The sequence below is a fragment of the Hydractinia symbiolongicarpus genome, chromosome 3, assembly GCF_029227915.1.
Source record: "Hydractinia symbiolongicarpus strain clone_291-10 chromosome 3, HSymV2.1, whole genome shotgun sequence".
NCBI lineage: Eukaryota > Metazoa > Cnidaria > Hydrozoa > Anthoathecata > Hydractiniidae > Hydractinia > Hydractinia symbiolongicarpus.
The window spans coordinates 14,662,949-14,735,037 of record NC_079877.1 but is presented as its reverse complement, the minus strand read 5'-3'; the positions used below and the strand labels follow the sequence as shown (position 1 = coordinate 14,735,037).

The 72,089-nt window shown below is 34.6% G+C and overlaps 5 protein-coding genes across 5 annotated transcripts; all 5 read right to left on the bottom strand.

The window, feature by feature from the left end:
* Positions 1–903: 903 nt before the first annotated feature.
* On the bottom strand, positions 904–4,355 carry LOC130635910 (uncharacterized). The gene is made up of 5 exons (XM_057445435.1): positions 3,962–4,355; positions 3,408–3,620; positions 2,987–3,221; positions 2,012–2,193; positions 904–1,361 (listed from the first exon to the last, which is right to left on the bottom strand). Exons 1-5 carry the CDS (start codon positions 4,030–4,032, stop codon positions 1,136–1,138), a joined length of 927 nt encoding a protein of 308 aa, XP_057301418.1. The 5' UTR covers positions 4,033–4,355; the 3' UTR covers positions 904–1,135.
* Positions 4,356–8,172: 3,817 nt separating this feature from the next.
* Positions 8,173–15,261, bottom strand: LOC130635908 (monocarboxylate transporter 14-like). The gene is made up of 4 exons (XM_057445433.1): positions 14,749–15,261; positions 11,082–11,812; positions 10,451–10,820; positions 8,173–9,873 (listed from the first exon to the last, which is right to left on the bottom strand). Exons 1-4 carry the CDS (start codon positions 15,089–15,091, stop codon positions 9,311–9,313), a joined length of 2,007 nt encoding a protein of 668 aa, XP_057301416.1. The 5' UTR covers positions 15,092–15,261; the 3' UTR covers positions 8,173–9,310.
* A 16,543-nt stretch (positions 15,262–31,804) lies between these two features.
* Positions 31,805–36,428, bottom strand: LOC130635909 (monocarboxylate transporter 10-like). Its single transcript, XM_057445434.1, has 5 exons — positions 36,339–36,428; positions 35,410–35,626; positions 33,316–33,878; positions 32,615–32,984; positions 31,805–32,352 (listed from the first exon to the last, which is right to left on the bottom strand). The coding sequence occupies exons 1-5, from the start codon at positions 36,354–36,356 to the stop codon at positions 31,904–31,906; spliced, it is 1,617 nt and encodes a 538-aa protein (XP_057301417.1). The 5' UTR covers positions 36,357–36,428; the 3' UTR covers positions 31,805–31,903.
* Positions 36,429–42,278: 5,850 nt separating this feature from the next.
* LOC130635907 (zinc finger protein 862-like) lies at positions 42,279–50,288 on the bottom strand. The gene is made up of 3 exons (XM_057445431.1): positions 48,389–50,288; positions 47,604–48,313; positions 42,279–46,341 (listed from the first exon to the last, which is right to left on the bottom strand). The coding sequence occupies exons 1-3, from the start codon at positions 48,481–48,483 to the stop codon at positions 44,963–44,965; spliced, it is 2,184 nt and encodes a 727-aa protein (XP_057301414.1). The 5' UTR covers positions 48,484–50,288; the 3' UTR covers positions 42,279–44,962.
* Positions 50,289–58,178: 7,890 nt separating this feature from the next.
* Positions 58,179–61,257, bottom strand: LOC130635425 (uncharacterized). Its single transcript, XM_057444757.1, has 2 exons — positions 61,012–61,257; positions 58,179–58,844 (listed from the first exon to the last, which is right to left on the bottom strand). Exons 1-2 carry the CDS (start codon positions 61,017–61,019, stop codon positions 58,334–58,336), a joined length of 519 nt encoding a protein of 172 aa, XP_057300740.1. The 5' UTR covers positions 61,020–61,257; the 3' UTR covers positions 58,179–58,333.
* Between the last annotated feature and the right edge of the window lie 10,832 nt (positions 61,258–72,089).

Sequence of the window (72,089 nt, the reverse complement as noted above, 5' to 3'; positions counted from 1 at the left end):
AACAAAAATATTATTTAGGATAATTTCTTCGTAACATCAAGTGGGTTTTAAGTAATGTGAAGAAGCAAAAACATTGGTAATGACAAATTATTAAAAACAATGTGCCACAATTCACTCCTCCTTTTTAAGTCAACAAAAAAAACTTTGTCGCTTTTTTAACATTTATTCTTGTTTTATAAATTAAATATTTATACTACAAATGGTCTGCTTTCCAAGGCCTGCCTTAGGCTTTTGAGCCAAAATCGCAGGAGTAACATTCAATCGATTTTATCTAAAATAGTCCTTAACCCGTGGAAAAATATCCGAGTTTGACGGTCAAACATATTCCAGTCATCAAACTTCCGCCTGTCGTGCAGATCGCAAGCATCGCTATTATATCTTTAGCACAAACTGGCGTTTTAGCTACCATTTTGAACGAAATGCAGGTATTGTTACAGAGAGCAGCTGAGTGACTAGCCTCTAAACTAGTTGCACATCTGGGTGGTTGCTGGTAAGCGGTGTGTTACGAAACCATTCGGTGTTTACTGCGATAAAGCATTTCGAATGTAATGCCTTTTATAAAAGGTCAATTTTCACAATTTTAGCTAAGAATAAAAACACAGGTTATAACATGTTGTTACCCTGTCATGGCAAGAAAATTTGCTTAGCTTTATCAATTTTGGTCAAATAATTTCATGTGAAAATTCAAAAATTGATCGTGAGTTAGTTACAATCATTTTGTGACCTTGATGTATTAAAACTTCAAAACTAATAATAAGGAAGTACAATGTTACAGATGTTTTAAAAACGAGAAAAAAAAAGTTTCCCCCAGGGAGCTTATATAAAAGTGTCCAGACGTGCGTAGTATGCAGTATTTTACTTAGTAAAATGGTAGGAGTGAGTGGTTAGGAATAACACAACTGATTACTGTAATAACTTCATGAAATGCAGTGAGAAAGTGAATATGGTGCTCTATTTACATGGCGTTATACGAGTGTTGCAATACCATTTACAGCATTATATTGCACTGTAAAACAGTTTGATGACGACTTCGCTACTTGTTCAAGCAAATCGAAAGAAAGTTTTCCTTGCCTTCCGTGAGGTATATGATTTTCACCCTTCCAGTGCATATATTTTTAGTCCTAAATTATCACTTTCAACAAGAATTACGCAACGTATTGAGCCATCTATAATAAATTTTGGAATTTTTATCGTAAAATTTCTTCGGTGGTGTCATAATTTTATCTTCGTATTCTTTCATTTCGTGATCCTTTACGCGCGGAAATACCGTCCATAAATTACTACAACTTAACGGGTCCATTTCTTTGCACACTTTCCAGTAATCCCTCCTGGTCCACAATCCTTTTGTCATCCAAATCTCTCTAAATAAAAAATAAAATGTTATTTTAGTAGAGCTTTATATTATCAGTCTGCAGTCAAAATAACCAATGTGTTAGTTACGTAAATTTTTTTCACATCTCAAATGACATACCTTCCTACTGTAGTAGCTTTGTTAGAATAGATAACAAAGTTCCAGGTGAACGTTCACGAATGTCTTAGTGTTTTAAATTTGTCTCTAACTGCGAATTTTGCAGTGCATTGTGCAAATTTTTGTGATATCTGTTGCTAGTCAGATACGTTATATTCATTCGAATACATCTCCGATTAAGATTTGCAATTTAAGAGCTCAAGTGAGTAACAATGGAGCAATGAAAGACACTACCAGTACAGCTGAGGCGAAATTAATTGATATAATACAAAATATTATCTATTGGGGGACTGTTTCCAAAAGATATCAAGTTTATGAAAGCGGAATAAGCCTTGGTTATCAACAGTAAGCTATAAACCACTCGTCCTTCAAGATCTTTTAACAATTGCAAAAATGATTGTAAATTTTTTAGAGCAAAATAGTAAAATTTATAATCTAGGTTTGATTACAACAAGTAAAGATGCGATATACGTATTTCGATGTTTAACGACGAGAAATTCAGAAAAAACAGTATCAGAAAATTTCAGTTATAGAAGTGACTACCTAGAATGGTGCTGAGCAGCTGGCCAAAGTGGAATATGTGGAACTGGATCTAGATTATTAACAAATCGTAATTTTCGAGATGGAGCAATCATTTCATCGTGTTTTTTAGCAAAAGCTCCATTTCCAACTCTTGGCTCACCAAAGGTTATCAAACAACTTGCTGGATTTTCCCACATGTTACCCTATAAAACAAATTTTCTGCTAAACTAGCACTTTTTTCAAGTGGTAGTTAGTCCCTGGTGCATTTACAGGTTCAGGACAACGGTAGATATAGGTAAGAAAACAAAAGTTACAGTACGCAATCTTTTCTTGTTATAATTGCCAATTTATATTTGTTTTCATCTTTTTGTAAGTTTCAGGTGCAAAAACGTATGCCATTTAAAATTCCATGATAACTTATCTTCATTTTTCTTAAATAATTGTTAGTTATATACAATCTTGTTTAACCAAGGGAGAAAAACAAAGGAAAGATCAATAATTCTTAAAATTTTCATGGGTTTCAATAACCCATGGATACACAAAATTTCTTAAAATTTGGATGCCTGTCGCCCCTCTTGTGTGGAGCTTAAGATGATCGAAATAATGGCTCAACTGATTACGGCGAACAGTATTACCCTAAATGATAGGGGCCAAAAAATATCCGGGAAAAGTTGGGTAAAACATCTCCATGGCTGGGCCGCCATAACCCCAGAGGTAAATGCTTCCTTTGTTTTAGAAGGAGGATAAATTCGACCCTATGGTGATAAACATAAACCGAATCATTCTTTTTTTAAGCAATCAATCGCAACTCAATTTTAAGAAAGCGGCTTATATGTGGCCTGCAAAAAAAGTATCGTTAAGAGTTGTTGTACATATAAAGGTTTAAGGATTTTTGATGACGTCATAAACCTGTCAATTCTGGGAAGTTATTTCTTATTTTTTGTTTTTGATTTTTTCTGGCAATACTTGGTTATAAGTATATATAACTCTACTTACACCATCGTCTTTCATAAATATTGACAAAATGGTTGCCATTGCGCCTCCAAGGGAATGTCCTGTTATGATATACTTCCTTGCTTGATCTTGTAATTTTGATCGTATGCCTGGTAGAAGTAACTTAAAAGCTTCCCAGAAAAAGGTATTAACGCTCGTCCTTGTACCGCCAAATGTTACTGCCGAACCATGAAAATTTTTTAGGGATGAAAACAGCTGCTGGCCTAATTGATCAGGGCTATAAAAATAGTGGTTAAAAATTCATGTCACACAAAAATAGTTTTGACAACATACAAAAAGTGATAACTATCAATGTACTCTATTATGCGGAGTTCTAATCCTTAATTAGGAATAAGGCTTTTCTTAAGTCTTCATGTTAAGTATCCAGCGTTCGTTGAAGAATATCAGCTGATAATTCACCTACCCGTCTGTGCCCCTAAATGCAACAATTGTTGTGTAACCCTTCTCAGCCAACAACACTTTAATTCCAGCGCCGCCTTCGGTAAAGTATTCTTGCTCCACGTTTTTGATTTGGAATCCAGAATACGGAATAATTTTTCCGATTTGTAGATTATCTTCATAAACAATCTTAGATGCTAGAAATGCATTCTGAATGTCTTCGATTGGAATAGCTGCCCTACGAAAGGAAATGTCTCTTGTTTAAGCAACTTACACTAAAAAATATTCTGTGGTTTCTATGAACGAAATGAGATAATCATAACTGTTTATACGTTACAGCTCAAAGTAACAAGAGTGAAGTAACAACCGAAATTTTAAGATATTAGCGACATATCTTTCCCAACGACTGCGTCTTCATTTCGATTAAGAACTTTTTACAATACCTTTACTTTTACCATCAAGCAAGCCTGTCTTCTGAATTAACTATCGCAGCTTCTGTTCAATGTTTACCAACATTTGGTTGAAGTGTTAAAGGATATATAATTTTCAAAAACGGTAACAAATCATTACGGTACTTACGGACAAGGCTTTTTAGCTCCGCAACAGCAAATAAATATTAGGATATACAGTAAACATACACCAAAGACCATTCTTGCATAATGATTTTCTCCACTTAGGGTGGTAAACACCAAATTAGCACCATTTTCGGTATTACTATTCTATATGTATTTGTCTAAATATAAAAAAATGAATTAGTCAAAAACTGGTCAATTTTATTCTAACATGCTATATATTCTTTTATCAAATGTGTTGTGAACTTGCCAGCGTCGTAATTTGTGTCACGGTTATGGTTTTATGTTTAAATCTACAATCTCCATTTTTTTTTTTTATATATATGCCAGTTTTTTCTTTTTATCAATAAACTTTAAAAAAATCACGCGACTCAGATTTCAGGAACTTCCGTCTGCTAACTGTATTTGACTGAAATATCCAACAGGTATAAATCAATATATAAAATAACAGGACACTTGCGAACTAGGGAATATTCTTTATATAATTTCAGAAAACATACTTTAAATTTAAGTAACCTCCAAAAAGAATTTTTGCTTTCAGTGTAATTTACTTTATTAAATTTTTAATATTTGTAAATGTGATAATAGACAATAATATCGCAACTGAAATAATAAAAAATTGTAAGTCCATTATAGATAAGGCGTGAAGCTTTTAGCTGCCTGTGCATTAGTGCTTGCTCCCGTTTTTTTCGTCAAAATTAAAAAAAATTAATTAAATTTTAAATTAACAGAAATATGTCAAAAACAAAACAGAGGTAAAATTATACAGGTGTGTTTGTCCAGCGCAGACACAAAGGAACAGCGCTGAACCATAGGGAGCAATATAATAGATCATTCTTTTTTTTTGCTTCCTACAACTAACCGCATTGCCATGGATATATAAACAATAACAATCGGTTTTTATTAAACAATTTGATAAGTCGAAACATGAAAAAGAAGAAGATACAACTCACAAAGTGGCCATTTAAATAAAGAAAACTGAAACGTTTGTAAAAAAATCGTAACGAGTGTAATACTATTTATTCCGTTGTTATGTCACATTTTAGGTCAAATATCCTCCTGATATATATATATATATATATATATATATATTCGACTTATATTATCCTTGAATCCTTGAATTATACGAAATAATAATCAAAGTGAGCTTAGATAAAGGGCAGGTCAATTTCAGTTACACATAACAAAATAATTCCAACTCTTGAAGCAAAAGGTAGCCACACCCACGTGCCCTAGTAACTCTACGTACTTTATGGTTTGCCCCTGTACTAGACTGTTGCAAGCCCAAGAATATGTCTTTGTTACAAAATCATGCTTATTTTGAAAACCTTTTTATAATTCGATGTTTTTGTAATCAGTACAGTTTATATCTTAAAATGAATTAATATTATAAGAATATAAAATAAACAAAGAGAAAATAAACAAAGCTATTTGACTATAATATAAATACAAACAAACAAACCGATAAGAAAACAAGTATACAAATAAATTTATTTTAACCAGTACAACGTAAACGAATTCGTAATCTAAACACATCAGGACCTTTCCTGTCATACAATACTTAGCGATATTTCAGACGAACATATAATTTTGCCACAAAAGCATACTTTTCATTTCTTTAGACCAAAAGCAAGTTGGTTAATTTCAAAACCAAATACAGTAGTAAATATATGATATGTTTGTACAAGGTTGTCTCATCTTCAGTATTAAAACGCTTCGTTAGCCAGCATGAAACAAAAATAAATTTAACACTTTCGGCATGATTTAATAAACATTCATTCATAATATCTGTTTCAGTAAATACACTTTTTTACATTAGAACAATATTTTAAGAGCACTGAGGTTCGGAATGACTAAAAAATGGCAATGGTATTGCTTAAAATTTACTACTTAATTTACTTAAAAAATAAATAATAATAAAAAAATCAAGAAACACGAGGAAACATCTTTTTAGACAGAATCTATTGCAGCGCTAATTCTTATGATTTTGCGAGTTTTCTATCTAAGGGGTTGTTTACATGGGAAATCTCATCCCGGGATGAAACTCGTCCCGGGATAAGTTTCATCCCTGTCTCTGGCCAAAGTCTTTATACCGTTTATATGTTTTAGGCGAGATGAAATCTCATCCCGAGGCGAGTTCATCCCGGTCAAACTGACCGAGATGAAATTTCAACCCGGGATGAAACTATGCTCAAATCTCCATGTAAACAGAAAAAATATTTCATCCTGGGATGAAGCTACGTTTACTTCTTAACTTCAATGGTTTTGAAAAATTTCATCCCGGGATGAAATTATTCAAAACTCAAAAAATTTCATCCCGGGATGAAATTATTTAAAACTCGCCCCGGGATGAAATAGAGATGTAAACAAAAAAAGTTTTATCCCGGGACGAAACTTATCCCGGGATGAAATTTCATCCCGCCTACATGTAAACGTAATCTAAATTGTACATATTTTTAGCACATAAGAATAACTTCACGCTGATTATAAAACAAATAACACCTCTTCGCTTAACCAAATTTTATTTAGTTCTTATAAAAAAGTGTAGCGTAACAAAAAAGAACATAACAAACTTCAATTGGTTGAGATAGTCCGAATTTTACTTTTTCCACAAAATTGTGACTGGTACAAAATAAAAGTATACTGCTAGGTACAGAGAAAAGGCAACGTCGTTTTTGTTTATAAATTCAAGATAATGACTTATACCTAAAGAAGTTTTTACGAAACTTATTTTTACGATGAAAACTTTCATCAAAATATGGACGTAACAAAAATTCATTTCACACTTTACCCATTTCCTAAATGTGTTTGTTGTTAAAACGTATCATCCCGTATCCAACATGCAATAATTTTTTATGTCGCGTTCCGGCTTTTGTGATTGTGTCGAGGCATCAGAGAGTTAACTGATAACACTCGGAGTCCTCAATACATACCACAGAAAAACAAAGCGTTTGTTTGTTTTTCTGAGATACATATTGACGGCACCGAGTTTTGTTACTATCTTTTGCGGAGCTGGCATGACGATGATTGATGTTTTTAATTCATCGAGTTTTCAGATCTGCAAAAAGTCCCGTACCAATGCAACTTTTGTTAAGAATGAATTTTATTACTTTGTCACCTACATTTAACGTTAACGGCTAAATTTGACGTCACATAATTTAACGTCATATCAATTTACCCCAGCACATTAAATGACGGATATCCTTTAAATGAATGCGCATGTGTTCATATTGTATAAAAACGGAAGATAATGAATTTCACCTCACTGGATTCTTGATATTTTCCAATGTATGCCCCATATATGCCTGATCTGTGCCAGTATATGTCCAATATATATCTGATACATTTCAAAGAGAACTTTGACGACGCCGTGTCAGGATGTTTTGAATCACTAGCATGTACGATACATCCATGTGTCGTAATTACGAGAAATTAATACCAAATGTGCCCACTTAAATGTGAAAAACTGTTAAAACAAACAATTATTCGGTAAAACAGGTAACGTTTTCTTTATTGCTTCTTGTGAACACCGCATCTCTTTATCCTCTATCGCCCGATAGAGGATAGAGAGATAGCTCCATAGATAGACAGCACAGAGCCCGCTGCTAAGTTGCTTGTGTCCAGGCTATGACAGTTTATCTAGGGAACTTCCCATCTTTACGAAAGCAGATGAAAATACTTCATATTATTCTCTGTCAATGTAATGACTAATCTGAACACAGATTGTAAAGAATCTGATCCAAACAGACCAGGGTGTGTTATTCGTGTGGCCAGAACATTCCATGGCCAATAAGGCCATGACATAATGTGCCTATATTTTTGTCTGGCTGGTCGCAGCTAGCTTTGGTGTAGCTTGCTAATGTGAAACGGAGCTTGATACTATTTTTTTTAATTTAGTATATTTTATCAGTTACAAATTATATTATTGAAAGTGAGAAAAGTATGCTAGGTAGATCTCACCTTTTGGTGCTGAATTGCCCCTTCTTAGCTATAGGTTAGTGGGATCTCATTTTGATTGTTGCTGACATGTCTTTCTTAGTCAGAACTATGTAGCTAGCGAGGTAGCTAGCTAGCTGCACAAAATCGTCCTTTGATTAGACCAACTTTTTTTCTTAATGGGTCGACAATAAAAAATCTTTGTCCTGCTTTGCGTAATTTTCCATTGATGATTTTAAGAAGATTGACATTTCTCATTTTTCAATTTATTTTCGTCAGAAGAACGAAGTCATGTTATATATTTGTTATTAAATATAAAAAAAATCTTAACTAAAATTCGTATTGACAAATATTTACAAAATTGAATATATACATTAACAACAAAAAATATAATAAATAAAAATCGATAGCAAAGCTTAATAATTAAAATCCGGAATAATTTTTTCTTGTATAAGAAAAATAAATACATATTCTTGGCTGGTTATGCAGGTAACCTACCACATAAGTATAATTGTAAAAGATGGATACAAAAAACGGAATCCAGGAAAAAACGTGTTGCCGTTATCAGATGTTTCTCCAATCACAGACTATAAAAAAGTTTCCCTGGTTTAATTAGTGTTTTCCAAAACACAATATTAAATATGCAAATCGGCTTGACTTTTTTAAATTCTACAGAGTAATAAAAAAATGTTACACGCCGTGAAGTCTTTCTCTTTAAAAACGTTAAAAATCAAGAAGGTCTTGTGTCATCAAATTCATTTTCTACTGACGTCGAGATCAAAATAGTTCATATCTTATTAATTTCGAAAACGTTTGTGATTAACCAGTAATCAAATTGTAATAAATACCTCAAGCAAATTAAGTTTTATCAGCTATTGCATGCTTAATTTGTTAAATTTCGTTCCTGAATTTGCGACTGCTAATGCTAATTGTACAATTTAAAATCAAATTAACAACAGCTTCACGTATAACTTTCGTATGTGTATCTATGATATCTTTAATAAATTGTTTGCTTGTTATTAAATAAAACAGATTTGTGACATGATATTAATTTTTATATACGAGCAATACTATTTTTGTCTGACCTGAAGTTGCTAAGGAAAAGGGCCTCAATTTGCCTAGATGTTTGCATAATACTTTAGTAAAACAGTTCTATCATTGGATCGCGTTCATTAGCATTAAATTCAACATACACAAGATTTTCACTGAAGCAAACTATATAGTGCAGTTTTAAAGGTACCAACCAAGTTACCATGGTTAAATTTGAGGCCTAAATCCTTATCAACCGTTTTTTTATGTAAAAAATAAATGTGTATTGAAAAAAGTAAAAAGTAAAGAAATAAAACTAGAAAAATAATATATACATGCGGATTTTATATACAAATAAATATGAACAATATTTTATTAAAATTTATTATTTCTATAGTGACGTCACAACAGAGTCAACGAAGTAGAAATTGCTATCTGTAGAACTCAATGAGCTGAGTTCATCAGTTGAATATTGTGATTTTCTTCTGTTGTTATGCAAAAGTTGCGCCAAAAGTTTAAGCGGACTTTGCTCTTTTCTATTGCTTTCACCAGAATTGTGTTTTTGAGCAATAATGGACGGGGACTCTGGTCTGCTAATTGCACTTTGTGGCGACAACGTAGAACCGTATACGTTGGGTATTCGTCCATTTTGATTTATACTAGTATTACTAGCCCTAAACCTCGTGTTGTTATGCTTTATCGTATTGTCAACATCCAATAGATCCATTTGAGAATAAAATATCCTGTCACTGGATGCGTAACAGGTAAATTCTATTACTTGTGACGTTGGTCGTGGTTTTGTATCTTCCTTTATAATAGTTTTTTCAATGGCTGTAATTTCATTTTTCTCGCGGAAAAGAACAACAAAGAACATGATGAGAACTCCCAAAGTATTCATGCTGCCCGCTACATAGAACGCGTATGAATAATCTCCAAATGCATCGTAGATCCAACCTAAATCGTAAGAATTATCTCGTATAAATTACAAAAATACACAAAGCGGTATACATTGTGCAATAAACAATGTTCGGATTCATGTTTACATAACCAAAGTCAAAGTAAAAAAAACATTCTCCATTACCGTATATTTAGGAATATACCCTGGCCGATTATTTAAGGGTGGTCAGCACACGGGTTACTTCTTTTTTTGGTCTTAGAATCAGTGGGAATACCTTAAACAGTTATCTTTATTTCCAGATATGTTATGAGATGCAGTTCAGAAACACCTTCTGTAAAGCGGTGATCAGTAGTTCCCTACTTAATTTTAACTGATCAATATAAACGCCCATTTGCGTTTATTAACTTTGTGTACCAAACTGTGGGCATTTATTCGGGTACAGCGATTATTTAAAAAGGGCGTTTTTCGGCATTAACGTTTTATTCGAGCAGAGGCGTTTAATCAGATTCGGCGTAAAATAACACAAAATTTAAATGTATGGCGTGTTTTTATCATGATAGATGAATTTTTTGGTCACATCTAAGACTATCAACAGAGAAAGAAAAACAGTAAAAAAAAGCTCAAAACACTTACCAGCTATAGGAGCGCCCACAACAGTAGGAACGCCCATGATCATAAACACACATCCAAGTGCTAATGGTAAACGCCTTACACCGACTATCTCCTTTGTTAATATTGGAATCATAACAATGAAGCACGACTCGCTTATCCCAAACACAACAGCATATATTACAAGTCCAACGTAAGAATGTGAGACAGGAATTAGAGTTGTAGCCACACCCATAGTCAATAAACCCATTTGGTATAATTTGAATGTGTCTACATTTTTTAAGCCGGCAACTTTTCCACTTAACACTTTAAAAATGGTAGCTACGATTGATAATGTACTAATTAAAAATGCAGCTTTCACTTCAGGTATTCCGATCAAAGTAGCATAACGTACCTAAAAAAGGGAAACACTTAACTTAGGAGGAGGTTCCACAATTATCGTCATTATATTTAAGTTTCTTGATATTTTAAATAAACAGAAACATCCGCCATTTGTTCAGAAAGATGAAAATAGAAAATCACATTTCTCAATTTTCTACACAGTGAAATATATTTAAACACAAATTTTTAAAAGGATTGAGAAGAAAAAAAATTGGTAAAGGACCAAATGAAAATATAACCATATATGAAGAATGAAATAATAGATAACGCTTACCAAATGGACAAAGGGTACAAAGTAACCCAACATGAACACTGATAAACCAAGACACCAAGCTATGAATGCTTTATCATGATATAAAGACAGCACAACATTGAAGGTTGCCGAGTTAACACATCCCCTTTCTTCCTCTCTCTCTGCTTCTGCTCTCTCCAAGGATTCATCCACAGATAACAGTGGTCTATTTAACTGAGTTCCACTGTCTAAACTAACCAACGTCTCCTGAGTGTCTTGCCTTACATTCTTAGATTCCTTGTCTGATGGAGGTTTTTTAATTTTAATACCTTGTCTTTCCTTATACGTATCGCTGATTGGTAAATAAACAAATCCAGCAACAAAGACGATACCATGCAAAGCTGCAAGCATGAAAAACATGTTTTGAACACCATAACTGCGCGCGAACCATTGGATAAAAGGACTAAGTATTAGCGTACCAATTCCGCTGCCCGAGGAAACAATACCGTTTACTAGTGCTAGTCTTTTGTCAAAATACGGAACCAAAATGATTAATGTTGGGAAATAACAGAATGAAGTTCCAAGTCCCCATGTAAAACCAAAGGTGACATACATTATTCTCAAGGAGCTAGCATATGCTGATGCAAACATTCCTAGCATGCATAGGAAGCCACCAAGAACGGATATTATGCGGCAGCTAAATTTTTGACATAAACCAGTTGTGACAGGTCCGAGCAGAAACATCATACCACAGGATATTGAACTTACGAAACCTAAAGAATTAGAAATTATTCTAGTAAACTCCATATAAAGCAAATTTGGGCTGAAGAAGGTTATACTATGTTGCATCGCTACAAAACTTACTGAGTTTCTGATTATCTATTAGACACCCGCATGCTAAATTTTTAGGTCCCATAGTTCTCATTGGCTATTACTTCAAACTACCCCTAAAAATCTCTATGAAATCCTTTTAATCGGGATAATATAGTAACCCTTGTTAAGATTATCCTTAAAACTTGAAACTTACAACACAACCTTGTTTTATCAAGTAGAATCCTGCGGTTTGTTTTTGACACGTGATTAATCCGATTTTTTAGATTTTCGGGCAATTTTTTGCAAATTCTCATGCGATCTGTGCAAAAACCGGAAAAATGTATTTGGCTTCCAGAAACTTTACGCAATATGTAATATCCGCTTTAGAATTAAAGTAATTGTGTTATTTAGAAAATATTTCAAGCTTCCGATGACTTCATAGACAAAGTACTGACAACAGCAAAAATTTAATGCTGCTATTGTATTCCTTTTGCGACGTACTCTAAGTGTGCCAAGTTTGATTCAATTTGGACAAACCTATGAAAAGTTATTGAAGATGGGGCGACTTCGTCCAACCACACGGTCATAATATGTTGAAAACACCCCGGACCGAATAGGGTTAACAACCGCACAAAAGTTTTAACGTTAGTGATAACATGTTGTAAGTTTATTCAAAAATTGGGCACTTGTAACTTCTTGGCAAATAAATTAAAGATTATGTGACAGGAGAAGCGCATACCCACACAATTTCAATCAATGGATAGGCTGTTCAAGTTTGATTTAAATATACTGAAAGTATTTTAAAAATATCCGTCTTATATACTACAATAATCGATAGACATGATAAAGGTTGGTCGTACAATAGACTATTGATACATTGATCAACGTTGATAGCGATTGAGCCTGAGGAATGGCGCAGACACATACTGTGGAATGGTAATGAAAATAAGTACATACCAATTTAAAATTTACATTAAATACTTAATTTCATATTAATCCTAAAAGTTCATTAACAAGAAATTAAACAAATTATGGCTCTGACTGTGATTTAATAAGATTAAACTTTTGCGGGTCTATATATTAATTGGATTGTAGAGGACATCGTATTGTCAAACAGCATGATGTCAAAAAATGTTTATATCTGTGTTTGATGGTAATACCGAATTAACTTTTGAGCACGCCCTCTAAGAGAGCGATTATATTATTTGGCATGCATACCAGCTGACACGTGCCATGAGAGATTATGGGTAAAAAAAGACTTGGTTTCGCTACAGATAGTCAATGATTTCTATCTAAGATATATATGCAATGTATTACACATTCACGTGTTTCACGTGACTAACATTCTAAGTCGAATTTATAAACTTGCATAAGTGTTTGTATGTTATCAGTTGAAATCAATAGTTCATTTAGGCAAGACATTGACATCTTGTCAAAACAATATCCCTTTCTTTAAGGCCTACAGCAACCGGCAATATAATAGTAATAGGGCAATGATATGTAGCGACAATCTGAGGTAGACTCTAGAAAGAAAATATATCATTTCCTCACTGAAAATATTTGCTTTCCAGGGACATTTGTTATACTTTTCATATCGACATATAACATAATCTCGCTTTCTGCAGAGCTTAATTGTCAATACATTCCATTTCATTCTGTCTCTCCCCTATTATTGAAATGGCCGAAATCTATTTGGCCTACTACGTGATGAATTATGGTTAGTTTATAGTTGTTATAGTTATCCTATTAAGTAACGAATACCAGGGCAAGAATTTTATAAGAAGCAATATTGGGGGTACAGCTGCCATATTTAAAATAATTTTGAATATTTTGTCTCTTCTTTGCAATAAGCTCATCCCCTGAATACTTTTTGTTTAAAAAGCTAAGCGTTGTTGATATGTGGTTTCTTATCAAGACCATTATCAGGAACAACATGCCTAAAATGATTACGTTAATTATGTTGGTTGAATTATAGTTTTGTTTTTTCTAGAAGCGTAATGACAATTGGATTAAAATAAGTTATGACCTAAAAGTTCTCCAGATTTTGTTTCATCGAAAAAGCTGTTCACACTTTTATTATTTCATTCCTAGTTGCACACGTGTGCTACGATGACTTTTAACCTTCCCGAAACTAAAATTTTGATATGTAGAAAAACCAGTAAAGCATAACAAAACAAAGTATTAGAAGGTATTACAAAGAAGCTACGATTTCGGAGGCAATTCTTTGTAAAAAAGGGTCGCATTTTTCGAAGTTCGTGCCACAAGTTTAAAAGTATTAATAAAAAACGGAGTAACGACTTGAGTGAACTGATTGAATTCGATACCAATTCGATACCGTCAGCATTTGATGCGTTTCCGATTTTTTGGGCCGCTGTGCGTTTTTTTTTTTCTTCCGGAAATTGGAGAAACGGCAAGTAAGTGATATGTAAAGCTGTTTTCCTTGCTTAGAATCTGCAAATCTTTTCCCGCCTCCAGGTGGAGGCCTTATAGCTAGGTGATTTTATATTGTTTTACGTTTTAACTAGGATTTTAAGGAGAGAAAAAATGATACCACGAATGACAGCTTCGTTCTTAGCTTTTTGTTTACAGCACCGGGTAAAAAGTTTTAGTACAAAATATTGTTTGTTTAGTTGTGAAAGTAACAAATTTAAACGAAAAACGCTTAATGTCCGAGAGGACATAAACGTAATGCTACGAAACAGAATGATTTTTTTTATTATAATTATTAACATGTTTTAAAAAAAAACCAGATGCGTGTTGCATGTGAAGGTGATGTGTTCTGTATAATATAACTAAGAACTGACTGCCTGCTCAATTGCTGAGGCAGCGCTAAAAATAGTTGGCTTGACCCCATTGTAACAATATTTATGACAATAACAATAGCAAAATTTTGTACCTGTTTCCCCCCTTGGTCTGTTAAATTTCTCAACGAGCTCGTTAAATATTACACCAGACGAATTTTGCAGACCCACTACAACAAACTGTGTCAAAAATGCTGCAATAACAATACACCATCCCCACCCTCCATCTGGGTGCGTTTTAAACTTCTCATTGATTTCAGGGTCGATGTCTTCAGTAGTCTCAATTTCTTCATTCTTTGTTGTTTTCTTCTTGCTCATTATTATATGTGTTCTGTTATTATTATTTTTTTCTGTAATGACAAAAGTTAATAAATAAGCAAGATAGTATTGAACAAACAAATTAAAACAACAACAACAACAAACTACTAAAAATGCCATAAATTATCCACCCTATCGACATTTCATAGGCAAAATTACAAAATGCCTTTGTCGGCACCCGACTTTCTGGAGAGGCATTCGGTGGCATAACTTGTGTAAATGGAGCAGTCAGAAAATTCAAAACCACAATTATAAATTTACATTAATAAAAAGTAGGCGATTTTGCAAGAACTAAAAGCATATAGACACAAAAACAAACAAACAACCACTGGAGATATCAACTAACCGACCAACCAACTGTTTCTAGAGCCACATAACAATGAATTATTTCAATCAGTGCTCGTGTCGTTAATTTCAACTAATTTATACTTTAATTAGAAAGATTAAATAACAAAAAGAATCATCAATGAAATAATAACATTAATTTCTTTCTCCGGATTATAAGGTTTTTCTGCAATTTCATTGGTGCAAGCATTGTATGCTGAAAATGGAATTCTGATCCAATGAAAATGCATGAAATTATTTTTTTTTAACTTTTAATATCAAACATAGTATCAAGAATCTAAGATACCAATAAAATGATTTCTTTTATACAGGACAATTATAAAAAGCTGTTGTCCTACTGCTAAATTATCTTTGCCAGTAGCTTTTAAACAGCACAAACTTTGACATAAAGAAAATAGACTTTATTTCACCATTTCCGTATTATCACAGATTTAGTATGTCAACTTATTAAAACAATTATACGCCATATTTAAATCTGTAAAATAGCAAGTATGTTAAATTTATTGTTTAACAAAAACTATTATAGCAGGAATATATCCACTAAAAATATTTCATTTCTATGCATGTCGGAATATATTTTGAAGTTTCGATTACTTCTAAATTTCCTTCCATTTGCGCAACTAATAACTACTTAAGATTCCACTTTTGCATTAACGTAAAAGCTTCACGCAAGTTCCTTTAACTATCTCATAAAAAAACATTTTTAAGTTAGAATGAATAAAACGTTTGGTTTATTGTGGAAGTATGCATTTGTCCTACTAATAGCTGTAGTTGGATCTATTATAATCTGTTTAGAAATTGTTTTCCTTTACTATTTTATGAAGCTGCCGATTTTAAGAAACCTCTGACACGTCAATCAAAGATATAAAAATTAAAACTTTAGTTACAATAGGGTTTTTTCCACTTGAGATATAAACGCAAATTTTGCAAACTTACTTTCTCAACCATATATCCATGGATTGGTCCAAGTAGACACAATTATTATGTACATTCTGTAGCCAACGAAATAAAGTTTTTGTTTCGGGCAAATTAATTATCTTTATAACCACGTGGCTGGTTTCGTAGGTAAAAGGAAGTGATAGAAGGATGCAGGACGTTATAACGAAGTACTGTGTTTCACAAGGAACTATAGTCAGTTTTGCTTCAGATATAAATCCTTATTAATAGCGCTTACAATATCGATAAAACACATTTGTTAATTGAGTTGACATACAAGTAATTTGCATAAAATGTTTAAAATGATTTGGAACTGGAGAAACTAACAACATTAATATTGTAACGTTGGTTGTAAAATTTAACAAAGCTAACTATTCATAATTTAATAAGTATTTTACACTTTTGTCGAAGCTGAAATTGTAAGTCGAAATTTTAGAATTGAGTAATCTTTGTTCCACTGGTATTCCATATTTTAGGTACAAACCTTAAAAAAACACCTGCTATGAATTTGTTTTAAATTAATGTTTTAAAGTTGTACTTTTAAATTCTTGATGCCCTTCGGTAGCTATAATTGTTCCTTAATAACTTACATTAATTCTTTTACCATACTCTGTCAACTTTCCTTGTGTCGTTTCAATCTTCTCACAAACTTATAATTACAGCATCCTCTCCATTAATTAACCATTTCGTGTTTTATTTTCCTGTGCCGGTGTTAACTTTCTATCAACATAAAATCAACAGTCCCCTTTAAAAATAGGTGTAAACAAAACAATATATCGCAAAAATTTGACACTAATTTATCACACATCAACTCTTCATATTTAAAAATAGACAGATATGAAGCTAACTATTTCAGTCTTTCAATACGTAAACATTTTGTTGCAACGTTTAAAACGTAAAAGATCCTAATCCTCTTCAAGATCCGATTATCAATGCTATGCCATTTTATTAATGCAGTTTTTTTTCCATTGACCTTTTTTGTGTGTGCTCCTCCACAGAGAGCATTTTAACTGGTAAATCAACTTTAATGTGAATGAATAAAACAATATTTTTTTAAGTTCTACCGAAATGGTTTTATGATGGCATTGATGTGAACGTAACTCCATTCTCCCAGAACGAACTTTCAATTGAGTATTGAGCATGTTCTTTAAACAAAAACATTTGATTCAACTCAACGAAGGAGTGTCTAAATGTTTTTCTTCAGTTATTATGTCACGAGTGACTATTTATCCCAAATGGAAAGCTTTACTATACACTCAAAGATGATATTAAGCTCATTTTGACATCGAGTAATTAGATGAATTATACCAATTACTTTGCTTGTTAAAAAACTCAGTTGGTCTTTTATGAGTAAACCTATGAACAACATTATAATAGTTATAATCGATTTTTAAGTTTAATGGCAAGCGAGACAAAAAATTGAATAATCGAGAGGCTAATATAAATCTCTTCGCACCAATAACAAGAGGAAATCGACAATGTGAAAAAATGCAAGTACTATATGAAAAAGTTACCTTATGTGATGAATGATAAAAATTCTGCTGAACGAAAGTTTTTCACTACTTCAGTGTGTACCATATTGAAGCAGCAAAACAAAAACGTGAAATAAATTATGCCAGCTTCATTTGTTAAAAACGTCATAAAATGTTAGTTCTAATAAAAATAAAAATTTATTATTCTGAAGAAATCTAGATTTATTATCAAACATAAATCTTTAATATAAAACAAATGAATATGTTTTCATTTTAACTTTAATCTCGCACAAAAACTTGAGGCCTAAAAGAAAGAGCATTAATTTTTCTATCAGGTAGTCAACTCCATTAACGTTGCGACAGCAGGTGGCCTGAAATCGTACTCAATAACGAACGATTGTCGGCAAAAAACAAGGATATTTAAAGTCCTTCGTAAAGTGCTTGCTTACCTATTCAGCTCTCCACATATTGACTTGTATAATGTTGATTTTGATTTTTTGGTCCTGTGATAAAGGAGTTAATTTCTTCCTAACAACCTTTTAAATATTTTCCCTTAGAAAGAAATGACAATAAAATATTCAGTTAGGCTGGAACAAGTTAGAAAAAAATTAGTAAACACACAGAATAATTGTTTTGAAATAAAAAACCAGCTTTTGGTGAAAGAATACTGAAAAGTACTGCATAAATTATAAAGTATATTCAACTAGCCTAAAACTAAAGAAAAAAGCCTTCCCTACGCTTTCAAGTGTTTATATCTAAAAGTCAGAAGGAATTTAAATATTTCTTCAGTAAGAAAAGCGGTGGAGACTCTTTTTAATGCACAGTGTTTTTTTACAGCTTTACTCTGTTATATTTCTATACAACAAAGAAGAGTCAAGCAACTTTTACGTTGTTCTTCTTCCAACTTCACGTTATTAACAATCAAAAGTTCAGTGAAAGGTTGGGCTTTAACTAGATAGAATTAAATGAAAATGGTCAATGGTCCTGCACATACGTTTACAAGATATTTGAAAAATAAAGCTACAAATGAAAAAAATCAATTAAAAGGATACGACTCTATTACACAAGTATAATCTGATCAGCAATTATCGAATGATGTGCCATCGAGACAAAGGTAAATAAAGAAACAAAAGGGCTTTGATAAACTTATACATTGACATATTAAGAACGTGGCTTGACGACTGAAAATTGTACAAAATTATTAGAGCTACAGAAATTGGGTACCTTTATACTTCAATACTTTGACAAATTTGATACATGTAACATTTTTACAACGTCTGTGCGGCTGCACGAATTAAAACCCTATATAACATATCACAATATTAAAATAATATTTTTTTCATGACTTTACATATGTTTTCACAGCGCAGCTATATATACAACCTTTTTCATGCTTTAATTCAAAATATATTTCGTCTTGTTTTTGCTTTGGTTTCGTTTAAAAGCAAATGTAACATTGTTTCTCAACACAATAGACCTACGACAGAGGTTTGTTAAAGGTTATATCCTTAATTAATGATGCACTTTTTAATTATACTATTTGCTAATTAGTAACGCTTTTTTCTATATATTTCCGTTTTATACAATATGCTGGTTTACGATTCTTAACAATTATTTATGTGTTTAATAAATAATTTTTTTTGTGTAAACCTTTGAGACTTTGTTTGTTTTTGTAAGTGTATGATTTTATCCAAAAAAGTAGTTGCATTTCGTATTTCCTTGGAGGACAAATTTGTCTTGCTCATTTGCTCATTAGAATAAAGCCTCGATTAACCAGATGTAACTTCATAAGCACTGTTGTTAATGTTAGGATTAGATTTATGGGACACTTTGTAAAAAAGGAAGAACAAGCGCCCATAGAGTTCACGTAAACAGAAGTTGAAGCATAGTTTTGATACAAATAAATCTTTTCAGTTTGTTCAAAAAACTTTAAACACGATTTTCGTGTACCACCATCAAGAAATAGAGCTGGGGAACAAAATTTTATCTTAGCCTATATTGAAACGCGTGCCAAAAATTCGAATTTAGAAGGTAAGATAACGCATATGTGTCTCAAATAATCTGAATGGATAATACCAGATGATGCTCTTAGATATCAGACGTCTAATTAAATTCAAAGTTTGGCTTTTTCCCTTTAGTGGAGAATTGGTTTTAATCCTTATTAGTTATTTTCACGAACCCTTACCATATTCAACATCTTTTATTATTTTGCTATTGAATTGGTTTCCAAACCAAAGCCGTTATTCTACAGCTTTATCACTTTTATTATCAATTATTATTTTCTGTTATATTCTGTTTGCGAGCTATTTTAACTAACTATCTGTTAGCGTGTTTTATGAGTAAAAATAAAAAATTGATTGATTGATTGATTTTAGCTATAGAGAAGCTATAGAGAACTTTTACCGTGAGTTAGTGAAATGTTTCTTTTAACCCTAACCTCACAGAAAGTCATTATTCCTCTTTTAAAATATCGTACTTTATAAATACATGTAACCGCTATTCACGTGGCAGCTTAGTAACGTCACAAGAAGAAAGACAATCAACATAATAAAAACAACAGACTGCTGACCAATTTCACAAGCGGCGCCAAAACCACTGTATAACAGGAAAATGTTCATGGAAACTTAGAATAAAGTTTAAAAAGCATGCTTAAGAATGGAGGTTTGGTCACAGATACTTCCGTATGTTTCACTATAAAAAACCAACAAGACCTTTGGATGTGGCTAACATCCTTTTAGAGAAATCCTTTTCCCGGCTAGAGATAAGTTTCTCGTTTATAGTTTCACATCCATGCTGGACATATAGAATTAGTAAAGTAAAATTCCTTAAAGGTCACATACGTCCATTTCCATGTGGTTGATTCTTCTTTCGATGACATTTTAATGAGGCTTACAATTCCGGTATGCTACCACGTATAACCTTTAGCGGAATATAACAACAACATTACCATGGTAGTATATTACGACCGTCTACCTACCAGCTATTATCTACTTTGCGGTATAAGACTAATTACCTGAAAGCATCTCATCTAGTTTGTACATCACTGGATTAAAATGATAACAAAATTGACTTTTACCTTTCGGCGAGACTTTTACCTTTTGATAATTTCTCGCTGGGTAGAGTTAACCAAAATTGCGTAATCTAAAGGCGACAAAAGATATGTTTTTAAGAGGGTAGACTTAACTGTTAATGATGTTGCTAAGAGACGGAAAGAAGATTTTGAAATGATCAAAGGCCAATACCTTTGTTGCTTTTCTATAACGTACATAATTTAATTTGAAGCCTTTTTAAAATCAAAAAATTTGAAATTAGCAACAAGCTTAAAAAGAATTTTCTCAATAAACATCTTACTGATAATTGAATAACCATTTGAGACTTTTCTGTAGCAAATGAGATATAATTGATATGATAAATAAATTTATGAAATGCTATTAAACGTCATAATCCTAAGAGTAATACGACATTGATTTTGTCTTTGCGAAAATTTATGAAGAAATATAAATAAAGTCAATTAAAAGAACCGGTAGCCGATGTTTATGTAATACATGCTTTAAACCCATTTGGCATAAATCATTTTAGAAGTTTTAAGACTAAATGGATGTAGAACAAGATTTAAAGAAGAGAACAAAGTATAAATGTAAAAAATTGGACCAAACAGCCAATTCAATACAAGCACCCCCTCCGAAACAAATACGCCCAGTCTTTATCAAGGTCAAGTTGAAAACACTGCATACTGTAAGATTGGCCGAACACACTTAAATATACTGTACGTCTTAAAAAAATAAGCTTTCAAAAAAACTCCTATCTCGTGTGTAGACAATATATTGTAAACTTTATTGCGTCATCAGAAAATGATGTTCGTGACGTCTCAAGAAAATTCAATAGCCACCCACTCGCGTAATGTTAGTTTTAAAACTCAAACTTTCGTTGTTATTTTAAATATTTTACAGCTCTTAGAGTGCACTTGACACTCTTATTTTGAGAAATGATAGCGAGGAAACAACCAGTTAATTACATCATCGTCACGTGACTAAAGAGACTGACCAATGAGTGTACTAAGAACATGGTACCGGTATAAAAAACAGGTATAACAGGTATAAATGCCAATCAACTTTCTCCGACAAATAGTGACCGCTTTTAGGGTTTACTGTGTTATTTCTTGAAAATTGAATGAACCAGTGCATGTTTTGCATATTCTCAGTGACACTGCCGTGTGTAGGAGGGAGCATTTTGCTCTCCTTTGAAGGTTTTTTGCTTGACAAAATTAAGATATGAAGTGGTAACTCGATATCTTAATTTTGTCAATCTTTCCCACACCTTGGAACTATCATCGTCGTGCCATTTTTGTGTCGAGTATATATGAGAGGAAGTATTTTCAGTGCTGTGGTCTATCGTTAGTGTTTATGTTGATGAGGATAGTTCATACAAATAGATTTAGTAGGTTTGCGTGTACTGTTTCTTCTTAGTCCTTATCTCTACGTGTTTTTTATTGCGCACATCTTTTCGTTTACTTAGCGATTTTACAGTTATAAGACTTGGTCTTTTTGAAGAAATTCTATCTTTGTAACAGTCCTGCAGCAAATATAGGGCGACATTTCTACAATATATTTTTTTACACTGCCTTTTTTTCAAGCTAAGTTGTGTCATTTGCTAAAAAATAGTTCGCAGAAAAAGAAAAAAAAGTCTAGCGAATCCGAACAAAAAGCTAAAAAATGGTCGTGCAAAGCGTGTTTCTAAAGCACATATATCGTTTTCTGAAATACATGTATCGTGCTTCTAAACACGTTTATCGTGTGATTCAAAGCATATGAATCGTAATTCTGAGGAGTATATGTCGTGCGACTTTTTCTTACAACATTTTCATGCCACTGAAGTAATTTGCCATTATATTTGTAATGGTGAACGGCAAGTTTCTCCAATGTGTCGTCTGACTGTTTTTCGTTTGTAATACAACATCTGTCCGACAAATTAAAAAAATTATTGAAAACAACGCTGAAGAATCGCATCATGTACGCAAATCATTTATAAATAATTACGCTGGAAAGCGATTTCTTCGAATCAATAGCGGTGAGTAGCACAATATTTTTAGGGAAATTTTCATTATTTGTTGTCGAGTAGATCGCATTATATAACATCAACTCTTTAGCCCTGTTGGGTCACATAATAAGCACATAGAACATAAAAATAACATAACAGACGCCATTGACATACTACATGACATCAAATTTAACCAAATGAAAACAAAAACTTCAGCAGATTTACCGGTCTGGAATGTTTTAATAATAATCATATGCGTATAATCTACTGGTGGAGAAAGTAACCAAGTTGCATTCTGACTGGCCGCATTTACTCAAAATTGGCCTTATGTCCATGCCTAATCACACATCGATTTAATGAAGTACAAAAGATCAATTTATAGGCTGCGTCCATGCCTAGTTGACTAATTTTATTAGTAAGCTCTGTATTCTTTATCCTTGACATCTAGTCACTTTCATACGTGCTAGGTTTAGACAAACCACACTTGTGAACAAGAAATAATTGGCGCCAATTGTGATGCCATTACTTAAATGACGAATGAACCATCGCCTTTGCTAGTAAGATCTGAAAGCTGACATAAATATCATAGACAATATTTTAAGTTCTTATACCTCCAACAAATTCAAATGTCTTGAATTTTGATTAAAAGATGTGCAGACAAAACCGTAAATTTTAAGTCATTTTTTACAAGTGGTTATGTAGGCCGTTTCTATGTTAGATTTGAACATTTTTATTGATTTACAACTTGTCAAATTTTATTGTTGATGTTCACAGCGGACTTAGGCCCATACTCCTAAACTATGGAGAAACTTTAATGCGTGAAGAGGTCAATACTGGAGCACATGGATTCCTTGTTTATATTTTTAACCCAAAAAACAAAATACCGTATGTCAGAAACTTATCTTGTGTCCATACCAAACATTTTTAATTCAGCATTTTCCCATGCATTATAATTATTATTCTTTTGTGCGACAAACAAAACAAATGAAAGAATAATTAAATGGAAATTGCATAATTAAATGCAAATTAAGTATGGTAACCAAAATATTTATTTAACTGACATCTGTCTGCTGTTATGGTTAGAGATACGCACGCAGACAATCAGGTTGTAACCACAAATGATAAAGGGTACAGATAGTATTAATAAGAAAAGAACAGACTCCAATCTACTTGATATTGCATTTCATCTTAGAAGCTAATGGGCAGGCCATATTTAAAGAGCCTTTTAATATTAACAATTAATAATGTTATCAACTGTTTATCAAATAAATCTACCTACTGTGAGTAGCAATTTTGGACAATATTAACACAAAAGAACTTTATTTCGTCTACAAAAACAAATTTTTACCAATAATTTTATTTGTAAAAAAATTTGTCCAGTCATTTCTACATCAAACTTTATTATATTCCATGAAAGAGTTCCTTAAGCAAAGTTTAAGGGAATGTTTTCATCAAAATCGATCAGTAATTGCCAGTTTTACAACTGGCTTGAAAATACAAGCTCTAAGGAAATACATTATTATCTTAGGCGGTTGTCTAGTTGAGAGATTGCTGTGCTTGCACGACTTTCGTAGCGCAAATGGGAGTTTCAAATGCTATAGGACCCCCTTCGCAGGACCCCCACTGATAACCGTACCAATAGAAAGTAAATAGGTCATTTTGGGTGAATATTTTAATACTAATAATAATAATAATATTAGTAATTGAAGCCTTTCACTTGATATTTTGCAAACACATTCATCGAAATATACACACCACGGTACTTCAAAAAAAGACGACATTTTTCAAAAAATGCATTGTTTTTTGAGCATGACCTACTTATATGCGCTTTAAAACAACATCTGATAATGAACGTCTGACTTACATAATTTTATAATCGAAGTAGAACTTGTAAGCAGCAGCCAACCTGACGTAAAAATTAGTAAACAAACAAAGGATATAAGAGAGAAAAAAGCAAGAAAGAAAAGAGAAAGCACAGGGAATAGGGAATATAAATCAGCCATAGTTTTCCAGACTTTCGTTCTACTGAAAGTTATGTTTTCGCACGACAACAAACGCAATTAAAAAAACAGTTTGATTTCCTTAGCCGTTCACCTGAAAAAGAAAAGGCGCGAATTTGAACTTTCAAAGTAAGTAGTTCACTACAAGTAATAATTATACAATAGTTGAGCCTTTATAATACAAGAACTTATACAATATTAGGCCTTTTGCAAAATTTTGTATTGCTTTGTTATGAAAAGCGTGTAAATCGTTACAGTAGATCAACATATTTATTTGTGTGACGAAACAGGTATTTACAGTTAATATCATACGTGTAATATCTATAATGGTTCACAAATCTATGTCAACTTTGGATAACATAGATGGCATATAAAATTAGCTTTTTACATCATTCTCTGGACCACTTTAATCAAAAAGAAAGATCTTGTAGATATACATGTCAACAAGGGAACAAATAGGGGAAATTAAAATAAATTATCAGATAGGAGAGAAAATGATATATTCAACTAAAGTAGAATTTTTATCTGGACAAGAATAATTAAAGGGGTTGGAGAAATTAAGTGTAATTAGGTATAATTAAGATTTTTCTTATTTTCACAGTCATACATACTAAAAGAAATTGATACATAAGTTAGCTGTTGTCCAACTGAAGTCAGATGATTTTTTTCTTAAATTCCGTAATATTTAAATGGTGAGCTATTCATTAGATTATTCAGGTTTAAGCCTCGATTGTTTACATTTTAAATTTTTAACCTGAAACGTTTTCAGTGGTTGCTAAGTTTTTAATTCAAATCTTAACCCCTACATGGGGGGTGGGGTGCACAAAGTGCCTGCGGCCTCTTTGACTAGGCATAATTTTTGGATACACATGTGATTAAGTGCTAAAATTTTGTGCCTATTCCTAACTTTTATTAGGGCTTCTGATAAAAAAAAAAGTTTTTGGAAAAATTTGGTACTTTACTGGGGCTATTGCATTTTTTGGACGGGGGTAAATTTTTTGGAATTTTGAAAACCGTTGACATTCATGTAAGAATGTTGTAAGATGTTGTATTGGGTATATAATTATTTATTACATGTATGTTGGTTACTAAGCTGTAACCAAGTGTTGCTAAGGTGATATATGGTTACTAGGGACAAAAAGCAGACCAGATTTAAAGGAAATATCTATCCAGCAAACAACAACAACAAAAACAACAACGTGTTTTGAAACCATTTTTTTGTTCAAGCATTTTTTCCTTATCATTTTCACGCCAAAACAGCTGAAAGAATAATTTGATAGCTACCAATTTCATTCTGGCATCTTTAACCTTTTCTTTCAAAGCACTCATCTCTTTAACTTCATCTTCAAAACTATACGATGTAGTTACGACTGACTAACACGGATTTTTTAAGCAATGTTTCTTCTCACTAAAGCAAAATTGTCAAGTATTGAACCAAATTAGATTGAGTGGGAAAAGATCCTTGTTTTACGGTTATATTTTGCTAATTTCCGTTATCTCTCTAATTTTCTGTAAACGATGTAATTGTACCGCTTTTATAGAAGGTAATATGCTGTTTGCTAAATTAAATATGCGGTCGTATTAGATCGGTGTTTTTTTTATCAGTATTTGCTTGTTAGTTCGTTTATTTATTTATTGATTTACAACAACAGTAGCCGTAAAGGAAAATACTAAGAAATTATTTAGGTCACTATATACAACTTTGTTCTCAGTGCTTTTTGTGTCCATCTAACCAGCCTAAACCAAAATGAATTGCGGATGAGGTAGTACTATTAATAAAGTAGGAGATTGTATAATTGAAATACAAATACAAATATTAGTTTTAATGATTTAAAATGACGCCCCCCATATAATTAATTAATTTTTTTACAAAAAAATACAAAATTTTATAAAAAATTAAGTTCGGTTGTGTAATAGTGCATGTGTGTAAAAATTTAATACCCGGCCTTTGGTTGCAACATCCTAGCTGTTAAACATGTTAATAATGCCTAAAAACTGTATTCCCGTCAGTAAAATGCCGCACTTTTTCAAAAACCGTCTCTATAATAGTAGCCTAAACTAAGCACGAAATTTTCATGCCATATATTATTTCTGACTTTCTTATGACGAGCGATTTCTCGTGGATTTCCAATGCGCTAACAACTATCGCTATACTAATATAGCCGTATTCTGTGTGTACGCGAAGGAAAATTTGTGCTACAGAAACACGAAATAAGCTGTATTTATTTGGAAGTAAGTTTAAGGTACCTATGCAGCAGTTATTAGATGATAAGGTTATGCGAGAACAGCGAAAAAACACGCGATTCTATTTTATTTAATCATATTTCTAAGTTTCCATTAAATGACGATGTGTTGGGTGCTGTTCATAGGCGCGTCCCCTTTATTATAGGCCTTGATGTATTTTTTGGAGGCAGATATAATGCAAAAAAGTTAATTTCTAATCAATTTTTTTAAAAATTACTGCTCCTTTTTATGGCGATATTTTCAGCTTTGTTTTTAAGTTCAATTTAATAAGTCCAAAAATTGGATTTGTCTCAATATTGCTTCCCTTTACTCGTGATAGTACTGCTTGTATAAATTACAATCGCCAACAAGCGTTAGAATTATGATTCTAAAGCGTTCCACTCCCAAATCAGTGTTGAATTTCTTTAAGACCACATAGTTAACCAATAAAAATACACTCAACGGAAAGACTAAAGTATAGTGAAGGACTTCTTTTACTTCTAATGATATTAATATGACGTTGAATAAATTCATTCTGCTTAATGTATTTATAACAAGCAAAGGGTCGTGCAGTTTTTAACAATAAGTATAGACAGGAAAATTTGATTCTTACAAAAATGGTAAAAATGAAAATAATATTAAGGATAATAAAAAATGGAAGAAATAATGAGCCTCTAAATATAGGAAAGTTCATGTAAAGAAAAATGAGTATAAATGAGAATAAAAGGCAAGAACCATAATCTTGAAAATACATAAATAATCAAATCAAATTATATAAACATATACCTCCAACAATTTTTCAGATGCGTTTATCCAAGATACAATTTGTGTGTTGTTAGAAAAACCAAGTAGCTACGTGCCTACAAATGTTTTGAGTAGTACATGCATTTTCATGTTAATGATTTCCATAACTAGTTATAATTAATTACTTTAATTGTTGTTTTTGTCACTGTTAATTAAGTAAACACAAGGTTAATAAAATACAAATTACAAATTCACGTCAAGTGAAAAGACCAGTGACAAATGGCTGCAGATTAAAAAGAAAAAAACAGCGCGACTTCGCATTTATGCTGATTGGATTAAGTAAGTTCAGATTTGTCCGTAAAAACAAATAAATAAAAATAATAAAAAATAAATAAATAAATAAATAAAGATAATAATAAAAAATAAAATAATAATAAAATAATAAAAAATAAATATAAATAATGAATAAATATATAAAAATTAAAAAATAAAAAAAAAAATATATTTTCAGTAAAGTTGTAATTATAGAATTTTTTTTGATCCTTCAACAATTAATAAAGTAAGTATGTATATCCAGAACAGGCCCGGTAGAGCAATTTTGAAAGTGGAGGGGCTAAATTATTCAGTATGAAATGAGACACGACCATAGTTGGGGCCGACGTGGTAAGAAAACTTTTAAACTTTCGTCCCCTATATTGGCTAAAACATACTTTAAATTTCGAAATATTGGGCTCCAAAGCCTTCACAAAATCCAGGAAATTATATATGGAAATATAGAGACGCCATATTTTTATATGGCGTCTGAGAAAGGCTATAGTATATGCAGAGAAGGGCTATAGTATATGACAACTCCCAGTCCTCCTTTGTACATTTTCCAACTACTCGCTTTCTGTTGTCGTGCGATGGAACAAATGCGTTGGCAATTTTGATCAGGTCTAGCTTGTCAGTCCTATCTTTTTGGAAATTGAGAATCGAGATGGAGTTGAAACAGGCTAGAAGCATTGTTGATCACATACAGAGCATATGTATGTATTGATCAATTAATAATTGATTAAAACACGGGATAACCTTATAAGAAAACATAACTTCTTGGCAAAAAAGTGTGTGTGGGGGGAGGGGAGGGGGGGGGGAGGTCTCTGACATGTTTTCTTTAGAAACATGTCAAAAAATTTAAATTTTAAATAGCCTTTACGCTACCTGTTTTTGTAATAATTATTCTATGTTCTTTCTTTGTCATGTATCAACTTTAAATAAAGCGAAATAAAAATAAATAAATAAATATTCAAGTCGAAAATAAAGCTCATTTGGTTTATGTGATAGCTTACCAGCCGTACTAAATAAAACCATTCTTTCAATAAATACCCTTTGATAAAAGCATATATGGATATTATTTCGTAAACTCTTAATTTAAAGTAATAGGTCCTCACATTGTAGAAAGCGTTATTTGTGCATCATTGGCATGTAAACAGCCCACATGCAGACAAACGCGGCAGTAAAAACAGTCGCTAGCACGTAGAAATATCCACGAAAATAGGCGTGAGCGAAACAAAGTCAATAAAAAACATCGCATTTGCCTCTTCGTGTGTCTGTAGCACGACTTTTATCTCGCGGGCAGCAAGATATGACGCGACTATTACTACAGACATGAGGGTTATTCATCCAAATATGTGATCATACTGTAACACTTCTACACAAATAAAAAAAAAAGATACAGCATGAGTATGCTTTACAACCTTTTGTTCCTAGGTCTTAATACTAAGGAGAACTTGAAGTTGACTAAAGACAATTTTAATAATAGTTCAAAGAACACTGGGGACAAGTATCTCTTGATTTTATAAGACTGGGTTTTACATTGCTCATTCATTCACAATATGTTGAGTTGCAATTACAAGGAAAGGACCAAAGGAATGCCATGAAATACTTTAAATGCCAGTGTTTGGCAGGACAATTATTATTATAATTATTTGTCAAAATAGGAAAGCTTGTTTCACTACTTTGAAATTATATTTCCTAAAAAACTTTGTTAAAAAAACTCAGATATTATCAGAGAATTGTACCTTATAAATCTTCGTTCAAAGATCGTAGAATCTAGTTATGTATGTTTTCGTGGCCAAGTCTCTCTAACAATGTTATACACAGTACTTCAATTACTTGTCAAAGGTAAATGTGTCACTTACGATACGAAGTTTACGAAAGATTTACGCCGATACGACAATAATCAACAACAGTTTCTGGACGGTAAGACGGGTTTTTGGTTCTCCATCTCGCCCATGCGGTTGAATAGGTCTTCGCATAAGAAAAAAAAATGTGTCAATAAATAGCTACTTAATTAAAATAAATTCTTATGCTATTGAGGCTACCATTTTGATTCATAGACAGAATAACAACTTTATAATGCAGCCTTTCTTCCAAACAAAAATTGCACAAATAAACATGATTGCGGAACAATTCGAAGGCAATACTTAAGTTGTTCATACCAGGGTTGAACTAAGAATCTTCACTTTTTTTTTTGAAACCCAATTTGATTTTCAACAATGTTGCTCTTTGATAACAATAAACCAATATTGTCTATGTTTTTGCTTAAAATTTCGTAAATTACTTCCATCACTAAGGCTTTTTACATGTCGTGTCAAAGCCAGCTGGAAAATTTTTCACATATATTCAGGCAGAAACATCTCCCACATAATCTAATTGTCCTTGTCGAAGAATTAAAGGCAAAATAGATAAATATAATTTAAGAAGATAAAAAAATCCAAAGAATTAAAAATAGCCGTTTTTGAAAAGAATGATGACGTCAGCATTAATTTTTTGTTACGGTGGCAAGTATCATGGTCATAGCATTTGTCCTCAACACAATCATAAGTTACAAAATCATTTACGTCGAAATAATCACCATAGTCATTCATACTCCTGACTGACACTAGAGAAATTTGTTCTTTAGAAACCATAGAACGAGGTTAAAAAAAACCGCTAAGCACATGTAACAACAAACTCAAGTCCCCATCTGTTCATCCACTGATAATTAAAACTTCGTTAAAGGCAAACTTTTGCTTCGATTATATCATGATAAGCGTTTTTTGTATTACTAACGAGACACCAAAAACTCTGTGTTTCTAGTAATGGAAATTTTTTGCGTCATTAGCGCAAACATTTCAGTCCTATCAACGCATTTCATATGACGTCAATTTACCACTTACGCAGATTGATATCATTTGAGGATTTTATTTGTTATTATAATATCATTACTATCACCGCCATGATGTATTTTGTAATTAAAGTTTACGTACGTCCATGTCCTAATATATCGTCAATGGATGGCTATAAAACGTTGTTTCCATGACTATTAAAATGTAATATTATTATGTAGCTAGATGATTAAACACAAGAAAGTAAATCGCTTTGCTATTGACGACTAGCTGGCTAGGGTGCCTAAGGAACTTTAAGCTAGATGTTGAGTTAATATTGTTGTGGCGTCAACATAACTTTGGGGATAGGACAAAAAGAACAAACCTTTTGCCCAAGTCAACACTTCCTCTGTGACGTCATCAGAATTTGAAAGTTTTAAAAAAATTATTTAATTATTTAACTTCTTAGACAAATATTAACGATCTGTGATCTTTGTTTTTAGTTTTTCCTAACTGGTTGAAGTTTATTTTGTAATCTTTCATTTTTTTACTTCATTATTTTAATACCATGTTTTAAATTTGCCTTCTGCTGAATAACTGAAACCACGGAAAATCGCAGTTAAGAACAAAAACAATGCTTTTTTTTCGCACAAAAATAATTCCTTCGATCCGAGGTTTTTTAAACAGATTGCGACTGGGGACTGATTCTTCCTTTATTTTAGTTCTTACGTATTGCTCTAAATCCGAGTTTCCCCGATTTTTGGGCATAACAGCTTGCGCGCCTTTTGCGGTAGCCTAATAAAGAAACATTCTACATGATTTTATAAATCGGAATATTTATTACTATTTCTGCGTTCTATTTTTTGTTGTTAAATATTAACAGTAAATTTCATTTTTAGTGATATCAAATTATTGGTATGTATATGTTACTAAAATAAAAAAATAACAGAATAGCTGATAAAGAAATATAGGTATACATAAATAAAAATCAAGTCTTTAATTAATAACGCTGGTGAAACGTGATGGTGGTTGTACAGATTTTCACGATGATCATACGACAGTTGAACGATCGACAATGATTAAATTCGACGATTCTTTTTTAACATTTGGACTAATCAATATCGTTCCAAGTGATGACACGCTACCAATATCTCTCATACTAACTTTCTTTTCTACATCAAAATAGAGTTGACCTATCGAGACAAACGATTGACTCTTTCCTGGATACAAATAACTTTTTCCATCTAAATACTTATTATTTTTATCTGTTGTATTCTTCTCCATATTATTATTATTGCCATCAACAGAATCTTCTGAATTTGAAGAAGTGCTCGGCAGAAGAAACTTCATTGAAAATGTGTGACGGTGTTTCCAAAACAAGTGGTCAGATGGTGGCATTAGAAAGGGTATAGTGAACATAACACATGCTGCTAACGTGGAAACTGCTCCTGCCACGAAGAAGGCGACTTGATATGAATTAGATATATCGTAGAGAAAACCTATAATGAAGTTAGCTGTCCTTAGTTATATTAATAAAAGTGTCATGAATTAGATGCTAATAATGTTTCTTTTAATAATTCAGAGTTAACTAAAAATCTTGTCGCATAAGAAACCTAAATTTTAAATATGTTTTACAATCTTATGACTTATGTTTCACTTTTTTTTAGAACACATTTTAGCTCAAGAAACGATTTTTCGTAATTTGGTCTATATATAAAAACATTTTAAAAGTAAAAAAGTCATGTTAAAGTTTATTCATACCTGCTAGAGGTGGCCCTAAGGTTAATGGTATTGATTTAATTCCAAATAAAGTCCCGACTCCCAACGCCATTCTTTCTCTTCCGACTATATCACCTGTTAATACAGCACATTGGCAAACATAACATCCTTCAAAAAATCCAAATATTGTACAATAGACTAAAAAACCGGGAAAGGAAACCATCACAGGACATAACGTGTTCGCAACACCAATCCCCAATAAAGATATTTGATATACATATAATCTATTGATTCTTCGGCTGTCGGCAATTTTGCCAAAAAATAATCTACCAAATGTCGAAGAAACGGACATGAAGCCGATTAAGAGAGATGCTTTTTTCATCGGAACGCCATGCTCGACTGCCATTTGCGCCTAAATAGAAAAAGAACGCGAGATGAAGTGACGAAAGATTACTCTGTTTAATTCATAAAAGCAACAGCACTAAACACTGTGGGATTAAGGCAAAATTCTTTTTAAAAAAGCATTTTTCGCAAACATCTCCCTTTCTCAAATATTTTGGTCCCTGACCCTTTTTTAGCCCTATATCCATTCTTTATATAGAATCTGTGACCAATTTTTAATGTGAGTTTTAGAAAGACCATTGCGAAACATAAACACGTTTAAATTATTGCCCAGTAATAAATTAAATGAAGCAGAGCAAAAGTAAACAAATAAACAAATAAATAAAACAGCGTCGACTTACCAAGTGTACGAACGGGACGAAGTATGACAGCATAAATAAAAACAGCGCAAATGTGAACGCTAGGAAGGCTTTATTTTGAAACACAGAAAAGTCGAACAACGGCTTTTTGTGTTTCCGCAATTGTTGAGCGCCCATTGGTTGAAATCTTGGTCTGTAAAGTATACTGATAACGGAAACTGTGATCATTAAAACTGAAGAAAATCTGACACACATTCGCCAACCATAACTCGATATCAATTCGTTAATTACCGGGCCCATTGCCATTGTTCCTACTCCTGATCCGCACGACACTAGCCCGTTTGCCAACGATAACCGTTTACAGAAGTACTGAGGTAGTATAATGACAGAAGGAAAGTAGCACAAACTAGCTCCAACGCCAAATAAAAAACCTTGAGTTACATACATCTTGTATATGTTATTTGAAAACGAGGCTAGTAGAGTTCCAACAGCGCCTATAATTCCTCCCAATATCGCAACAGGTCGGCAACCAATTCGTTCACATAAAGATGTAGCTATTGGTCTGGACATAAACATTAGTCCATATGTGATCGATCCAACCCATGCTGAAAAGAAATTGGAAACAAAAATATGAAAGATACGAGATGAAGAAACAGGGGAAAAGAACCAACGGGAAAAGAACTAGACCTTTAAGTACAACGATCAACTTAACCGTGAAATAGAGACATTTTGTTTTGAAAAAGAAAGTTTTTATATGTATCCAAATTTTAATTAAGAATCTGACTTTAATGCAGTTTAACTGAAACTATGGACAGGAATGCTTGAACAAGGTAATAAATTCACATAATTTTAAGAGTGTGTTTTATTTTGATAAGCAGTTTCTGTGCATACATTCATGGTAGGCAGCTTTTTGTTTTTTATAGCTACAACCCTAGGCATAATATCATAATATATTGGGAAGAAGAGCGGAATTTCAAAGATTGCAACCACAAGCAGTTAAGAACGGCGCTTCTATGCAAGTAACACGAACTTGTCTCAGCTAATTGCGTAGGTTTTTCGGTTAGATCATAAGGCTGTTAATTTTTGCTGACTTCAGCATGCCATAATTGCGAACGCAACTAGCACATTTTTCACGTCGATTACTCGGCCTATGCCAAAGTGCGAATTCGATGCTGTATGGCCTATTTTGAGAAAGAGCTGGCAAACGAATAAATTCTAAAACATTATTTCCAGGGTTTTAGATCTCATAACTTAATGATAACTTTGTTCAAAAAATATGTACTTCACTGTTTTGACGCATAAAGTTACTCCAAGAGAATCATTGTAGCAGTTTAAATCAATGTTTTCGTTGTGAATGATATAAGAAAAAACAGCGCTGGTTCTTTGTGAAGAGACATTAATTTTTACTGATTTTTTACAAAAGAATTGCTTGTGGGAGAAATAACTGAGTTATGTATTTTTGCTGATTCCTGCAAATGCATTGTTTAGGAGGCCGGTCAACAAATATTCAAATTTTTATTTAATGGTTTCATGATTTAAAAGTTAGCGAATTTTGCTCTAACCTTTTAAAAAACAGAACGTGTTGACTGGCTAATGCAATACATCTGAGGTAGAAAGATTGACTTGAGCATACTGATAAATTGTAAATTGACCGGAAAACAAGGTTAAGGACTAAAATTAATACAACCTTTCTAAACCAAGGCTGGACTGTTCAAAGATTTAAGAACGTTTTAAGCATAATGGGTAACCTCTCTTGTTTATTTTCGCCAGCCAGCAACAAAATCAAACAAACAATTAGACGTTCTGATTAAGGTTAGTTTACACTTCGTTACATTAAATGCTAAGTTATAACATGATAAGTTGTTGGTATATGTCCTATCACATATACCATCATTTTAAAAAATTTCAGCCAAACAACACATTTTATATGCAAACAAAAGCTGTTCTGTTTGGCTTTATATTTGAGCTGGCTTTATCGCAACAGTGTTTCCCAATTAATTAAAACCTGGTGAATTTCCCATGAAAGATTTTACCGGCATTACAATAGAAATCCCTACTTTCACATATAATCAAAGAAGCGATGCAGAGGCATTTATATTTCAATTCAAAATAGGGCAAAATAGAAATGACACTTACACGTTGCCTGTTTGGACTCATTGAATTCTACCAGCAGTTCGGAGAAAAGTATGCCGAAATTATTCATCGTTCCCAGTACGCAAAATTGCACTGAGAAGGCTGCAATGACTATCACCCAACCAAATCCTCCATCAGGTAGTTGAAAGTTTTCGTAGCATATTTCCTGTTCTTCGCTTTCTTTTCCATCTTCCTTTTCCATGTCTTTCATTTCGACGAGCTATAAATAAGAAATGGGAAACTTTATTCGTCAGCTTGCAGCAAGCATGTTTTAGTTTTTGTTTAACTCTGGGAAGATTTTTTTTTTATAAAATATCTTGGATACCACCTTCATAAGAGATGGGATCCACATGTTAATAATTTGATTGGCTGAACATATCTTAAGACGATACAAGATTGGTTGCATATATATCAAGACGAGTTAGGATTGGTGCATAGATATCATGCAATAAAAACTTATTTCAAAAACATGCTTTCAGAACGTGAAGATAAATTTTTAATTTTAAACAACAGCTATTCTTTTTTCAGAACGGTTGGTGAGTGATGCATTATTAATGTCAACATTTAAGCTAGGCCACAATTTATAACATCCCTTTCCACAGATGACACTATATTTAGATAGATACCAATTTAAAATGCTGGATATTAATGAGGAACAAAAATACTATCATGACGGTATGATTGTCTTTTTGATAGAATGTTCCGTGTATATATTCTGTTGCTTTACGTCTTTTCTATAAGTACATTGCATGTAAATTGTGGAATCTAGTACTACAAAGCAGTTAAAAGTCTTTGTTGCTATATTTTAATGTTGTGTTTTTATAGCTGAAAATAAGGAGAGATTTCTGTCCAAACATGGCATACTAACCGTAAAGGAACTTACAATATAAACAACTTATAGTTTCAGTAAGAGAAAATCAATCCCTCCTTACCTCGGAGCCATAATTCATTTTGATTTTATACAAATTTTGTTGAGAAACAATGAAACCATCCGCCCCGACCCGCAGATGGCGGTGGTATGAGTTGATACATACGTTTCTGACGTCAAATTATTTTTTTAATTGACGTCAAGGTAATATTGCGAACTCTAAATGGGCCGACATGGGACACAAAACATTCCGTAGTTATTTTCATATCATATTTGAGAACCTTAGTGAGGATTATTTTATAAGAAATTCGTCTATTACAAGCAACTGAACTCGATTTAAAAAAATTATTAAGCAACTTCAGTTTTGTACTATTGTGAGTATATAAGCAACTCTTTAAATTAAAAAAAAAATAATCAAAATACTTAATGTTTACACGAGGAAAACGGGAAGATTGAGAATAGAAAATAGACGAAGAAAGTAAGAAAATTCTTTTTAGTAATTCTGTTCACATATCAAAAACTTGATTTGTGACCAAAATTCTAAGTTGCTTCTGAAAAAGATTGTGTATCGTTGTTATAATAATCGGATGATAGATACAGAACAAGCTTTTTCTTTCACATGAAGTTCTTTAGCTATAAGATATTTTTTTCGTCCAGGTCTGCATGTCTGGAGAGATTACAGGGCCGACGATACAGTTTGTAGGTGGTGGGCCAAAGTTATAATAATGCATGTAGCCATTTAGACAGCCAAGACAAATTGGAAGCCTTTTCGAATTAAATGATTTTGTGTTAAACTCCTGGAAGGGATTAATTAAAAAAGCACAAGAAAAACGAACAACAAAGCAGAAACAAAAAACAAAAAAACAAATACTCTTGTTTTGTTTTCAAACAATTCGCTGCTACTGGAGGTTGGTTGGGATGTTTATGGTTATATTAAAACGTATTGAAAAGTGATAATTGCAGGGGTTGGAAGAATGGACCAGGGGATAGAAATTTTCATAGTTTCTTAAAGTTGTACCCTCTCTTTACACTGTTTTCTAATATGCCGTTTGGTGATCTGTGGTAGAAAGTCATCGTACGTGCTACTGCACTATATTGTGCAGGTTTTACTGTATGCAGAGTATTTCAGACAAAACCATGTAGAAAACAGCGATGGATTCCTTAACAGGTGATCTGAATTATACCTGACAATTTTTTATATTTTTTACCTAAACGCCTAAAAGAATGTAGAATCGTTTCCGGATAAAGAAATTGGTATCGCTTAAAGGTAAGGTAATCTATGGCAAATAAATCAAGCACATTTAAAGGTACTGTATCCAATAATGCGATAATATCCAATTGCGTCTTTACGACATGTGTTTAAACGCCTCAAATTTCTTTGCCTGCAAAATATTTTATGGGGGTTAAAATTTAAGAGGGGAGTAAAATGTTTATTGGCTGTAACTTAAATGTTTTCTATATATCCTTGGTTAAAAACTGTTCCACAGTTTATGCGAACTGAGAACTGTAACATATAAAATGGACTTTTGATATCTTTTTATGCCACTAGCGAACAATATTTCTGTCAAAAAGGTGTCATGAATGCTTCACTGTGCATCGCATACAACATGGCAGAAATTATTAGTAGCAGATGCTATAATATAAAATGCGACGGAATCATTCAGTTTATCTAACGTTTAATTTTTATTTAATTTTTGTACGCTACGAAATAAAAGTTGTTTTGAAACACAAACAAAGTTCTTAAAATTCTTTACTTCTCACGACACACAATAAAGTATGTTAACATGCTAATCTGAAGTGTTGTTTTACAACAGTGAAGAATGGTTATTATTTCAAAGAATACAAAAGGAGTATTAGTTCCCACAGTGGTCCTACAGTAAACTTCTCAAAAGCAGAATTATCGCGCTATAATGGTCTATCATCGCAACTTTCCATTGAAGTATCTATAACTGCACCCCCTAGCGTTTCAGAGTGTAACAGAGTAGTTTTCTATTGATTGTTTAAAAAGTTGTTCGTCTGCACACTGAAAAATTCACTCTCCTAATTTTGAAAGCTGAAAAAATACAGTCGTTGCAGCGGAACACCCAGATACCCAGATTTTAAACGCAGGAGCTTCTTCAACCTTAACTAAGTATGTATATATAATAGAAGGTACTTCTTTGTCAGTAATAATTTAATTAACTCCTAGACAGTCAGCCAATAAACCAAAAGATCATGCTGTAGTTGCAAGAAAAGTGGAACGTACATGAAAATACAACTTACTTTTTCTTTTCCACTTTTTAAAGACGATTCTAACTCTTTCTGTCGTATGCTTGGTTTAGTTAATCCTAAATTTTTATATCCAACAAGACTGGATGATTTATTGGCGTGTTGTTTTTCTTGATCTAACCTGTAATATGTTCTTGCTGTTTTGGCGGAAGCCTTTTTCATCGTTGTCTTAAAGTTCTTAGCAACAGAAAAATCTTTCTTTTCTTGGGTATTCTCATACCATTGTAGTTTAGGTAATTTTTTTGTGACACTTATATTCGGTTCTGAATGGCACATTTTTGACTCTCTTACCACATTGACATTCGATTCAGAAGCTTTTGAAAAAGTAATAAATTGTGGAGATGCTTCCCCCTTGAAATTATTATTTAATTGTAACGTTGGGTAAGGTTGTGGTGAAAGTGCAACAATTTGTGTCTCTTCTTTTGATTCCTTCTGGTAGGATAAGTCATGATGCTGTACAAAACTCAAAGCAAACGGCGCTGTCTTGTCCAATCTGTCAATGGCGTCCATAACATGCTCTTGGTAACATAACTCGTTTAGTACTGCATCTGTTTGATTACTAACTGCATTTAAGTTGTCAGCTATTGCCAAAAAGTCGTCATATTTTCTATCTAACAAAAACTGCACATTTATCAAGGCTTCTTTGATCAATCTGTCATAGGGACCAGTCTGGATTACATCAGTGATGACATCATCATCACTTTGTAAGGTAAACAAAACATTCTCATCAAGTTGTCGTAATGCCCTCTTTTTGTCATTTAAAGTTTCTTTCCATGCATGTAACGTGGAAACAGGAACATCAGTTTCAGACGTTGCCTTTGCTGCAGTTGATATTTCTTCATAAAGTTGAGTTATAAATTTACTATGATCATGCCAGCGAGTTGTTAACATACTGTCCCAAGAGAATGGAAAACCAAAATCTGAAAAAATAGAAGGACCGTTTCGAGCCACAAATGAAAGACAAAAGCTGAAGCTGCAACAACGGTAATAAGAACAACGACAACCACAGTAACAACAACAACAACGACAAAGACTGCAGTGACAGCAGCGACAGTAACAACAACAACAACGATGACAGTGACAATAAAACAGTGATGGCAACAACAATCAATGACTTAGAAACAAAAACTAAAAGTCAACCCGAAACTGAAAAAGTTTTTCCTTTTTTTACTGCAACATAAATATTTAAAACTTTGAAATCAATACCTTAATACTTGACACTAATCGGACAAGTTTCATATATCTTTAAAGCATCAATATTTTTAATTTCTTATAAGACACGTGGATTAATCATTGCATTTCGCTGACTGAAATATCCTGCTTCATACAATTGCAAAGCTATAGGACGCATCCAATCGAAATAATAGGCATTTTGAAAGTGTTGAATATAACCCTACCATAACCGGTCTTTTATATTAATGGAAATGCTTTTACAAGTATGTTGTTATGGTTACCTTTATTATACTGTTGTCATCGTTACAATTTATAAAAGGGGATATTCCAATGGTTTATATGTATGTTTATATGTACAGTGAGTTTGAATGGATATTAAGTCCTGATTTCACGTCATGAATATCAAGACTCTTTAACGTTAACAACAGTGAAAACTAAGCTTTACCTAAAACATTAATCTCGCTATTTTTCTACTGCAAGTCATGATGTATCGTGTATACAAAGTTTTACTATGCCACCCATAGCAAAATCGTACGGAAGCAACAACCAGGACAAAAAATCTGCGCATTTATCCAAATTGAGTTAAAAATAAAGCTAGTGCAGTGTAAAACACGTGGATAGGGCGACCGCCAGCGGGCTGTACACGAGATTCTGAATTATGCATTTATCATTTTATCATCTGCGAGAATTTTCAAGTGCAAAATATTCAAACACCCGAAAGTTTTTTCCGCGTAACTGCGTAAGAATTGTCTACCTGACAAGTTTCAACTTTAGCAGTAACAGACTTTTGCGAATAAAGCTTTATTTTATATTTTACAATATGTTCCTTACTAGCATTCCATCAGACCTAGCGTACGCATGAGTTGATGGAGATAATGCTTTTTTTATGGAGTTAATTAACCCCGTCATTTTTCGCCACTCATTTAAAAATGGCAGACGTTTGCAGCGAGTCGAGATTTCAGTCCCTTCACCGCTGGTGTGACCGCCTTTAGGCAGTCGATAAAAAAGAACAAAAAAACAGAAGAAATATATTTTGGGTATTTTATATTAAATTATTCAAAGTGGAAATTTTTGTCTTCTCGTTTCAGTTGCTTTTTTCTTTTAAGGATCTTCTCCCGATAATTTCACATTTTTGATTGTTGTAATAATTTACAAGGTTGGTTTAACAGCATGTGTGGTCAGAGCGTGTAGACGCAATTCTTTTAGCGGTCAAAGTGGGTACGACAAAAAAATCTACGTTGACCCACTGATTTTGTTTATGTTAAAACATTGTTTACAATGGTTCTTACCTATTTTATGAACCGACTGATAGCCTCGTTGTAGAACGTTTACCCCCAGTGCGGAAGGTCTTGGGTTTAAACCCCGGCTCAGTCATGCCAGAGACTATAAAAGTGTGAATCGATGCTTTCTGCTTGACGTTCAGCATGAGAATAGGATTGATATTGGTTGGCGGTTGTCTTGTTGAGCGGCTGTTGTGATTGCATGCCTTCTGTAGCTCAAATAGGAGCTTTAAATGCACTAGGACCCTCTTCAGAGGACCCTCATTGATAACAGTTTTATTAGGGACTAAAGAGGCTTTTCTGGGTAAATAATAGTAATAATAAAGCGATGCGTCAAAAAAATCTCAATATCTCTCTTACTTAACCATATATTTTTAATATTTCACTGCGAAACTTCCATCGACGAATACACAAGTTTTATTTATCATTTTATACGGCATTTTCTATTCCTTATTTTAGGACAATTTTTATTTTATTTTATAGTTGGAAATTTTTTCAATTAAGTTTAACTTGGAGGAAGGGAAAACAACGCGTTCAACGGTTCAGGAACAAAATAGAAATTTTTTTCTGGTTGATTTAAATTTTGAAATTGATTTGTCATTAGTGACCAAGTTCGATTTGGATGTTTTCTACTTGTCCAACTTCGAGAGCTATTCGAATTGATTACATGTACTTTGTTATTTAAGCTTTCCGTTTGACAGATTTTCAAGGATTTTTGATCCATCCACCGGAAAAACGTTAGTAAAATTAAAAGGAGTTCAATTAATGTGGTAAAAAATTTTGGGGCGATTATTCTACTTGGCCAAGGCAGCAAAAATTAGCGAAATTCTCAGAATTTAAAGTTATTTTTTTCATGCGATTATCTGAGATTGTAGTTTTAATTTTTTCAGCGTTTAAATTTTTTAGCACTTCTAGATCGACTTAGAAATTCATAGATTAGGTTGAAATTAAAATAATAACTTTCACGAAATTGTAATCATATTTTTGAGTATTATCTGATCGATACACGCAAACGATAAAGACTAACTATTTTTGGGGAGTGAAAGATGTTGTAAATGTTTTTTACCCTTGTACGGAAACACAAAGTGCAATGCAAGCAGCACGAGGTTTTAATGCTTCTTTAGCGCTTTAAAAAAACGAGAAAACAACAATATGTGTCGAAGTGAAAATGCGATTAAATAAACTGTTTAATTTTTTACAGCAAAATAGGGCTCCGGTCACAGAATCCCAGAAAAAAACTTCACGCTGAACCCTAGAGGTATGATTCTTATAAAACACGTGTATTGCTGAATTCATACTACCATAGCATCTTCGGCATAACTTAAAATATAAATACAATATAAATATATACACTATGAATATAAAAGCTTCGGTTTAAATATTTTTGGGCGATGTGATTTAACTTTTAAGGGCGATGTGATTTAACTTTTAAAGCCATGACAATATTTGTAAATATGACATGTATATATTAGTTGGGGAGAATTGGTAAGGGGGTATTCATTAATAAAAAATTCTTGATATACAAAAATCAATTATATTAACTAGAAAGCTTTCAAAAATGTAGAGAAGAATTAATTTGGGGAAAATATCTAAATTTTCAAAATTTCGTTTGATAAGGACTCATTTAGGGTGAAAAAAAATGTTAAAATTAGCCAACAATTTGTCTACTCGGTTAAATCAAAATCTTGCCATTCCTGAAATAAACTCTATTAAATTTTAAAAGAACAGTCAGGTCATTTTTCTTATTTTCAAATTTTTAATTCTTAATTAATTTCTTCCTGGTGCTAAATACCTGATAAAAATCTCTTATCACTTTCAAATTAAGCAGTTTTAACAAAGCTAACAAAAAAAAAAAGATTTTTACGACAAAAAAAAACCATATTAATATAACATGTATTATATAACATTTACTGCCCCCTTCAAAATTACACAAACATTTTACCCCATTATATATATCTTTGACTTTGTGATGAACTTTTAGACAATGTAAACATTTTTAAAATCTTCAAACAATCATTCATTTAGCTAACTTAAACGGTTTCACAGTAAATACTTGCTTTTTTGCAGAAACTTACAACTCCTCGTCCTCAGTTATATGTTTGGATGGCTTAGCTTCCAAGGCCTTTGTTTCCAACGCAACATTGATCACACATAAATGTCTTTTTAAGTCTAAACTATGTTCTTTTAAATCATTTAATAATTTCGGCACCTTATGATAACGAATTTTTGTTACTTGTTCTTGTGCTCTTCTTAAGTGATCAATTTCTTCCTCAAAAGCTGCTTTACGTGCTCTGAGTTCGTACTCTGGGGTTCCATCGGTTAAACTAATTTTTCCATAATAATAACTAAAACAATGTTTCAAACTTTCGAAAAACATGAGGTGGCCTTGTAAAACGTAAGTCCACCTATCAAAATCTTCCCTTTCTTTACTGCGAGATTCTCTTTCCTTTTCACAGCCTCTGCTTTTCTCTGGATGACTATTGTGATTTTTATTATTTGATGTTTCGGTTGGTACAATGTCCATACCAAATTAAATATTTGCACCTATAGGTACGAAATATAATATACACAGAAATAAAACACCACAATGTTGAAGTGTTTGGACATATCAGAGATATATAGCTTAAGAATTCAACACTTATTTATTCAAATTTAGTCTAGTAATGTTGTTTAAGTGAACTTAGAAGTTAAAGCATAAAGTTGTAGTGGATGGTGGTCAATATAATTTAAAAATACAAAAAACAATTGCTGTAATTTTAAATCCTGTTGTTCTAATTTGTTGTTTTACGGTCAATGATTCTTGGCATTATTGGTAAGAATATAGTAATAGCATTTTTAGATGGTAGTGTTTAACCTTGCTCTGGTACATCTATGTTTTCTAATTTAGCCATAGCTCTCAAAATACCTGACTAATGCAGTGAAAAACACTGCATTGGATTGGTAACCCCTGGAATTGTAGTATCCTCTCCCAAACAAATTTATTGTTAGAATCACCTGAATTCAAATCTTTAACCCATTAAGAACAATTTCTTTGATAATACTAGAAAACTAGAACAGAAATGGAGCCAGAAAAATGGAAGCTATGTTGTTTGGTTCGAAGAATAATCTTTTAAAACAGAGTAGCTTTTTTAATATAACCTATGCTTGTCAAATTGTAGGAGTAACATCTACCTACAAGTATCTTGGTTTACTCAACAAAGCGTCGTTAAATATGTGTTGTAATTTCGATTTATCCTATCGCAAAGCATCTGGAAGGTTAAATTTACTACATGGCCTACAATTATTTTCAAATAATTTTTATATATACATTTTAATTACAGTTTGAAAACTTGTGTGATTTAGTATTTTATGTTTTAGTGTCTTGTGGCAAATCGCTTATGACCTCCTCATTCTCCCCAGTACAAATAAAAAAAACAACAAACAAACAAACAAACTTAGTGAAGAAATTATTTTATCTCTTGTGAGAAAGTACAAAATATATAATGCCTGCAATCGAAATGGTTTTCATGAAAAATTTTGCAAAAATTTCTATAAAAAATAATGTGTATATATAATGTAACAAAAAATTGTATATCACATATCACAGACAGAAGTAAACATTATTAAAGCACAGGGTCCGAAATAAAAATTTATAAGTGATTCGTGAAAAATAGCGCGCCGCAGGCGAAAATTTTTTAGAAATCACGAGTCGTTCTTACGGTTACGATTCGCTATTTTCTGTTTTTGCACACGTTACTTTTAGAATAGACAAGTGGGGGACGTTTTAAATCGTGAACCCCAAACACGATAGCTTTTAGCGACAACGTAATGTGACACTATCAGCCTTAACTTTCTTGTCTACAGCCAAATTTTGATTTACAATTGTGCAATATAAATACCTCAAGAATGATTTGTTTTGATACGAAAAATTATAACGAACAGTTACGTTTTTTATTTTAATGTTTTTAAATAAATGTACAAAATGATTTCATGCTTCATCTTCATCAGAGTCGATATCAGAGAGTGCAAGTGAGGCTAAGTCATCAACCTGCACTCTATCGCTTGTTGTAGTTGTAGATTTTCTCTTTTTAGGATACTTGTGCGACGATGATCCAAGTCGTCGCACTTTTTCCGTATACCAATGATCAATGACTGGATCAGGGTCAAAATTACAAATATCTGGACCATCCTCATTTATTCGCAAACAAGCGTCGAGCATGTCCCTGCTGAGATGGCTTCGAAAATCACTTTTCACCCTAGCCATCCTGGAGAAGCCTCGCTCCACTTTGGCATTCGTGAATGGGGTACAAAGCAATATTTCAATGATGTGAAGGATGTTTTCACAATCCTTACGAATGTGTTCGTTTGTGAAAACCCTCTTCCATACTTTCAAGTAGTACTCTCGAGGATTATTAATCACAATAGGGATGATGTGAGATTGTAAAGAGATCCATTCTTTTTTTACTTCGCCTACGTTACATCCGTTGTTTTCCAACAGCTTTTCGAAATCCAAAAGAATTTCATCAATGCGATCTTCCCCGAAAGTAGGAGTGACAGTAGTTGGCCATGTTGAAACATCAAGTAAACAGACGATATTTTTGAAGATGGTCGATGTTGACAAATTTTCGAACCTCTCTTCCATGCTGTCAGCGAGACGAACGATAAGATCATGATATTTCGTCTCAGCGCTGCTGTTTACTATATCGTATCGGAAAAGCTTAATGTTTTGGTACGTTGCACTTCCATCTTCGTCATTAATAACCTCATCTGTGAAGCGCTTGTGATGTGTCATTATATCACTACTTCCGTCCAGGGTATCTAATAAAATTATTTTCAATTTGGCCATGGTCGCAGTAAATTCCTGGATACGCCGAACTTGTTTGACAGGATCGTGCTCGTCAGACTGCATGCTCAAAGACAAACGACGTATCGGGGATAGTATATCTAAGTAAATAGCCATATTGAATGGAATGGCAGCCTCTTTCCATTTTTTCAAAAAACCTTTGAGCTCAGCACGTTTTTCAGGCTGTGAATCTGTGATAGCTAATTCCTCTACGTGGGTCATATACACACCGTAGTTTTGAAGAGCACATACCATCGCTTTGAACTTATGGTATATCCAACGAGTACCGCATGCTTTAGCAGGCTTCGGAATTGTTTCATCGAATGCTTCAGAGAAGTTTCTGAGTCCCTGAAGCCTTTTGGGACTTTTCTGATATAAGTAATAAAGCTTCAGTAGAAGCTCGTCGACATCGTGAAATGCTTTGACAGTGTTAAACGCATCCTTGATAGCAAGTTCAATGCGATGATTGAAACAATGCACAACCTCGACCCAGGGCGCAGTTTCCTTGATTAATGCTCCAACTCCTTAAAAAAGAAACATGATTGAAACTAATTATCAACTGGTTATTATTTAGTTAATAATACCCCTTTCCGGGACGTTTCAGCAGTCAAAACAACATATAAGCTATCAAAGAACCTGGGCCCTAAGTTGAGTGGTGTAGCGAACACTGATAATGATTAAGTGGCCGCCAGATCAATCTCGAACAGGTGAAAAATTCTTGAACATTTAAAAACATTAAACAACATTCCAAAGCTCTTCCCCGTGGAGTATATTCTTTATTATGTAGTAACAGAATATTTTCGACATGTTTAAAAAACAACAACAAAATGTTAAAACAAAAACATATTCATACGAAAATATTCATGAGAGATTTGAGCTGAACATTTATTTATTGAACATTGATGAGTAACATTGTACAGTGGAAGTAGTGACTGCACTGAGTTAAACGAACAGTGGTTATTGTGGTTGTGGTTGAAACATTGATTGATTGTGGTATAGAAACAGGCTGAGAGTTGATAGAGTGTAGTGAAAGCAGGAACAGAAGTACATTCACTTGACACTGATGGTCATTATTAGTCACTATTTGTGAGATACATTGATTTATTGTTTGGAGTATTGGTCTTTTAGATTTATTATTATACACTGGTAGATTGGGAGTCAGGGAAGCGATGATGGTGTTAAGAACGAGGTTAGAAATGTGGGATATAGGAAGAAATCTTGGAGGAGTAGAAAGGAGGTGCAAAGGATGCAAAGCGACAGAGGAAACAACTGAACACGTGCTGGAATGCGAGGAAGTGGAGAAAGTAGTAGGAAGAAAAGGAGGAAACATTGGATCGATAAAGAACGGAACAGATGAAGAAGTGAAACGGATAGCCGAATATCTGAAGGATTATTGTGAACAGAAGATAAAAGAATAAAGAAGAAGAAAATTTGGAAACGCGTAGAAGAGCCTTCACTCCATGGAGAAGTGCTTGCCGTGTGACGGCAAAGTGGGCGAAGAAAAGATTCGCAAAGATTCGCAAACAGTAATATTTACTGAAGGAGAGTGACACAATGGGTATTAAGAAAAAAGATTATTTTTAAATTGATGTCGTAATAGTTAAGTCAGGCACGTGTTGTTTATTAATTCTGAAGAAAAAGAAGAGAAAATTCATGCAGCATGTTTACGAAACGTTCTCAAAACATTGTTTGACCATGATGAGAAATTATTCAGACGTGTTTTCGTGACAAGAACGCAGTAAGTTTGCGTCGATGAAATAGGCTAGTAAGAACGTGATTTCCTCACCTTTTTTTCTTCCCATATTTACACTAGCGCCGTCTGCATTAAAACCAACAAGTCTTTGGTTGAAATTCAATATGCCAATACGCTGGAAAGCACTGTCAATCACCTCTAGAATACCAGGCGCATCTCCACATTTAGGTGTCTCGATACTTAAAAATTTAACGAGTGCTGTCCCCTCGTGCAAGTACAACACGTAGACCAATTCTTGCTCACAAATCCCTGTGTCCGTACTACCATCATTCAAGAGAGAATAGCAGCGTGTCTTAGCTAGAGTTTTACCAAGGTTTTCTTTGTCCACCTTGGCTATGTGTTCGGTGAAAGTAGCAGCAGCTCTTTCGTGTTTATAACTTTCTCCAAACTTCGGAACATTATTCTTTAACTGAAGTTTTAGCAAATCAGGGTAGTCACTGAAAGGACGCTCTTTTTTGGCGACATAATAGGCCGTGTTGAATTTGACGCGAAGGTTTTTCTTGTCACTCGCAGCCATTTTTCGTAAACCACTTCCGATAGGTGTTGTTGTGAGCACTGATTGAGCATATACTTCAGCACCCATCTCACTTCTTTTTTTGAGCTCGACGGCTTCCTTATGTTGTTGACTGTTAGTATGTTTTTGTACGCTATCCTTCGTCACACTACGACTTCCAGCTATCCATTTGCGGGAGAAATTTGTACTGTTTTTAATGCGACTCTCCCATCGCTGACACACCTGGCATCTAAGAAAAAATAGCACGTTTTAACAACGATGTTATTTAAAAACTGAGTTCTGTAAAAATCGAAAAATATCTCACCTCAATGTCGTCACTTTGCCTCCAACAATATCGAAATCGAATTTAGATTTGAATTCTCTTTCCCAATTTCTGACTGTTTTTAACGAAGCCATCATTTAAATATATTCAATGAAAAATATTTACACCTCACATACGATAGACAACCTTTGAATGAACAACTCAGAAAAAGATCATTTTTTTCGAAAAAACATTTTTTTAACCTGGTTCATATGTTAACCAATTACTTCTTTCATTTATGAATTCACAATTGATAAAAGTGTGATACCTTTGTAGAAACCATGTCATCTTTTGAAAAGAAACTGACCACATGGTGTACATGTTGCAATTGAATGTATTTTCTTTCATTTTTTAACACAAAAGTAATTATCGTGGTAAATAAAAAATCATAGAATAGAAAATTGCGTAAGAAGTGATTCGTTGTTTTGAATTTTTTCTCATACATCGACTCGTTACTTTTGAGAAACGGTTCGTAAATTGCGAATCGCGAAGCCTTATTTCGGACCTTGAAGCATCATTGTCTGCAAATTCATTATATTTATTTTAATTTTAGTTTAAGAAATTTGCGAATCATAATAATTTTTGCCTAATCTTGCAGAATTGCTAAAACAAACAATTTTCTAAAACTTATATATATAGTTCTGCAAAAAAATATATCAAAACTCATGTTCCACGAAAAGACAAGTTGGTTTTATATATATAGTCAGGGAAAAGTTTTTTATGATTTTTTCTTTCTTCATTTTTCACAGCTGCATTTATTGATTCATTGAAAAACAAGTTGCACAGCTAAATGCTTGCAAAATAAGTTAAAACAGAATGGTGGTTTTAAAAATTATTTGTGTAGATTTTAAACATTTTGGTGTGATCCAGGTTACCAAAAAATATATAATCTAGTAGATCCTAGAATGTTTACCTAAGCACAAAGGTTTCAACATCAATATTAACATTATTAGAGCCTGTTTAGCAGATGCCCTTGTATACCAAAACAAAAAAAATAGTGAAGTGTTTTCACAACTGGAAAAGATATCCAACTAGCTATTTATATAGCTATATAGTTTGAAAGTGAACAAAGTCTGATTTATATGTTGTGATTAGCCTCACTGTTGGTGCAAAATGCTGTTGTTGGTGTTATGGCAAAGCAAAGTGCTTATAACTCTTGCACTTTGTGCGAGAGACAAGAGTTTAATTCTCAGCGATTTAATATGGTTGAATGAATGTTACCATAACCCCAGGCTTTTCCCAAGCCATGTCAGGAAAATTGAGGAGATGCCACACTCTGTGTGTGTGTGTGGGGGGGGGGGAGTCGGGTGTTGCAAGAAATTTTCTGGTAGAGCACTAACCCTAATTGGATCTGTGTAGCTCGAAAGGAGCATTAAGTACTCTAGGCCTTCACACATCAAGCCATCATATGATGGCCCCTTCTGAAAATAAAATAGACATGGGGAAATATCCCTTGAATTTATGAGGCTAGCCATGTGAGATATGCACATCTGTCTATTTACTCTTCTTAGAAGATATACCCTTAGATCACGGTTTTGTATTAGCTAGGTAGATCACGCTTCACACGCTACACGAAAATTGAGTACAGTTACAGAAGAAGCCTTATAACCTGCTTATAACACTGAGAAACACACGACTTAATAGAGACTACATTGCTTTAATCGAGTTCGAGTTTTAATACTTCTAAATAATAATTCCTATTGGGCTAAAATCTATCTAGAATTTAAACTAAAGTAAACCACATTAGCCAACGTAGCCAGTCTGAGATGTTGGCCGAAGTCTGTTTTGTGTACCACGATTCAAAATCTTTAATTCGATAATGGTCGATTTGTATAAAGAAAAAAACAGGACCGGAGATTAACCACGGTTCCGACCAGGCCCTGCTCTGCACAGAATGCGAAAACGGCCATAAAAACAGGACGGCCGTATTGTGTGCATTGCCTAATTATGCTTTTTTACCCTATTTATGTCGTGGTAAACGGATTATGAACGCTGATAGAACACCATTGAAAACTTAGCATAACGAAAAAAAAGTCTCGATGTAAATTCAAAAAAAATTTAGTTTCCACAAAATTTCGTTTCATTTGAGAACAACAACAACTTTGCCACCAAGGCTATTTGCTTGTCACGAATGATATAAAAGCCGTTAGTTAGTCGGCCCCGATTATGTTCGTTCTATAATTGAAAAGTAAGAAAAAAAAGTTTTGTACATATGCTGGCCTGCCCTGATTATGTTCGTTTTATAAGCGCCAAATAATATTTGTTAACTGTCGTACATAAGCCGGCCTATCCTGATTATGTTGCACTGATTATGTATTTTCTGCCCTGCTTTAAAACGGGGCAAGCTGCCGTACATAATCTGGGCAGCGTTCACAATCTGGGCAGAACAGCCCTACCTACTGGTCATAAAACTTAGCGCTGCTTAATTGCTAATTTAAAAAAGTAGTCTCAAAGAAGGCGTTAGTAGAACTTTCATAAATTTGATAAAATAAGTGAAAATTGGTAACGAACTTCTTTTCACCCATTTATAAGCAACAACAGAAATACAAACTTTTACTAAAATCGGTCTGTTATAATAATAACAAGCCATAAATATCATAAGAATTTAGTACCAATAGTGCGGAAAGTTAAGTTACAAATCCATGTCCTCTTGCTCAGAAAAAACGGGATCTTGTCCCCAGGGGTTTCTTTTTAACCGCATCAAGCAGATGTCAGGGAATACCATACGATATGGTGATGTCAGCAGTGGGGATAACATTGAAATGTATGTAAGGTACGGGATCTAATAGCAAATAATAGAAAAATTCAATTACATAAAGAGAAAAAAGCGGTCTATACTCCCTACTGAAATTAGTTCAACCTGATTGAATATCCGATCAAAACGGGCGAGTGTAATCAGTAAAGGTATTTCGTCCATCGCTAACATTCGCCTTGATCAATTTGAAATTTATTAGGATAATAAAGCTTCGCGAAGAGAATGCCGGTGGGGCACCTGTAACGCCGGCTTGAGCGCTTAGTACAAATATACCCTGTTGCGCGTCTGGGTGGAGCGCTTGTTATACATATATACTGCGTGGCGCACATGTGGTCGAAACACTCCCAGCAATGTGCCATTTTAGGTATATAATCTTGTCTAATTAAAACTTTTATGTCACTTTGTTTCTTGGAAAAAAACACAGGCGAGAACCAAAAGCACCCTGCCATAAGAAGAAACTCGGTGTTCGTTTAAAAAATGATTTACAAAAATTTACTGTCTGTATTACAAAAAATGTGCTTTATAACTGAGAAACAATTGATAGGGAAATAGATGGGGTAAACTGAAACTTTATGAGCCACCTTTCTTACCACTAATTGGTAAATTTTCCCCCAAATCATTTACGAACAGATCTGGTTGCTTTAGTACTAGTAGTAACCCTTGTACTGTCAATTCTAAAAGTTGGTCGTACCGAATCTGTTCTGCTTGAGAGCCTACATACCTATACTAACGCGCCCCGGACATGCGACACGCATTGACACTATTCCAGCATTTTTTGACTAAAGGAGCGCCCAGGAAATATGTAAAAGTTATCATGATATAAGTGTAAATGTCAACTTCATTTGTGCTTTTGCTGCGTTTAATTTAAACAAATGTTTTTGTTCATTTTCTTTTCTCTTATCTTCCTCTTTGATTTATATACATTTCAGATAGTGCCTACACAAATATAATAATCGTTGTCATTGGCATAAGCGAATAAAACGTCAGATATAACGATATTACACCGCCAGATACTAAATTAAATTCCAAAAAAAAGTAGACATAAAAAAAATTGAGAAAAGAAGTATTAAAAATAAAAAACAGAAAATAGTTGGACACAAAAATAGCAAGTGTATGATTACATAGGCTGGGACCGTCTAAAAAGGAAAAGAAGAAAAGAAAAGGATTTACTATAAAAAATCATAGCCCTAGTCATTTAACAAAACGCGTTGTCCTTAAATTTTATTTTTCGTACCTGACATGTATATTTCATATGCATCACCTCCTATAAAGAATTGATTTGAAAGTGATCTGGATTGTAACCATTTCCTATGAAAATATTTCTACAGATGTTAATGATGTAATCTTGATACAGAAAACCTTTGAACTTTCCTTGTTTTAGGAGGTACACATGGATGAGATTTTTTGAAATATATTGAACAGATATATTTCTTTACCGTCATTGGTTATTTTTCGAGTCTAAAAAGTTCAATTCATTCTTATTATTTAGATATTCGGCAATAACCTGTATTACCTGTTCTTAACCTTTTTTTAATTTGTTCTGAAATTTGTTTTACCGAATTAGCAAAAGGATATAAGTCATATATTCTTATTCAATTTTAATTTTTGGATTTGTTGTACTGGTTTTTGAGGTTTAAGCGCTTTTATTTCTGTAGTGTAATTTGAAGTCCACCTATTGACGTCATTAACAGTGATATTAACAGCTCTATGATGGCTACATCTCAACAAGTTGCCAGAAATTTCTATGATTATTGTTAAAAATAATAATTCAGGTAAAGCCATAAATTGATGCTTTTTTCTTATACATTAAAAAGTAAGTTAATTCATTTTGAATTGAACAGATAATGGTTCTGTTTTAAATCATTCTTTTGACTCGAATTTTTTTTTCTTATTTTGTAAGCAATTTTATGTGATTTTAATATTTCTCAAACATTCAGGGGGCGGATTCCGCCCCCCCCCCTGACGGTTTTTTTTCAATAACTCCTTATTGTTATATTAAATGGCTATGAAACTTACTGAGTTTCAATATTTATCTTTTAGACACCTGCATGCCAAATAATTAGGTCCCATACCTTTCAGAGGCTTTGATAATCGCCATTACTCGAAACTACCCCTAAAAATCGCTATGAAATCCTTATTGTGGGGAAAATAACTCATGTTAGGATTATCTTTAGAAATTCAAACTTGCAACACAACTTGTTTTATTAAAAAGAATCATTATGCATAATTTGGACACGTGATCAATCCGATTTCCCAATTTTGTCAGATTTTACCCAAAAATCGGAAAAATCGGATTTTCGGGCAATTTTTGGCAATTTTTTATGCTATCCACGTAAAACCGTAAAATATATAAAATAACTTTTATTTCAGAAACTATAAACAGAATGCAAAAATTCGCTCGGGAACAAAAGTAATTAAATTTTAAGCAAGTAGTGGGAACAACTTTCAAGCTTCCGTCACAGAAAATGTGCGGACATAAGCAAAAATTTATTGCTGCCATTTTGTTCCTTTTATGACGTACTATAAGTGTACCTAGTTTTATTCAGAAAGAACAACGAATTTAGTGCAACTTAAAGTGGACAAGACAAAAGATGGCATATTATCAGTGCAACACGATATGGAACGCATTTATGATTGGTCCTCACGCTTCAATTTGCGTATTAATGTCAGTAAAACAAAACTTATGCTATTTTCAACGAATCAAATGTCGCGAAAGCATAATTTGTTTGATTATAGTGTCACCTTGGTAAATGACAATTAATCTATTGGTCGTGTTAATACATTTAAAATACTTGGAGGGCATTTTAGCGAACATCTGGCATTGAATTAAATAAAAGTGGTTATGCTGTTTTACGATCTTTACATCAATTTAACCGTGCAGCAGATTTTAATCTGCGAAAATCACTAGCACAGAGCTTAATCTTGGCAAAGATATGTTACTGTAATACCATTTTCAGTAATTCGCCAAAATCTGCAAAGATCTTCAGCAAGTTTCGTTTGCCGTCGTTGTTGCAGTGATTATGACGTGCTGACATTACAATGGCTTCCAGTGGACGAAAGAATATCTCTTTCTTTTGTAAAACTTGCACAGTCAATTTCCAAATGCTTAATGTTATCTTTTACTGTCTCCGATTCTATATGCTTTTTCTATATGTTTGTTTTTTTCATTGTAATGATGTAGTCTCTTTGAAATATATTTTATCGTTATAAAAAGGGTGGAAATAACTAACGTCATTTTCCGCATAAGTAACTAGAGGTTACCTGGGACCAAAACGAGACCAATTTCCCCAACCTGGGTCAACCAACCTTTTTCAGAACAAATCTATTTTGGTGCATTATATATTTAATTGGATAACTAACTGCACATTTGATATTTCTTAGATGGTTGATAGGCGTGTTAAGACGATTTATAAAAGGCATGTCAACACAACAAAAGTAATTTAAATTTAAAGTAATTAAAAATGTTTTTGCAGGCATGAAAAGCAACAGAGATTAATTCTATTAATATGTGAAAAGTATACATTTCAAAATAAGGATAGTTCAAAGAACGAAAATACCTCTTAGAGTCTTAGACATTGACCGTTACTCGAAATTTGCCCTTAAAATTTTATGAAATCTTTATAATTGGGAAAATGTAATAACTTTCATTAGGATTATCGTTAGGACTTGCCACTCACAACATCACTTATCTCATCAACGAAAGTTTTTCAGTAAAAAAAGTTTGGACGTGTGATTAAACCGATTTCCCGTTATTTTTGGATTTTACCAGTAAATCTGCAATAACTGAATTTTCGGACAATTTTGGGCCTTTTTTCGTTAAAGTATGTAAAAACCTAAAAAATATGTTAATTACTTTCTAAGAATGAAGTTATTGATTTTAAGCAGATATAGTGGTATTTTGGACAAACTTCAAGTTTTTTATTTGCGGCAATTTTGTTTTTTTCATGACATACTTAAGAATGCCAATTTAATTCAATTTGGAAAAAACTATCAAAATTTATGACAGAGGTGCGGATTCCCTCTCCCACTGCCATAATATGTTCGAACAGATCGTTATAGAAAATCTACCATCTTTCTTGTTATAAATTTGTGTACGCAACGTAGTTGTCTCTATCAGCTCTGTGTTGGTATCTTATGACATGTCCAGCACAGACTGGCCTGGTAATACTCTGACAAATTTAATTAACTTTTGTTAAACACATCATTAGGTCAAATTTTGAAGTAATTAGAGAGTTAATTAAGACATCCATTTACAACTTCATCGTAGTTGTTTAAATATACCTCATCATCTTGTTACCTAAAATGCTTTTAAAACCTAAGTTGTTCGTTTTGCTAAAAGGATTATTAAAACTGCTACTTTTTTTTTAAAGCAAGTCAGGACACTAAAAAGCCAGAAGATGTAGTAATGATGTACGAAGTATTGCTGTTTCTGCTTACAAAATAGTTTTAAAAACTAGATTAGCTATAGGCACTTTTCAATGTATATACTAAAAGTCACAAAATATTGTTGAACTAAATTTCAAAACACAAAGAAAACCTGTCGTGCGGCATTCTTAACATTCTTAACTTTTGTAGTGTTTGTGTTAAAAAGCTAGTGTTGTACTTAATAAATTTCAAAGATAACATTGATCTCAGAAGGACATCAGTTAGGAAATTGCACAAAATCATATTTTAAAAACGAAAGAACTTCTAGGAGAGAAAATCTTATTCGATTGTTTGTACGCCAAATGATTATAAAAAACCGGAGTGGTGAAACATTAACGCCCATTAAACAAAGCTTGAGAAACCCGAAGAATTAATAATAGAAACTAAAGAAAGCAATCTTTAAATATAAAACCTCGTGTGATTTCACTTTTTAATAAGAAACCGTATATAAAAAGCAAGATTTCGGTAGAGGTAGGACGTCCGCTTAACCAGACTGGCTCGCCTCATGTGATCAGTCCCTTTTAGACATTATGAAACGAACAGCGTAGTCTTGTCATTGTTTTATTTGCAATCATTTTAATTTTTTATTGCATTGTTTGTTTTTCCAATTTGATTTTTAATTCATCACCGCGATTTTTTTAGCCCTAAGGACTTGTCCCTAAAGCAATAACTATACCTCCAGTTTTAGGTTATGACCATTGTACATTATGTGCCTTTGTATGGTTTAGGATGGATTAGGAAAAAGTATTATTAGCACTGTAGTTATTTACAAATAAACCTGCCATTCACACACACTAAAGATTTCTCTTCATCCGTCAAATACAAGTTTGCGCAAGTTCCATATCGAAAATTTTAAAGATGGTACATTTTCGTAATTCATTTTCTTTTCATGCAATCGTTTTCAAGCGTAGCAAGTTTAATGACAGAAGTATCAAATATTTCGAGAATCCTTCTTACTTTTATCAGTGAAATTATTGCCAATGATGCATACTATTACATTTTTTTTGAAAATTCAATCCTTGCCGATTCATTTTACAAATCTGTAAAGAATCAAGGCGATAACGGAAACATTTAAAATATATATCTGATCCCAGTGATGTCACCAATTAATTTTTTTCTGGATATGATGCTTAAGTTACTCCATATTTTACACATTTTCGTTGCTTGTTGAATACCTGTCTAAGATGATCAAATTCATTTTTTCGTTTTATTAGTACGGATAATGAGCCTATCAAAAGTAATATTTACTTTCAACCATGTTTGTCGTGAAAATACCAAAAAATTAGTGCTGGTTCTTGTTTGTCCATTTTTATTTACTCACATTAACTTGGGGGACTCGATTCTTATGTTCCAGAAACGACGATGCCTTTAACAGAGTGTGTCTAGAATGTGCTTCGTCTCCTTTATTAGACTTGGGATAATGTCAATTTGCTTTTACTCTGTTTTTTTTTTTTTGAAAATCGTATGTGTTTTAACGTAAACAGAGTAAATAGAAAATCTGTTACAATAAGGTGCATTATATGTTAAAATGATTGTGTTAATTTTGTTTACCAAATAAAAATAATTTTTTTTTGATTTTGTACTTAAATTTATCCGGGGTGTTAACTTCATAAAAAGTAATGAAAAAGCAGCCCTAAAGTTACATTTTTGATCATTGTTAGAAAAAGATGGCTTGGGAATCTGAAGATATGATGTTGTTGTTGCAAAGGGTGACAGGTTATACGTCACTTGTCAAAAATGCAAATCCGTCAATTCTTCATAATAACACGGACAATGAAGAAAAATAAAGTCAAATGTGGCTCAAAAATGGAAAAATACTCCAGAAAAATAATAGGCCATTTTTTTAAATGTAACTAAAAAATTGAATAAAAAACGCTTGTAATTGGCATTTGTTAACCGACAGTGCAGGGGGAAAAGATATCAGGTTTTTACAGTAAAGAAAAAAGACATGTTGACACTACCATTTGGAATTGCAATATTCGTTTACAATCGTGTTCCAAGCAAGCGAACAGACAAAGTTTTACTGATATAGGCCTCTTATTTCTGTTTTTTCTTAATCATCTGATTAAAATACTGATACAATCTATGTGTTGATAATTGCTGTTATTTTTATTTAATCTTGCATCGATACACTCGAAGTATTTTTATATTACTGCGTATTTTCTGAGGATTTTCATGTTTATGCTATGATAGTATATTTCTTCGTTTGTTCGCGCACGGTAAATGTGATATACAACTAATGCTGACGTGGCATATGTAGGTTTAGCTATATATTGGATATACATACTGGATAGTATAATTGACTAGTTGTATTCCACAGCTACAATTTTTATCTCACGAAAATTCGCCTGTCGTAAGGAAACAGATAAAATTACTCACTTGTGTCTCTGCTGTACAACTTTTTTTCTCTCTCACAAACACACAAGCAAAAAGAGAATATAGTCAAAATACATGCTGTGTTTGTAATCATTTGGAATGAGAAAGAAAAACGAAATTAATATTGTGTCTTCGGTTATTGAAGTCAGGTGTAAATCTGTGAAAAAACTATAATTATAAATGCACATATACAATATTATTCCTAAGATACTTACAAAGCTGGAAAAACAAAAAGAAATTGCATGTAAATGATAATTTTAAGTCACAGCAGAATAATAAAAGACAAAATTAAAGTGAATAGTAGACATGGAGATATTGACACAAAATTCGGAATGTTAAATTAGTTTACAAAAGGAAATACTTTTATTTGTTATAAATTATTAATTACTAATTTATTTAATCTTGTTTTCTGATAAAAGATTTGATAAATCGTCTATGTATTGAGAGGCGCGTCGTAAAATGTTGAGTTTTGAGTTTGGTTTTTTCTTACCAGTGGAAGAATGTGTGATCATCGGCAGCATTTTCTCAAGATTTCGGAACAGTTCATTCATTTTTGCAACTCTTTTCTTTTGGCGTGCATTTACCTTTAACCTGTAGCTTTCCAAGTATTGATCAGTTCGGTACGATGCATCCATTGGTTTTCTATTTATTATAATGGAGGATTTACTTAATTCAATTCTGGCAGCATTATTGCATTCTAAGTCATGTACGGTGTTGAAACATCCTGGTGCGATACTGTCAGGCTCAAACGTTAAGGAATATTCAGGAGGAAAAGGCAGAATATCATCAAATTCCACATAATTCGTGTCATTTATATAATCTTCAAGAGGTGCCGTTGTAGGGCTAAATACATCTCCAGCACTGTACGTTCCCTTCAACATGTCGTCGTAGTAAGGTTGGACTCTTTAATGTCAATGTGAAATAAATTAACGTAATATCAAACAAATACTCTCAGTGAGGTACACCAATCTGATATTAATGTTTTCGCCTTTTGTTTAGTATTGTATGAATAAAAAAAAAACGCTAAACAATTTAATATGACTTCTACTAAAACACATTCAAAATACTGAAAAACAAGTATCTAAATGAGAATATAAACCACTTTTTGCCACTGTGAACCAAGAAGGCAAATGTCACTAATACCAGTTAAAGGTATACCTTATGACCTATCATTACGAAGTAGTGAATGCTCTAATAATTAACTGTTTTAAAAGCACAACATTGGGTCGAATTTTGCATCAATTAGGGAGTCACTTTATTATCTTGTTACTTCTTAGGAACTATAACGTTAAATCCAAAATCCAGCTTAACTAGTAATAATGCTATATCCTTCGGAGTTCTGGATTATATTAATAGATTACTTTTCTGCCGTTTGTAAAAAGAGTATCAAAAACAAGAAAAGGAGAACAAACCTTGCAGTATTCACCATAGGGATTCCAATCACTTGGGAGTGAATTTTAATGCACTTAAATGGCTTACTGGTGATCACATTTGACAGAGATGATATGGTATAAAAATTCATTATCATTATGGGAATATTTCATCCACACCAATTTTATTATTAGGTCATCATTAGTTTAAGATTACGCATTTTTAAATCAGATGATTGGCATGCGATTTGTTTGTGTAATTTTGCTTTCTTCCTACTTTATCACATATCATCGACTATTGGGAAATTGCTATAAGTGTGTATTAGCTACCAATAAAGAGTATTTTTTCTCAAACAACATAACAAGTACACAATGAGAATCAAAAATTTGTGACAAAAATCCCCAGTCCAAGTTTTACTTCTATCGAAGCAGAAATACCAAGAAGCGTGTTGGATGTACAATATTGTCTTGCTACTTTTACAGTCCGATGAGATATATCGTTAAAGTAAATATAACAGTGCTCAAAGCACAAAGAGAAGTCACAACCCCCCCCCCCCCCCCCCTCCACCTCTATCCCTCAGTCCAACAAAAAATATAGCGCAGTTTCTTATATATTACATGATCTTAGTGTTGTGACGAGATAGCATTTTTTGCTGCCAATATTTATTATATGTTTTATAAGTTTTATTCAAATTGATATAACAAAATGTGAGAAACAAAGAAAAACACTTTAAGATTAAGATCCTGCAAACCTATAATCTCGACAAATTCCTCATAGGCAAACCGAAAAACGCTTATTAATCTGTCTCTAAAGATCAATGTGCCTCACCTAATTGTTAATAAGAAATTAATTAACAAAACTGAAAAGGACAGCCCTGATGGAAATCTGTCTCTGCAAAATTATGTGCAGCTAGGACGGTTAGTTTTGGACGTAAATAAAAGTGACATGCACAGATGGATTTGGGAAACTTTGCTCTTTGTGACTATTTTAATCTGATACAAAGATTTCGTCACAATGATTTTATCTAGACTTCGTTTAATTAATAGTTTAATCTGTATTTAGTGAATCTTAAAGAAAGCAAAAAAGAATTAAGAGACACGTATGTTCATCAATATTTTAGACGATTTATTCGAACTTGATGAAAGGTAAACTTAGTTCAGCCTTTAAGGATATATGAATCACATAATTGTTGTGTGCTTCTAAAATCCTATTGATCTTTCAAATGCTGTTAAAAGTTACCTGTTGTCATAGTATTTCTTTATTCAAGTTATGCATAAATACGGAAATTATATGACCAGATAGTGATCTTTTGTTTAAAAAATGAGTGACTATATGCAGGCTATATTTGTGATCATTGTGATTTTCAGATCTAGCGTTTGTGTCTCTGTGTTTAATACTAAGACCACGTTTGCACGCAAGTGGGATGAAATTTCATATATATACATGTGTATACATGTGAGCCCCATTCCGCGATAAAATCAGTTGAGTGATTTCTCCGGGATGAAAACTGCTAACTTTGTGTGTATGATTATTTAGGGTGATTTCTTTTTAATTTGTGAGTACAAATGTGAGACGAGAAACGCAGAATGATAATTCCTGAGAGAAGAAATTTAATATTTTTGATTATAAGTATACAATAATTGGTAATAAAGTAAAATAAAAAACTTTGAAGGTATTCACAAAAAAAGTTACAACCAACCTCTTCATATATTTTTTTTAACTCCATCCGAGTCTTTTCATCCCTTTGTTTGTCGGTCATCACGAGAACGAACGAAAACTATAGAACAAAATGTTTTTATGGCTCCTATATTTAAAATCACGTTCAAAGAGTGTCAAAAACTGTACATTCAGCATTTTCATCCGGGGATAAAAAAATGTGTTTTTGATCTCATCACAAATTATCGTGTTAACACGCTGTTTTTTTTTTTTGATTTTATCCCCGAGAGATAGAGAAATGTATATTCTAGCGCAGTCGCGTGCGCGGAATACCGTGACGTCACAGCAAGTCAAAACAATCCCCTAATAGTCACCGCACCATCCAAGACCTACTCCTTATTATTCACCACAATGACGTCATCAAGATTCTAGCGCAATTCCTTATAAACCAACGCGCATACAGAGGAATTTCCCTAATGATACTAATATTCATCAAAAATCAACACATGCGCAGTAAAGAGGGAATTTCCCATCGGGGAATTAACTGCGTTAGTTTCGAGCAAAATGAAATCCTCCAACAATGCTAAAATCTATACAATAAAGAGAATGGAATCACATACGGTCAAACAATTACGCGATATTGCAAAAGGTCGTGGATTAACAGGGTATTATAGACTACGTAAAGCTGAATTAATTGCCTTATTGGATGTGCTACAGAGTCTACCAAGAAGGGTTGGACAGCGAAAGCCTATAACGCCGGTAACCATACTACCAACGCCGGAGGCCATGGACGTCTTCAAAAAACATGAAATGTCAAAAAATCGATCGATCGTGAAATCCAAGATGCAGGAATGGTACAACTGGCTGGTTGATGCCCTCCAAAATCTTATAAAAGAAGGGGTCAAGGGTGCATATGCGACCCTTAAACGTACGGTTATGGGATTCTATGGCAGGGCAACCAACACAAGGCCCACGCTCCATGATAAAGTCGAACAGGAGGCCAGGGAAGACTATTCGGAAGATATTCAAAATCCCCATAATCGGCCGGGACATGACTGCAAGCGCCAGGAGCATGAACATGCTCTTCACAGGACCTTCCGGAGTTTCCGAATTATGGGTATAGGAGGTGCCGACGTTGATGAGTATATCGGGATGGTGCGACCAAACGTGAAAATCTTGGTTGAGGGGCAGGCAGAAGATATGGGGTCGGCGAAGATACAGCTTTCACTCTTGATTATGTGGAAAAAAACATCAAACATAGAGGGGGCTAATGAGGAGTACATCGAGGTGAAAAAGGTTTTCCATAGCAATATGGCCTTGGTATTCCAGGGTAGCAACGTAGATGATGTGCTGGATAGGGTGTTGGCACATATCAAAACATGTGTCGAAAGACCGGCATTATCCCGGAGTGGCTTTACGATATCACAAATCCTACACCTCGATGTGGACTTCTATAAATTGCGGTTAACAAGGGGTTCATCATATATACAAGCATCTAAATGGATAGTCTCCAAGAAGGCTATTATTAACCCAAAAATGATGATGAGGAGTGTTTTAAGTGGAGCATCATCGCCGGCCTACATCATGAGGAGATTGAAAGAGATCCACAATAAGTTAGCAAGCTGAGTCTTATGTGGACCTATACAATTGGGAAGGTATAGAGTTCCCTACAAGTATTAAAAGCATAAGTAAATTCGAGGATAACAACAAGGAGATTGCGATTAACGTCCTCTATATAACGGGGAAGAAGATCAATATCTTACGTCGATCGGTGAATCTACTTCTCCTCACAGATGAAAAAAAGACCCACTATACGGCGGTCAAAAGTCTGTCGAGGCTACTGGGTAGTGACACCTCAAAAAATACGGCAAAAATGCGCTTTTGCCTAAACTGTCCACAGGCCTTTCCCACGGTTGAATCGAGGGACAAGCACTATAGGTACTGCATCGATCATGCGGATTTCGAGAGTCTACTGGTACCAGTGGAAGATGCAAGAGGTAAAAAGGCCAATAAACTTAGCAAGCATGTACCATCAGGCTAGTGCACCTATAGTACCTTTGCTTATGGAGATGTACCGGATTCACTACAAGTCTATAGGGGTGGGGACTGTGTGACGAAGTTCGTGAATCACCTAGAGGACGAGGTGAAAAGACTTTATTATACCTACCCGCAGCAACCCATGACCAAACTAACAGAGGTCCTAAAAAGGGGAACATGACGAGGCCATGCACTGCCATATCTGCCTAAAACCCTTTGATAACTATGAGAATAACCGTAAGGTCAGGGACCACTGCCACTATACAGGTCTGCATAGAGGTGCAGCTACTAAACTATCATGTTCAAGAAATGATAAACTTTCCACAGTAATATAAATACTGAACAGACAAACCGAAATAATATCTTCAATAGAGATACGGTTCATAGATTCCTGTCGATTTAGGGCAGAATCACTGGAAAAATTGGCAAGCAACCTCATTGGAACAAATGCCGTGGGTATGAAGTGTCATCAATGCGCAGATACCTGTCTTGAATTCCAGAGCATAGACGCCGAATACATGGCAAAGTTTTGGTGGAAAAACTGCAACTCAAATACCACAAAGCAGCTTCATAAGAACCAGGTAAATGCAAATGTACCATCCATGGCCAGATTTATCAACAAAGATAATATCTTCAGGCTGATGCTGAGAAAAGGCGTGTACCCCTACGAGTGCATGGATGGATGGCAGCGATTTGAGGAGCTGGAAGGTAAATATGAAGGGTATCAGCGACAGGAAAAATACCTATGCAAAAAAGGTATGCGATGTCATTACCCCAAAAGGGGATAACGTCACTATGGGAGACTACCATGATGTCTACTTGACCATAGATGTCCTGCTGTTGCCCGACGTATTCGAGACATTTCGAAGTGTCTGCTTGCACAATTACAAGCTTGATCCCGAACATTTTTACTCCGCACCCGGGTTGGCATAAAAGGTAGCACTCAAATTTATCGGGATCAAGCTGGAACTCCTTACGGACCCCAACATGCTCCTGATGTTCGAAAAAGGCATTCGAGGAGGCATAACCCAGGCCGTACACCGATATGCAAAAGCTAACAATGGGTATATGGGAGAGCAGTACGATTCAAATGTTGAATCCTCCTACCTGCAGTACCTCGACGCGAATAACTTGTATGGCTGGGCAATGCGTCTAGGCCTTCCCACGGATGGCTTTAAATGAGTGCGGAATGTTGATGCATTTACTGAAAGGCGGATAGGGAAGCTCGTTGAAGGGAACAAACATGGCTATATTTTACAGGTAGATGTCGATTACCCGAAAGAGCTATACGACAAGCATAATGAGCTACCGTTTCTGCCCAAACGCATGATGGTTTATAGGGTAGAGAAACTAGTATCAAATTTGGAACACAAGCGTAGATATGTGGTTCATATCAGAGCCCTTCACGAGAAAAAAAGGCATGGGGTGTGTTAATATGTACAGGCTGAGCAGCCCTGTACCCCAGGATACATGATCGAAAGTGGTCGAATTATTGAATAAATGGATATTGTGGGTGACACCAACACAGCAATTTTCACAGGGCCCACAGGTAAGACACAGTGCGTCCTGGACCTGTTGGAAAATGAGTATAGGAGGCACGTCAACAATATTGTCATCCTATGCCCTACCCTGAAAAGGAATAAGACATACCTGGAGAGGGCCACACTATGGAGGGATAACTATGTATTTATGATGAACCCCGGGAATGTGTTGTTTGAATGGATAGTGAAAATATCCTCATTGCTGGCAGGCGAGAACACGTTGTTTGTCATTGATGACGTTATCACCGATGAAAGTCTCGATGAACGTCAACAATCCCTACTTGAGCTTGCTATCAGCGGTAGGAATCGTGGGCATAGTCTTTGGCTCTTAACACAATCGTATACTGCCTTGCCCTAGAAACTGAGGAGGCAGAAGAAAGCTCTGTTTTTATGGTACTCACATGAAAGGTCCGATATGAAAATGATAGACGAAGAGACGAACCTAATAACAGACTGGGACGAGATCAAAGTTGAGCTGCAAAAATCCAAACATGCGTGCCTTTTTGTAAGATTGGAACATCCTAGGAATCGGAGGATTCTCGAATGAGCACAACTCGTGCTTGTCCCTAGGGGCAAAAACGAGTTAATATGGAGAATAATAGGAAATGTGCACACTGTAACCACTTTTTATCTTTGGACAATTTTAGAATCAAGGTAAAAGGTCAACTAACGAAAACATGCATAAAATGCCTCGATAAAAAGAGGGTGTCGGTGGGAGCGTAATAGGTGCGATCAAAAGCTAAGATCCAGGTGCAAAGAGTGCGGCGGTGGTAGTATCTGCCCGCAACAAAGGGTGAGATCCAAGTGTAAATAATGTGGCGGTGGAGGCATATGCCTGCATTCAAGGCGGAGGTATCAGTGTAAGGAATGTGGCTGAAGTCAGATTTGTCCCCATCAAAGGATAAGATCCTACTGTAAAGAGTGTGGGGAAGTCAAATATCCCCCCATCAAAGACAGAGATCAACGTGTTAGGACTGCAGGGGTGAAAGCATATGCCATCATGAAAAACGAAGGCACACTGAGGACCCATATAAAAGCCCAATTTTCCGAAGGTATGACCTGGGACAACCACGGAGAGTGGTATATAGATCATAAAATCTCGCTTAAATATAACGAACGTGGCAATGCCCCATCACTTGCAGAGGTCGCGAAAAGGCTACACTACACCAATACTCAACCTATGTGGGCAAGTGAAAATATATCCAAGGGTAACTGATATGTTACAGAATAGGTAGCCTGCATCCAACCAAGACATTATTTTACTATCCTTGCGGGTAGAAAAATAGGTGGGGTGGCTCCCCATTCTTGATAAATCGAAAAAAGCCTCATTTAGTGGTGGGTTCCCAACCCCTACTCCATTGACCGGTTTGGCTTCGAGATATAAGGTAGTAAAGTATAAAAAAGATGGAAGCCTATGTACAAAAGAAGTAAGTAAGGGGTTATGATATTCAGTTACCTGTGCTGCATTGCTGTATAAAAGCAAGACTGGTTATTGCCCTACCTGCCTGGAAAATATCGTGTATCGAGACGGGGATACTATGAATGTTTTTTAATACCCCACAGATGATGACCTTTTACACAGGGTAGCATCAGGCGAAAAAGCATGGGAAACATTTGCAAGAAGCGAGATCAATGATTATCTCGAGGATGATATTGAACACCTAGGGCTCCATCTCATCTCAGTTAAGGAGAATAAGTATGGGGCACTCTGTTACGAGGTTATCAAAGATAAGGCGTTGAAGTTGCGGATTTGGCCCATATAGAAACAATATGCAATATACTCAATTTTCCTACACCAGATAGGCGATTGATTGATATTGATTTGGATAGTGAGCCTGATGTCATCAAAGGCATCGTTTATGGGTACCCATTCTATACCGAGCCACCCTTGCTGTATATAAGGGATCTGAGTAATGAGTTGGAGGATGAACCCTTGGAGGTACTCCTGAAGATACTATTTACCACCGGAATAAGCATCAACTCTTCTGAGACAAAGCTTCTTTGGGTACCATCTTTCAAATAGTATAGCATGCGACTACCTGCTACTATACGTCCAACCTATACTTCTTTTTACTCCAAAAAGCATCGGTTGCACTTCATTTCGCATCAAGATGTCCCTCTCCGGGTTGTAGCAGATAAAAGTACAATCCATTCTCGGGTAGCAGTTTCTCTTCGGGATATTCCTCGCCTTTTGCGAGTGGTACCTCATCCAGCTTGACCGCCTTGTTAGGTTTCATACCAATCATAGTGGTCTTAGTATTGTTTAGATCTTTCACAAAGGTATACAGATGTTTGACCCAGGTGGTACTAGTCTCATCGGAGGCCAACTCCTGGGCATCTTGAGGCTTAAATAGTCTCTCTGCAAGGACCTTGTTGTACGATTCGACGAAGGCCGTTAACGTATGGTGGTACTTCGTGGTAGCCCTCTTGATCTCAACCCCCCTAACCTCCAGTAGTTTCGTTACGTCAGATTTGAACTCACTACCATTATCGCACTGAGAGGTTGTGGGGTAGTGTAAAGGCCCGCTTTGTAAATATCTTTGATCATCTCAGCGACTTTGCTAACTTTATCGGCTCTTAGGGGCCTCGCTACCTTATATCTTGAGGCCACGTCAATGCCTGTCAGGATGTACTTGTACGTATTGCCATACAACCGATCATGGGGCATGTGCAACAGGTCGAACTGATGCATCTTGTTGGGCGTTGTAATGGTGAAATGGGGGTAATCGATCTTTTTAGGGCATTTGATATGCCTGAGAAATAAGAGATGCCAATGAGTTACAAGCTTTTTGGAGAGACCGCTCTTCTTTGCCAGTAATATGACGGCTTTCCATCCGGTCCAGAGATGTTCTGGGGTATAATATATATTGCCAAGCTTTTCTGCTTCCCTCTCGGTAATGACATGTGGTGATTTTTCTGACATGTTTATTATATATATTAGAAGAACGCGTTCTTACAGATACTTGTAAGCTACAAAGCCTAGCAGGGATAGGGAGCCAAGGATGAACGTGAGTTCCCCATCTTGTTGGGCTTTTGAAGGGGTGTAGAAATCCTTTAATTGCGGTGCTTTTTTGTCCGAGGAAATATAATTTGATACATATCATTGTCCGGCTTCCTCAAACTTTTTCCCACCTTAAGTTGCTACTCTTTTTCTGTCGCAAAGCAGTCTAATTTTTTCTGTCTGTCTCTGATCTATTGGGCTTGCGCTGTATTGAGCTTCTCAACAGCCTCATCGTGCCGCTTACGTTCGGCTTCGCCGTGGCCCGAGAGCTTGCTGAATAAATAATTTGTCCCGCTGAATGTGAGGGCGTTTATGGTCGCACCTGCTACCAGTACTGCTATTGTGGCCATTCTTTATTTCAATATTCGACACGGTCCAATCTACCATCTAAGATGCGCATCCATCAGGAGGTACACGTAACATCTAAAGCTCCTTGTTCCGTCAGCCTTTTTGGTAATGTGCAAGGTTATGCCATCGCTTAGACATTGCAGGGGCCTTCTACTACCATGAAAACTATTGTCGGGGGATGCCCGAAAGTCCATGAAGAGCGCGTACGGTTCTTTAAAGAATTGGCCAATCATGACGTTCGAGTCGTGGCTTCCAAAGATGCTGACGATCTCCTCCTAAAGATCCTTGGTTAAATATGCGTGAGAGTAGAGTTCATTGCGCTCCCCTCGACAGTGACGCTAATCTTTTTGATTTGGTGGTTATAAAACGTTTCGTTAACACCGGCATAGGGCTTCACTTTTCCAGGGTCTATAAAGAGTAGTAACACACGTTTGAACAACCTGGAAGGGCTATCAATGTGTAGATTGTAGCTGGTATCTGCTTTCTTCATCGTGACCACCTTCATTCTCAGGGTTTGTTCATAACGCAAGGCGAGTCTTGCATACCTTGACATCATAGCACCTGGCAAGCCCTCATGGGTGATCTTGTCAAACTCCTATCTGACATTGCTAATTTTATACGCAGCATCAGCCGGCTTGGCTGCCGTGCTCCCCCAGGCTGCCGTCCCTGCATGAACTGGAGGTAGTCATAGAGTCCTGCCGGATAGAACGGAAGATCACGGGTCAGTTCAAAAAATTGGCCAAGGGGTATGCAGAAGATGTTCTCATAGGCTGCCACGATTGCCTTTTCTTCATCGGTCCCCACGTGACCACTAGCACTTACCTGTAAGGCCCTAATGGTCCCATCGTTTAGATTGATGCATGGCAGGATGAGATTGTTGTCACGGTCAAACTTGGGTAGGCATATGTCCCTATATACGGCTAGAATGTTGTAGTCGCTAATGTTTTGGACCTCCTTGTCATTCAAGGTAATACGTAGGCTTTTCACCAGACTTTTACCTATGTTCGATACGATGGTTCTTGTTGTATTGGTCCCCGTCAACGGCAGGTCAAATAGGAGCTTGAGACTACCCAGAAAAATGACATCATTCTGAGTCATGTTGGTTATGTCAATATAGAGGTCTTCATTCTGATTAATGGTTGATGGGATATGTGAGATTTGAACCCGTTGATGGCGTCCTTTCATACCCAGAAGTTGCTTGGTCTCCGTATATGGATCTAGTATGGTTCCAAACGCATCCATATTTATTATTTATTACCTGGAACATCGGGGATTTCAACGCCGGGACAGCAAGGAGGTGTGCGTAGGCAATTGGGGTTAGGCACGGAGCCGCAAAGGACTGTGATATTTAAATTAAAGGTTGATAGCCTGTACACAAATCTTAGAGACGGACTCGGTATGACGCCCAATGCAATGCATTACGTTAGGTTCCGAATGGGTGAGAGGGGTGAACTTATAATAAAGAAGGTTGTGACGAGAAAAAGATCCTTACCGGAACTAGTACTCACAATGCAAGATGGTAATTTTCCAACTATAAAACAGCTCCAAAGTAGACTAGGTACTACACGCATGAAAGCGATAGGCTTTTATGACTATCAGACACCTATCAAAGGTAGTAGGACAGTGGCCCAGAATCTTATCCGTGATGTTAATGTCCTTATGAATAGGGATGAGGATGATGAGATGACCCCTTTGATAAGGCCTGAGGTGATGGAGATGGAGACGATTGATACTATTTAGAATTTTGCCCAAGACGTTGAAGGCTATATAGATACCTCGTTTGCCGGCATCGACCATGATGCCGCGGAGGTTGATATGAGATCAATAAAAATCGAAATTGAGACCCTTGAGAAGAATATCAAGGAGGTGAAGGATTAACTTATAAAATATGATAGCGACATCAGGACGAAGGAGGGTAAATTTAAAGAAAACTCAAGAAGCAGAAGGCCGGTGCAAAAAGGCCTCAGGGATTGCCATGCTGGAGAAGGATATTGATCAATTGAAGAAGGATAAAAATGTTGCACTCGCTAGGCATGGTCTCATTTCCTCCGAGGTTTTTAAGCATCTGCGGAATATTAAGTCCCAGTTGATGAAAATCGCCGGGGATGACATTCCTTTGCTTGAAATGCTTAAAACACTCTTCCGCGAGCAGAGGATAACCATAGCCAGCATCGTCTCTGCTGTAAGCTTACTAATTTCCACCATTTTCCTTGCCGTTATAAGAAGAGGGGATGCGGCAGCGGGTGCTGCAGGGGGGAACCGCAGGGGGTGGAGAAACTTAAAAGACTTGGGAACTTTCTTAAATATCTAGCAGGTAAATCAGGTACTGCATTTCCGGGTATTATCGGTACAGTAGTCTCCTTCCTTCTGAGGATAGCGTTAACCATCGTTACATATGCCGGTAAGCATTTGTATATGGCCATTGCGGGAGCTGCCGGCTTGTAGTACTATATGTGAAATAGGCCCCTATTTTTTTCGTAACCATATATAGACAAGGATTATACGTACCCCTATGGTGATTTGTGAGGCCTTGGTATCCTCGTATTAATTTTGTGGGAGTTGTTTGGGTATGGGAGACAATGTTGTGGGGTCGGGAGTTATGGATGGTATAGCCCGTATGGTATGATCAGGAGTATGTATAGGAGATGTAATAGGCGTTACATGCTTGAGCAGTATGGTATGCGTTGGAGGTATGGGAGGCCCTGGAGGTTTAGTATGATCAGGAGTATGCTTGAGGGGTGCAGCATGCCTTGTAATACGCTTATTATTTAGATCAAATCGGATACCAATCATCGCACTTGCCGGTGCAATCAAAATATTATTGTTATACCCGACCATTTTACATATGCACAGATTCATGTCGGAGGGAAACATGTACACGTGATGCATGACGGCAAAATTCACTGGGGTCCGGGCATATTTCAACACCGTTTGGAACTCCGTAATGTCATGGTTTACATTTTCTTGACGTTGAACCATGGCCTCGAACTTCTATACCACGATCTGCCTTGATGTGTAGTTGTCCGCATTTTAGCCAATCAGGGATGCTTTGGCCCCTGCTCGAGAACCCAGCAATAGAACCACGTAAACCCGAATACTCTCGCTCAGTTTGGTCATACCATCCGATGTTAGGCCTTGGGCATAATAAACTTGGCCCAGTCCCCATCAACTTTGGGCCACCACCAACCATCTGTCAACGACAACATGACAGCCTTAAACTTGTACAGACTATTGGGGTCTGCACCGTATTCGCGGCATACCTGTGCGTACCCGGATGTGGAATAGGGGTTTTTATACTGTTCGAACCCATCGTCAAAGGGCATGGGTACCTTCATCCTTGCCAGAATACAACGCATATGATAGTAAACTGTTGTGATGTGTTTGGCACATACACCTAGGGACGTGGTTGCACAGTGTGTGGCGAATTTCACCTGAATGTTCCAGTAATGCAATGTTTGGACCTTTATAGCGTATTCGGTAATCTCCGGAAAGGCCACGGGAATATGGGACTCTGCACTCACGTAGAGGTCCTGATGCTCCAAGTTGCTTATACTTTGCCAAGTAATTTTATTGATAGATATTCATTTCTTTAAACAAAAGGAGATGAAACAACTGTATATTACCGATATCGATAGACCTACCATATTCGAAGACTATCTGGGACAGGACACCCGTGATGGCTGAACCTATATAGCGACAACGACATTACGATTAGGAAAGTGGGATCTGATCAGAGGGTGACTTGCATCTCTATTGTGAATGCTTTGTATAGGATCGAGGATAGACAGGCAGAGGATAAAATAAAACTATTTGTGCTAAAAAACGGGTACTGCACACTCCGTGTCACTGGGGGTAATCGGTGGTATTTCATCGACCATTGCAGGAGCTTTTAGGCCTGCCCAATGACCCCAGTAAGAAGTACTATATGAAGTGTGACTACGATGCGATATATAGAACCGATACCTACCAAAGATTGAGACTTATTTGTCCCCAATTGGATGAAGAAGACTGCCTATTGGATGGCAAAAAATCCGAGGTTCTGGCCCTACTTCCCACTAAAGAATTGACTGCATGGGGATTGTCTTGATTTTATGCTTACGGATGTCTACCACCATGAAAAGAACGTGACATTTTTTAACATAACTATGCAAATCTTGATAGAATAAATAAATGAATGACGTAGCTAAGCTGTAT

Excerpts from the sequence above, each read along its gene's own strand:
- LOC130635910 (XM_057445435.1), bottom strand. The coding sequence starts at position 4,032 with ATGGTCTTTGGTGTATGTTTACTGTATATCCTAATATTTATTTGCTGT. Across the intron at positions 3,222-3,407 it reads GCATTTAGGGGCACAGACGG|CCCTGATCAATTAGGCCAGC; the intron begins GTAGGTGAATTA and ends CTATTTTTATAG. Across the intron at positions 2,194-2,986 it reads TATTTATGAAAGACGATGGT|GGTAACATGTGGGAAAATCC; the intron begins GTAAGTAGAGTT and ends TTTGTTTTATAG.
- LOC130635907 (XM_057445431.1), bottom strand. The coding sequence starts at position 48,483 with ATGATGGCTTCGTTAAAAACAGTCAGAAATTGGGAAAGAGAATTCAAA. Across the intron at positions 48,314-48,388 it reads GGCAAAGTGACGACATTGAG|ATGCCAGGTGTGTCAGCGAT; the intron begins GTGAGATATTTT and ends ATTTTTTCTTAG. Across the intron at positions 46,342-47,603 it reads AAATATGGGAAGAAAAAAAG|GAGTTGGAGCATTAATCAAG; the intron begins GTGAGGAAATCA and ends TTCTTTTTTAAG.
- LOC130635909 (XM_057445434.1), bottom strand. Across the intron at positions 33,879-35,409 it reads TGAGTCCAAACAGGCAACGT|CATGGGTTGGATCGATCACA; the intron begins GTAAGTGTCATT and ends ATTTCTTTTCAG. Across the intron at positions 32,985-33,315 it reads TCGTCCCGTTCGTACACTTG|GCGCAAATGGCAGTCGAGCA; the intron begins GTAAGTCGACGC and ends TTTTCTATTTAG.
- LOC130635908 (XM_057445433.1), bottom strand. The coding sequence starts at position 15,091 with ATGGCATTTTTAGTAGTTTGTTGTTGTTGTTGTTTTAATTTGTTTGTT. Across the intron at positions 11,813-14,748 it reads CAGACCAAGGGGGGAAACAG|GTTTCGTAAGTTCAATATCC; the intron begins GTACAAAATTTT and ends CTAATTCTTTAG. Across the intron at positions 9,874-10,450 it reads TGTGGGCGCTCCTATAGCTG|GTTGGATCTACGATGCATTT; the intron begins GTAAGTGTTTTG and ends CTTACGATTTAG.